Source organism: Bos mutus, chromosome 14, assembly GCF_027580195.1.
Source record: "Bos mutus isolate GX-2022 chromosome 14, NWIPB_WYAK_1.1, whole genome shotgun sequence".
Lineage (NCBI taxonomy): Eukaryota > Metazoa > Chordata > Mammalia > Artiodactyla > Bovidae > Bos > Bos mutus.
In genome coordinates, this window is record NC_091630.1 from 11559129 (window position 1) to 11631217 (window position 72089).

At 39.2% G+C, this 72089-nt stretch overlaps 1 protein-coding gene and 1 pseudogene across 2 annotated transcripts; one reads left to right on the forward strand and one right to left on the reverse strand.

Moving 5' to 3' along the window:
• The first annotated feature begins 3521 nt into the window (after positions 1–3521).
• On the forward strand, positions 3522–49617 carry TMEM67 (transmembrane protein 67). 2 transcript variants are annotated; one of them, XM_070382958.1, is made up of 28 exons: positions 3522–3794; positions 5420–5508; positions 7666–7759; positions 8469–8568; positions 9507–9576; positions 9672–9746; positions 14274–14336; positions 15863–16017; positions 16132–16240; positions 17365–17454; positions 18201–18266; positions 20076–20232; positions 21183–21306; positions 23024–23129; positions 25841–25897; positions 27461–27559; positions 29466–29564; positions 29797–29883; positions 31100–31199; positions 31293–31432; positions 32997–33137; positions 38299–38379; positions 38867–38983; positions 43377–43493; positions 43599–43703; positions 44282–44384; positions 47363–47505; positions 48442–49617. In XM_070382958.1, exons 1-28 carry the CDS (start codon positions 3569–3571, stop codon positions 48520–48522), a joined length of 2994 nt encoding a protein of 997 aa, XP_070239059.1. In that variant the 5' UTR covers positions 3522–3568; the 3' UTR covers positions 48523–49617. The 2 variants fall into 2 exon arrangements, with proteins under 2 accessions (XP_070239059.1, XP_005895590.2); XM_005895528.3 differs by having other exon boundaries at positions 17368–17454.
• On the reverse strand, positions 36554–38287 carry LOC138990789 (signal peptidase complex subunit 1-like; annotated as a pseudogene).
• Positions 49618–72089: the final 22472 nt, after the last annotated feature.

Below are 72089 nucleotides of genomic sequence, written 5' to 3' on the forward strand. Positions count from 1 at the left end.
AATATGCCAGATTTTTTTCTCTAACTATTCCACAAAGAAGCCACTTAGTAGATTGAAAAGATAACAGGTTTTGGAGTTGGACAGATGGAGATAAAGTTTGGTTTCACCACTTCCTAAAATGTAACTTTTTCAATCTTCAGTTTCTTTGATTATAAGGTATCCAAAAAAGGGGGGATAATATTCCTGCAAAAGGTTATTATGAAGAGTTAATGTTAATGCTGCCAAGTGCCTAGCATAGTGCACAGTGTGGAACACAAATAACCTGCTCTTTTATTGCTTCAATTATATAGTAGACAGTGAGTAAATATCACCACCCTGAAGCCTCTCACAGAGCATTAAAAAAGACGAGTTAAAATTCACCCATAAGAAGCTTTTGTAGATTAATCTCAACTATTCTAACCATACCCTTTCTGAGCTCCTTTTAACATTTGTACAGTCATATGTTTTTCAAAAATTATTTCAGATAAGTAACTTCTACTTCAAATTATAGACTCTAACAACATGTTAATTACTCAAAAACATTTTTTATAATGCCTATTTAAGGAAGAGTTTTCAGAACATACACCTCTTTCTGTCGTAAATATTAGTGACAGAATGAATGTTGGTCTTTTGCAGATGCTCACATGACAAATACTAAGCCTAAATATGGTTAATAAATTTATCTAAATTTCTTAGACATACTTTCCCACAGGTACTGAGAATATTATGTGTGTGTGTGTGTATTCTCCTTAATAGTAATAAGTCATCATTTTCATTACAAAGTTTGTGGTTTTTTGGAAAATCTGAAAGTCATTTCAAGGTATACTGATGAATAAGGTGGTTTCAAAATATGTCAGTTTTATTGGGGAGGAAGGACAAAATAAAACAAACAGAATACAACAAAAGCAGAAATGAAATTTAAATATTGAGAAACAGCTTTTTCTTTTTATGACCCAGAAACTGGCTTTGAAGTTAATTCTAAAATTTTGGGGCCCAACAGCCTCTAAGAGTGCCCATTTTGAAAGACATCAATCATGTATGTGTATATTTGACTTAAAAAATAGATTCCTTCTTTATTTACAACTGGACTAAAGATCTCATTTTATGAACATGATTTCTATGCTCAAAACAAAGAACATAGAAACACAAAAAAAGGTCTGTCAGGAAAGATCTTTTTTCAGTGAAGTGAAAGTCACTCAGTTGTGTCCCACTCTGCGATCCCATGGACTGTAGCCCACCAGACTCCTCTGTTCATGGGATTTTCCCGGCAAGAGTACTGGAGTGGGTTTCATTTCCTTCTATGGGGATCTTCCTGATCCAGGGATTGAACCCCGGTCTCCTACATTGCATGCAGATTCTTTACCATCTAAGCCACCAGGGAAGCCCTCTTTTTCAGTGCTTGAGCCAATTGTCCAACATTCAGTTCAGTTCAGTTCAGTTCAGTCGCTCAGTCATGTCCGACTCTTTGCAACCCCATGAATCACAGCACGCCAGGCCTCCCTGTCCATCACCAGCTCCCAGAGTTCACCCAGACCCATGTCCATCGAGTCAGTGATGCCATCCAGCCATCTCATCCTCTGTCATCCCCTTCTCCTCCTGCCCCCAATCCCTCCCAGCATCAGAGTCTTTTCCAATGAGTCAACTCTTCACATGAGGTGGCCAAAGTACTGGAGTTTCAGCTTTAGCATCATTCCTTCCAAAGAAATCCCAGGGCTGATCTCCTTCAGAATGGACTAGTTGGATCTCCTTGCCGTCCAAGGGACTCTCAAGAGTCTTCTCCAACACCACAGTTCAAAAGCATCAATTCTTCGGCCCTCAGCCTTCTTCACAGTCCAACTCTCACATCCATACATGACCACAGGAAAAACCATAGCCTTGACTAGACAGACCTTTGTTGGCAAAGTAATGTCTCTGCTTTTGAATATGCTATCTAGGTTGGTCATAACTTTCCTTCCAAGGAGTAAGCATCTTCTAATTTCATGGCTGCAATCACCATCTGCAGTGACTTTGGAGCGCAGAAAAATAAAGTCTGACACTGTTTCCACTGTTTCCCCATCTATTTCCCATGAAGTGATGGGACTGGATGCCATGATCTTCATTTTCTGAATGTTGAGCTTTAAGCGCTTCAACTTTTTCAGTTTCCTCTTTCACTTTCATCAAGAGGCTTTTTAGTTCCTCTTCACTTTCTGCCATAAGGGTGGTGTCATCTGCATATCTGAGATGATTGATATTTCTCCCAGCAATCTTGATTCCAGCTTGTGTTTCTTCCAGTCCAGCGTTTCTCATGATGTACTCTGCATATAAGTTAAATAAACAGGGTGACAATATATAGCCTTGACGTACTCCTTTTCCTATTTGGAACCAGTCTGTTGTTCCATGTCCAGTTCTAACTGTTGCTTCCTGACATGCATACAAATTTCTCAAGAGGCAGATCAGGTGGTCTGGTATTCCCATCTCTTTCAGAATTTTCCACAATTTATTGTGATCCACACAGTCAAAGGCTTTGGCATAGTCAATAAAGCAGAAATAGATGTTTTTCTGGAACTCTCTTGCTTTTTCCGTGATCCAGTGGATGTTGGCAATTTGATCTCTGGTTCCTCTGCCTTTTCTAAAACCAGCTTGAACATCAGGAAGTTCACGGTTCACATATTGCTGAAGCCTGGCTTGGAGAATTTTGAGCATTACTTTACTAGCGTGTGAGATGAGTGCAATTGTGCGGTAGTTTGAGCATTCTTTGGCATTGCCTTTACATATTTCAAATCTGTGTTTTTTTCCCCTACTTTTTGGACAAGTTTATCTTGACAAATACATTATTGGGCTGTGTCCTTTAACATGAAAATGACCATAAGTTTTGTTGTAAATATCATTTAACGACTTAATGAAAAAAAACTTTTAATTTGTGTGATAAAATCAGATATTTTCTTGGCTGCGGTTACCGATTTCCCGACTTCTGAAATTGATTTCACATCCCGCAAACGGGTCAATTCATAGTCTGAAGTCTGGTCGTGTCTGCCAGGCTACAGGGTTAGCTTGCCTCTAATTGATGCTTTTGAATTTGGGTGTTGGAGAAGACTCTTGCGAGTCCCTTGGACTGCAAGGAGATCCAACCAGTCCATCCTAAAGGAAATCAGTCCTGAATATTCAATGGAAGGGCTGGTGCTGAAGCAGAAGCTCCAATACTTTGGCCACCTGATGTGAAGAACTGACTCATTGGAAAAGACCCTGATGCTGGGAATGATTGAAGGCGGGAGAAGGGGACGACAAAGGATGAGATTGGTTGGATGGCATCACCGACTCAATTGACATGAGTTTGGGTAAACTCCGGGAGTTGGTGATGGACAGGGAGGCCTGGTGTGATGCAGTCCATGGGATGGCAAAGAGTCGGACACGACCGAGCGACAGAACTGAAGTGAACCGATCCCATCCTTTCCCAGATCGCCAGATTCCCGCGGCTTTTCGTAACCTAGCAACCAGGCGAAGCCGGCCGACATTTCCGGAACACCGGGGCGCCGCGATCCAATCAGCTCTGCAGAGTCGCCGCTGAGGCTGACGGGCCGCGGGAGACGGCCTGGCCGCTGGCGTCTGCACCATGGCGACGGGAGGCCGCGGGGCTGTGGTTGCGATGGCCGCTGGGTCCACCCTGTCGTCTGCGAGTGTGACTCTGTTCCTCTTGCTGGTCCTCCCTCGCGTCTCACAAGCTCAGACCTTCTTTTTCCCTTTCCGGCAGCCGGAGACGTGCGGCCACAACCAGTACTTCGATATCTCGGCGCTCTCCTGTGTGGCGTGTGGCTCCAATCAGAGGCAGGATGCCCGAGGTGAGACGTCTCGGGACGGGCCCTGGCCAAAGGAGCAGTCCCGCCTTGATCCCGGCGTCGCTGAAACATCCCCCGCCCCTGCGGAAAGAATGTTTCAGAAAGGTTAACTGCCAACGCCTGAGAGGAGGGTCTCCTTGGAGGATTGAGGCTTAAACACACAACGAAGGAGGTTGGGGAAACCTTGAGTCAGCCACCCGCGAGGCCTCGTAATGAATTTCTTGGCTCCAGTCCCCTCCTCCTCATCAGGAGGGCTTTAGGGAGGCCCGTGGAAAGCTGACTAAGAAAGCGAAAAGAAGTAATCTTTGGGGTCGCAGAGAGTCGGACACGACTGAGCGACTGAACAACAACCACGACGGTCTGAGGTGCTAAGAGCAGGTGACAGGACCTGTTTGGGAAGGAATGCAAATTAGCGCTTGTAAACTTCGGTAGTTTTTTTTTAAAAATCTTCTCAAATCTAGAAATATAGAGCTGGAAGGGACCTTAACCATTTATGGTCCAGCCTTCTCAATTTATGGATTAAAAAATGAAAGTCCAGATGAGGTCAAGTCTTCTTTGTCCTGTAAATTGGAGACAGGAAGAACTCCTATATCTCTTTGCCCTCTTTCTCGATCTCTGTATTTCCACTATACAAAATGTCCATAATAGTATAGATTTCCTTAGGACTTAGCCCTTTCATTGCTGAATATTACTAATTCCCTCCAAAGTCTCTTTATATTAAACTTTTTTTTTTCTTGAGATGTTCATCATTGGTCCTAGTTGTCCTTTGAAACTGCTCAGGATAAGACTTTGCCCATATTCTAAAGTCTAGGATGTTTTTAATCTCAATTTGGTCACCCATGGTATTAACTTTCTTCCATCTTGAAATTTGATTTGTCTTTAAGTCATTGTGTAGGACAAGTCAGGCTTCTCAGGTGAGGAAGTAAGAAGAAAGCATTTCCCAGACTCATTCTATAAAATGTAAGGTTCATAGTCATGCACCCTGTTATCATAAGCATTCTACTACATGGATTCCTATTAAGTATCCACTTAATGCCTTCTTAGAGAATGCTGTCCTTACCTAGCCAGCAAGTTGAATATTCACTATCTTATACAGTTTGTTTTAATCTTTCCAGAGGAAAACAGTGATTTATTTGAATCAAGATAACTTTCCTAATAAGATTTTGTGTTGACAGAATTTGAATTCAGTAAGTATATGTGTATGGTTGGGTGAAATAGACATGTAAAATCTCCCATAGCGGTTAGTCAGTAGTTTGGTTATTAGTTTAATATTTATAATTTAATAATTTATTTATGCTTGCACTTAAAATTACAGCAAACACAATACCTACTGTATGCCAGACACATTGTAAGATGTAAATATAACACTTTTTATACGCTAATAATGACTAATTTAGTACTCATATTAACCCCACAAGGTACGTACTGTTCCTAATTGGAAGCCAAGGCAAAGAACAGTTCCTTGTTCAGGGTCACAAAACTAAGCAGCAGAATCAAGATTAGAACCCAGGCAGTACTGACTCCACTGTCTTGCTCTTAGCTGCTGCTTCTCAAGATCTTAAGAGTTATTAAAATTTTCCTATCTTGGAATTTCATTTATCAAGGTAAAAATTGGCTCTTCTTTTTAGGAACTTCATGTGTGTGTCTACCAGGATTTCAGATGATTTCTAATAATGGAGGACCTGATATTACTTGTAAAAAGTGCCCAGAACACATGGTATGGAGTATTTATTTTTTTAGAAAATCTTACTGTAAAAAATAGCAAATATCATTATTTTTTAAACTGTAATTTAATGCTGTACTCATATATTTTCCCACAGATTTTAAAATTACTAAGCCAGCTTTGTTTTTACTAGAGTTAATCTTGGGAAATCAGTGAAATTTTCTATACTTGGAGAAAATAGAAAGGTATTTTTAAAATCTGAAATTAAAAAAAAAAGCCATGATAATTTGTTTATTTCTATTTCATAGAGAAACTACTTTATAAAGGGAAATAGATGAATGAATGATATATAGAGTAAGTTCAGTGTCTTAGACTTACTATGTCAACAGTTTTACGTAATGATTCATGTTCATAATGATAGCTGAGTGATAAGTTCATCAAATGCCAATTTCATCACTAAATTAAATATCTGATGCTGTTTTATTAATCATTTCATTATATCATAATTTTTGGAAAATTAATGTATCAATAGTTACTATATATGATTCTTGATTAACAGAAATGTATCTTCCAATCATTTTGAATAATTAAGAGTCTTAGTGTGGCAGTTCTAACTTTCATAGTAATATTTCTTCTCTTTTTTTCAAAATGCAGTATTACCTCTTCTCATTATTGTATTTAAAAAAATTTAATTTGGGAATTTAGTATTTACCCATTTGTCCTGGTTTATGACTAGTACTTATAGGTTTGATGATCATTTTCATACTTGATGTTTTTAGAAATATTAACCCTAGCTGAATTATGATGAGCAAAACTACTAATATGAAATGGTGCCAAAGCAGACTAATTTTTCAGTGATGTCACTAAGCTTGTGGGGCTTCCCTGATGGCTCAAGTGGTAAAGAATCCACCTACAATACAGGAGACACAGGAGATGCAGTTTCTGTCCCTGGGTTGGGAGGATCCCCTGGAGTAAGAAATGGAAACCCTCTCCAGTATTGTTGCCTGGAAAATCCCATGGATGGAGGAGCCTGGCGGACTACAGTCCATTGAATCATAAAGAATCAGATATGAAGCACGCACACACACGCAACTGCTGCTGCTGCTGCTGCTAAGTCACTTCAGTTGTGTCCGACTCTGTGCGACCCCATAGACGGCAGCCCACCAGGCTCCCCTGTCCCTGGGATTCTCCAGGCAATACTGGAGTGGGTTGCCATTTCCTTCTCCAATGCATGAAAGTGAAAAAGTGAAAGTGAAGTTGCTCAGTTGTGTCCGACTCTTCTCGACCCCATGGACTGCAGCCCACCAGGCTCCTCCGTCCATGGGCTTTTCCAGGCAACAGTACTGGAGTGGGGTGCCATTGCCTTCTCCGACACACACAGCTAAGCTATCATAATTTTTAAATAGTCCTATATGTATAAATGTATTAACAAATACAGGGGCATTTCTTGATATATCCATTCTTTTCAACCAAAACTTAGCATAATTTGTGTCATTGTTTTGTTATTACCATTGTTTTCTATTTATTTTGTTTATATCCATGTTTGTAATAAAATTACTATATTTTTACCCCAGGTTTTTTTTTCTAAATCATGTAAGTCCAGTTTTGGATGATGTCATATTTTATCAAATCTTTACTAGTACAAATTATTAGTGGATTAAAAAAGATCTCAATTTAAACAACTTTAAGTATGTTTATCTACCATAAGATTCATCTATTTTGGGTCATAACTTAATTGCTAAAAGCTAATTATTTGAATTTTTAAAAATTAGAATAATTATTTTAGAACAGGTAAGGCTAAACTATTAATTACCTATTTGTTGATTCAATACTGTTGAATTTTTGTTGCATTTTATCTTGGTAAATTGAAAATAATTTATTAATTATTAAATAAAATAATAAATTAATAAAATAATTAATAAAATAATTTATTACCATTAATCATGGTAATAAAAGCTCATTTGAATTGAAAATCACAAAGAACTATTGCCTTTAGTTCTTAGTAGTTAATAGTAGTCTGTACATAGTTATAATATATAGCTTAATGTTTGAATATAAGCACAAATTGTCTTTCCAGGAAATTTTTATGTAGCTCATATGTATATAATTTATTTACATATTGCCTACAAATTTTACCCTATTACGTGATCAATTAAGGAGAACATTAATTAAGAAAAGGGAAATAATTTTTTTTTTTTTTTTTAAATTTAGAAAGGTGTTACTGAAGATGGCTGGAACTGTATTTCTTGCCCTGGTGGTTTAACTGCAGAAGGAAAATGCCACTGTCCCACTGGCCATATTTTAGGTGAGAAGTAGATTCTAGAATGTGTCCTTCTAGACTCTTTTTTTTTTTTCTGTTTTTAATGTATACATTGTAACCACAGGAAATATAACTGGTATTTTTTATGTAGCTATTTCATAGGCAAAGACTGTTCTCTAGCATACTCTTTTCAGTTAATGGTATGATTAAGATCATACCATTTAGATCTACCTCATTCTTTTTAATCCACTCTGTGGTATTTTATAACTTTTTGCTATTTTAAATATTTAGATTGTTTTCTAATTAGTAATGTTTTGATGAATATTCTTATGTACATAGTCAAGTGTCTCTGTAGGTTAGGTATCTAAAAATGAAGTTATAGTATTATAGAGTGTGTGAATTTATAATACATACCACCAAAAGTCCTCTTAAGTTGAGAAACTTACCAGAAGTCTGTGAAAATACTTGTTTCCCCAAAGCCAGTGTAACAGGAGTATGCAGGTAAGAGGAAAGAAATTTTTTAAGGAAACTATATTAATTTATTATGATGATTTAGAAATTTCTGTATTATTATTTTTTTTAATGTGGGAATGGGGAAGCCTTCACTTTTCAATACTTTATGTAAGGAGTTGACATATGTTTTGTTCTAACAAGGTGTTTTGAGAATTGGAATAATTACAAGTGGGTTTTACTAAGTGTATAGAAGCTTATATATTGATTATGAATTACATCTTATTGTTTCTAAATTGTTTAGTGGAAAGAAATGTTAATGGAACATTGTTGTCTCAAGCAACTTGTGAGCTCTGTGATGAAAGTGAAAACTCTTTTACAGTAGCAAATGCTTTAGGAAACAGGTAAGCAGTATGCTGGGTGCTGTCTTCATTAATATTTATGTAGAATTTGTGTCTTTTGTATCATATTCCTTAGGCTAGAAGTAGGCATTAACAGGTAAAGAAGCTGAGGTCCAAGAATGAGACAGAACAGGATTTAAATGGGCTTCCTTGGTGGCTTAGCTGGTTGAGAATCTGCCTGCATTGTGGGGACCTGGGTTCAATCCCTGGGTTGGAATGATCCCCTGGTGAAGGGAAAGGCCACCCACTCCAGTATTCTGGCCTGGAGAATTCCATGGATTATACAGTCCGTGGGGTCGCAAAGAAGATTTAAATCTTGTTTCTGTCTCTTGCTGGTTGTTTGACCTTTGTTTGTTAAGCCAGTGTTCTTATCTTCAGAAACAGGACATACCATCCACTTCATAGGCTGTTACCACAGCTCAGAAACATACTTTACATACCTAAAGTTTTTAGCTAAGTAGTATAGAGTAAGTGCTCAGTAAAAGGTAGCTATTTTTAGCTATTTTTGTTTTATTATTGATGTTATATAATTTGTACATAATCTATAATATATTGTGAAGTGAAGTCGCTCAGTCGTGTCCGACTGTTTGTGACCCCATGAACTGTAGCCTACCAGGCTCCTCAGTTCATGGTATTTTCCAGGCAAGAGTACTGGAGTGGGTTGCCATTTCCTTCTCCAATAATATATAGTATATAATAATAAATTTTATTTGCAATCTACTTAGTATTTTCTAGGTACTATATTTATATATATTATTGATTTTATTTATACCTTGCCTTATAATACAGAGTAGTGTATACTTTTGATAAGTTTACTTTATTGCAAGTAATTGCTTAGTTGAATGAATCTATTCTAATCTATTAAGTTAGAAAGACAAGCTCTCAATTAAATTAGAGCTAATTCATTAACATTTTAAAAATAATTTTTGTTGTATTGACAGGTGTGTCCGATGTGAACCAGCGTTCATTAATACCAGCAAGTCCTGTGCATGTTCAGAACCTAACATTTTAGTAAGGCTAATTACATTGATAATGTATATATTTTAAAATTGAATTGCTGATATTCTTACATAAACCTTTTTTTTTTTTCTTATTTATTTATGAAGACAGGGGGATTGTGTTTGAGCAGCACAGGGAATTTTCCTCTACGTATGATTTCAACTGCACGTTATGGAGAGCTTGTGAGTATGCTTCAGTTTTTTTGTTCTACTAGTTAAGGATATTTCTGCTTTTCTTCCTTTGGTAATTCATTTGGGACTAAAATGAGCTTCAGTTCATTGTTTCCCCAATTGTCATAGGTTTGGCCATTAGAAGCCCTTCGAATTTGTTCCTATGTCTTTTGGACATAACTGTATCTTTATTGGAGCATTTCCTGTCTGGCACCACAAGATTTCCAGGCTCATCTTATACTTTTCCTGCTTCGGTCCTGGAAACAGCTATTTCTCTAAAAAGCTCTTAAGGATAATATTTAGAAACAAAGATTACCATGCTTAGTATGCCCTAATTAGCAGACGTAGCTAGAAGGTATCTACACACATTATGTATAAACGTGTGTATGAGTGTGTGCTCAGTTGCTCAGTCGTGTCTGACTCTTTGAGACCCCATGGGCTTAAGCCCACCAGGTTCCTCTGTTCGTGGAATTTTCCAAGCAAGAATACTGGATTGGGTTGCCATTTCTTACTCCAGGGGATCTTCCTGACCCAGGAATTGAACCCACTGCTCTTGTGTCTGCCACATTGGCAGGCGGATTCTTTACCACTGTACCACCTGGGAAGGGCATGCGTATACATACTCAGATCTATAACTATTTCTGTGTTTATCTTATTGTTTTATGTAATTTCTAAGAGAAATAGCCAATCCTCTATAGTAATATATCAGACAGTCAATAAAGAATTTCCACATATTTGAGTCAGTGTCTTCACATTCCCTTTCCCCAAAGACAATGAGCTTACATCTTGGTTTGCCTTCCCAGCTTTAATTTTGAAAAATTTTTATTGTAGAAAAGTTAAAAAAAAAAAACAATGACTGTGCATGTATCTTTTACTAGTTTAACCAATTATTAATGTTTTGCCAAATTTGCTTTCTCTCTGTGTATGTAAACATGCATACAAACACATACATTCATATTTTTTTCTGAACCACTTGAAAATAAGTTGTAGCTGTGTAACATTTTACTCCTAAATATTTTGTAGCTCCTAAGGAAAATGGCATTTTTCTGGTATCACACCTAAAAAGATTAATAGAATTATTTGATATACTGTTCATATCCAAATATGCCTACTTGTTTCAATCAAGTCTTTTATCCCTGCCCACTTTTTTTTGGCAAAGGGACCCAGGATCAGCAAAAGATCCCACATTGAAATTAAATCTCTTTGGTCTCCTTTAATTTAGAACAGAGATCTTTATCCTCTTTTGCTTTTTGGATTCTTTTTTTTTTTCTTTTTTTCTTCTTTTACGGTCATTGACTCTTGCAGAGTCAAGGCCAGCTTTCTTGTAGAGCATCCCAGAGTCTGCATTTTTCTCATTTTTTTCTTATGATTAGACTCTGTGAAACATCTTTTTGGGAAAATCTGACATCGGTGCTGTGTATAGCCCATTGTATCATAACATGGAGCACATAATGTCAGGATATCCAGTTATTGGTGATGCTAAATTTGACTGGCTGGGCATGGTGCTGTCTGCCATTCCTCCCCCTTGTAAAGGTGCTGTGACTAATAAGTTAGTCTGAGATTTTACTGTGAGACTATATACATATCCTTTTTAGCAGTCATTGATGAACCTTATCTGAATCAGTTACTAAATTGGTTATATCAAGATGGTTTCACAATTTTATTGTTCCTTTTTATATTTTTAAGTTAGCAATCCTCTATAGAGTGCTTTCTTTTCTCTCTGTGCTTTTTTCTCTCTTTAGCTTTACTGCAAACCCCTGGTATCATGAGTATGTTATGAACTGTCACTGTTATTCTTCTTTTTAAAGCTCAGTTTGGTTCAGTTCAGTTGCTCAGTCGTGGCCGACTCTTTGCGACCCCATGGACTGCAGCACGCCAGGCTTCCCTGTCCATCACCAACTCCCAGAGCTTGTTCAAATTCATGTCCATTGAGTCGGTGATGCCATCCAACCATCTCATCCTCTGTCGTCCCCTTCTCCTGCCTTCAATCTTTCTCAGCATCAGGGTCTTTTCCAATGAGTCAGTTCTTTGCATCAGGTGGCCAAAGTATTGGAGCTTGCACTTCAGCATCAGCCCTTCCAATGAATATTTGGGACTGATTTCCTTTAGGATTGATTGGTTTGATGTCCTTGCGGTCCAAGGGACTATCAAGAGTCTTCTCCAACACCACAGCTCAAAAGCATCAATTCTTCGGCACTCAGCTTTCCTTATAGTCCAACTCTCACATTCATACATGACTACTGGAAAAACCATAGCTTTGAGTAGATGTCCTTTGTCGGCAAAGTAATGTGCTGTCTAGGTTGGTCATAGCATTTCTTCCAAGGAGCAAGTGTCTTAATTTCATGGCTGTAGTCATCATCCACAGTGATTTTGGAGCCCACAAATTAAAGTCTGTCACTTCATTTTTATTTCCTTTTATTTCCAACAATTCCATTGTTTCCCCATCTATTTGCCATGAAGAGATAGGACCGGATACCATGATCTTCGTTTTCTGAATGTTGAATTTTAAGCCAACTTCTTCACTGTCTTTGACTTTCATCAAGAGGCTCTTTAGTTCTTTGCTTTATTACATAAGGGTGGTGTCATCTGCATATTTGAGGTTATTAATATTTCTCCTGGCAATATTGATTCCAGCTTGTGCTTCCTCCAGCCCAGCGTTTCTCATGATGTACTCCACATAGAAGTTAAATAAGCAGGGTGACAATATACAGCCTTGACGTACTCCTTTTCCCATTTGGAACCAGTCTGTTGTTCCATGTCTGGTTCTAACTGTTGCTTCTTGACCTGCATACCGATTTCTCAGGAGGCAGGTCAGGTGGTCTGGTAGTTTCATCTCTTCAAAAATTTTTCACAGTTTGTTGTGATCTACACAGTCAAAGGCTTTGGCATAGTCAATAAAGCAGAAATAGATGTTTGTCTGGAACTTTCTTGCTTTTTCAGTGATCCAGTGGATATTGGCAATTTGATCTCTAGTTCGTCTGCCTTTTCTAAATCCAGCGTGAACATCTGGAAGTTCATGGCTCATGTACTGTTGAACCCTGGCTTGGAGAATTTTTGAGTATTACTTTGCTAGCCTGTGAGATGAGTGCATTTGTGTGGTAGTTTGAGCATTCTTTGGCATTGCCTTTCCTTGGGATTGGAATGAAAACTGACCTTTTCCAGTCCTGTGGCCACTGCTGAGCTTTCCAGATTTGCTCAGCAGTGGCCAAATTTTCAAAGCTCAAATTGTCCCAAATTTGGACTTCCCTTTGGTATAGCTTCTGTGTTATTTTAACATGTCTCCTTCAATCTTCAGGCACTACCTTGGTTTCTCTATACCATGTTCCAGGCCCAACCAATAATTATAATTTTAAATTGTCACATAATACTCTAGTTTATGCATTGAAATTCATGTAATTGTATGTCTATTGAATATTTAGGTTTTTTGTTAATAATATTGCTGTCAACCATTTTATGCACATAGATGTGTTTTTCCTTTTGGAGAGATTATTGACTTAAGGCACATGTCCTAAGTGTTTTTAAATTCCTGGGTTAAAGTATGTGGATATTGTTTCATAAAGAATCACGCAGCTTTGTCCCTGGCATTTGTCTGTGGCTTCATTTTGCATTGGCCAGTACTGTTGTCGATACTTTCCATTTTTACTAGGTTTCTTGTGTGTGTTAGCCAACGTTCTACACATATGTTTTTTTCTTACAAAATGAGAATTTTTGCTTATTGAAGAGATGAAAATAGTGACTCATAATAATTTTATTTTAGATTTCTTGGACAGTTATGGTGCCATATTTCATATAATTTGGTTTTATCACCTTTGTCCATGTTCAGAGAATTTACTACGGATGGTGTTTCTCTGTGTCTCGTTTTTTAGCAGGATATGCAGATGAGCTTTACAGCAGTGGTTCTTAACTAGAGGGAGACCTGTATCTGCAGTTTTCAGAGGACATGCGTGCCTTGGTCTCATTCTAGAGATTCTGATTCATTTGGTTTAGAATGAAGCCAGGCATTTTCTGTTTTCAGGAAATTACACAGTTGATTCTGATATTCATCATTGTTTGAGAATCACCACTGTGGAGATTTTAAATGTTAATTTCTCTGTGTATCCCCAATCTCCTGTTGCTTAGAAATCATTCACAAATATTTCTATTACTTGCAATTTAATACAGTGTAATATAATCCTAAATCACCAAATATTAACCAAATCTAAGTCAAGATCTAATTTTTCTTTTATTCTTTTGTACTTTGATTTTCATTTTAGTGAAATGGGCATAATAGTTGTTATTATTATTATTATAAACATACTTTATTTCCTTGTATCTTTTGTCTGAGCGATGTGATTTTGTAATTCAGTCCTACTTGTAATTACTGATATTGGTTGGAATTAATTCTTTTATTCTTATTAGAGTCTATTTTTCTGATAACGCTGGGAAAGTAATATTAGTTACTTCCCACTCAGCAGTGTGCACAGTAATGTCTTCCTAAGTGTGTAGGGTTAAGGAATTTCTATTTAAACGTAAAACTAAAATTCATCTTTTTGTTTATAGGGCATATCTTTCACTTCAGAATGGTTTGCAAAGTATTTGCAGTCATCAGCAGCTGCTTGTTGGGTATGTTTGAATTTCTAGAAAGTAGTTTTTATTTCATTTCAAAGAAACTGTGGTACCATTTTTTTTTTCCCCAGTTAATAAAACTTTTCTAAGTAGATATATCTCCTTGGTCATATTCTATTAAAACCCTTTCTAAGTGGACTGAAAGAGACTAATAAAGAATATGTTATTCATTTCACACTTATTACTCATAAATTAAATATGTCCAAACTTACTAAGCTGAAATTGAATGTTAGGGGAAACTGATTCGTACTATCATTTAGTAAATGTTTGTTGATGACTTACTGTATGCCATGCCCTGTTCTGAAACCTTTTAAGTTATCTATTTTAGGAAAAGACAGAGAAAAATCCTGTGTGGAATTGTAAGTAATTGTCAGGTGATGCCAAGTGCTATAAAGACAAACAAATCGGGATAAAGAACATAGAGAGTAGAAGGTGGTCCTAACTTATGGAGGGTGGTCAGGACAGGCATCTCTGAGAGTATGATATTTGAGCAAAGACTTGGAAGTGGAAGTGAGCCATGAAAATACCTAGGGGAAGAGAATTCTAAGCAGAGACCACAGCAAGTGCAGAGGTCCCAAAGCAGGGGTTCTCTGGCATGTTCATGCTAAAGAAACAGGAGGGAGACCTAAGTGGCCAGAGCAGTGAGCAGGGACGGTGGAGAAATGAGTTGAAGGATGAAGGGAGTGACTATGAGACCTAGAGTTTCCTGGAAGGGATGTAGAGGATTTTGTGCAAAGGTAGACAGTGGTTGGCCTCAGGTTTTGAAAAAGATCATTCTAACATGGAAAGTAGGCTTTGTTAGGGCAAAGACAAGCAGGGGCACCAATTAGGAGGTCATTAGAGTAATCCAAGTGAGAGAAAATGGACCTTTGGACAAGGGTGGTTCCATGGAAATGAAAGAAGTGTTAAGCTTCTGGATATATACGTTTAAAATTGAGCCAACAAGATTTAGTCATGAGTTGAATATGAGAAGGGAGAGAAAGATTACTGTGATGATGTTTTATTTGAATAACTGTAAAAATGAAGTGGTCTTTTCCTTAAAGAGAAAATTGAGAAAGAAGTTTGAGGGTCAAACTCAACAGATTTTGTTGTTCATAAAACAAATTACTTAAAATAGATTAGATTTATATGCAATAGATATAAAATAGATAAAATAAAAATAGCTTAGATTTCTATTCTAATATTAGGATCCGATTATTCTTTCAAATATAATTATTTCATGTATTAGTTTTTTTAAATGTCACGCTGTAAGTTTTTAGTTGGTTCTTCTTCGTTCAGTTGCTTGTCTTTATATTTTCACCTAAAATTTCAGGTAAAACTTATAAATTATTAACCTGCCATATGGAAAGTTCTTTTCTACTTTAATTAAAGGAGAAGTATTAAAAGCAAAAGAATATCCAAAAAAAGAATTTGCAGAATTCAAATTCTAAGCATAATTAAATTAAAACTAAGCATAATTTTTGTATCAACTTTTGTTTAGGATATTAAAGCCCATATATTTCTTTGTCATTGTTTTCCTGTAGGTGTATGGCAATCTAACATCTTGCCAAGCTCTCGGAAATATGTGTGTAATGAACATGAACTGTTATGACTCCTCTACTTTTGATGCATGTGGATTGTTTCAGTTTATCTTTGAAAATACTGCTGCACTGGGCACTGTTCATTCTGTCTCCTTTTGGTAAGGTTATTCTAACTGATGAACTGTCACTGTGACCGAATTCAGTGCAGTTACTTTCACAAATATGTACTAAGACCGTTCCCCCATTATTAAAACAATTGTGATTGTTTATAGGAGACAGAATCTTCCATGGCTGTTCTATGGAGACCAGCTAGGATTAGCACCTCAAATACTTAGTACTACACCTCTTCCTACAAATTTCAGTTTTAAAGGGGAAAACCAGGTACAAATCTCTATATTATTGAAGGTTAACTACATTTTGATTTATAATTTTGAAAGATAACAAGAATATTACTAGACATAATTCTTGATAGATTTAAAAAATTTTAGTGACTAAACTAAATCTAACAATATAGAGTTTAGTTTTCTTACTTGAGTTGTGTGGATACCTCTGGATTTTGTGTTACGGCAGCAAGAAGTACTTGTGGGTTGGGAAGGGTTTCATCACCAAACACAAAGCCTCCTCTGTCCTATATCTCCACATTTTTCATAACGGCTGCCAAAGATTGAGTGGGATTCTATGTGTTTCCTCAGCATGTCACAGGTCCAAATTCTTACCTTCATTTTTTTGACCTTCTAGAATGAAAGAATGGGAGAAGGCAATGGCACCCCACTCCAGTACTGTTGCCCAGAAAATCCCATGGATGGAGAAGCCTGGTAGGCTGCAGTCCATGGGGTCGCTAAGAGTCAGGCATGACTGAGCGACTTCACTTTCACTTTCCACTTTCATGCTTTGGAGAAGGAAATGGCGGCCCACTCCAGTGTTCTTGCCTGGAGAATCCCATGGACGGAGAAGCCTGGTAGGCTGCAGTCCATGGGATCGCACAGAGTCGGACACGACTGAAGTGACTTAGCTGGAGCAGAATGAAAGAATAGATTATTTCCTCCTCTATTCATCCTCCATTCACACACACACACACTCATTTAACAGGTTTGAAAAGAAGTTATCTGTCACTGCCTCTCAATTCTGAAGTAATAGTTTTTGTGCAAAAACCCAGTCCATTTATATTAAGTGTGTTTAATCAGAGAGATACACTGATTAATTTTTCCTCAAAGTAATGATTGATGAATTCAATATTTGGTCTCTAGAAAAAGAAAAGATCATTTGGCAATGAAAAAATTTGTATAGACTATTTTTTTTTTTTATCTGTACCAGCAGAGCTTTTATTTTATTTTATTTTTTTATTTTTTTTTTTTCTTTTAATTTTTATTTTTAAACTTTACATAATTGTATAGACTATTATATATACTCTGAAAGTCTGAACTCTCTAAGTTTTTATAGACCATTATATATATTCATAGACTTTCAGAGTATGTGACATTATTTTATTCTTGTTTTTCTTTAAGCAGAGTACAAAACTGAAGTTTATTGCTGCTTCCTATGATGTGAGAGGAAATTTTCTCAAGTGGCAAACTTTAGAAGGAGGGATTTTACAGGTGAGTATGATTCTAGAGAGAATTTACTATACTCTAGAATACTATGCTATGCTAAGTCACTTCAGTCGTGTCCGATTCTGTGTGACACCATAGACGGCAGCCCACCAGGCTCCCCCGTCCCTGGGATTCTCCAGGCAAGAACACTGGAGTGGGTTGCCATTTCTTTCTCTAATGCATGAAAGTGAAAAGTGAAAGTGAAGTCGCTCAGTCGTGTCCGACTCTTAGTGACCTCATGGACTGTAGCCTACCAGGCTCCTCCGTCCATGGGATTTTCCAGGCAAGAGTACTGGAGTGGGTGCCATTGCCTTCTCCATATATAGTATATAGTATACAATATATATACTATATATAATATATACACAATATATATACAATGTATTTACTATATACAATATATATACTATAGAGTATATAGTAGACAATACTCTAGAGAGTATGAATCTAGAGAGAATCCCTAACATGTCTTATTTTTGACTGAGGCAAAGATGAGGAAAAAACTAGATTATTGCTTGAATAGAGCATCAGTTTGCTTGCTAGAGTTGATTTTTCTTGTTTTGTTTTAAATTGGAATTTCTTAAAAGTACTTTAAGTTATAACAGAGATGCTCTCTTAACTTTTCACTCCCTTGATAACATTAAATAAGTATTATATAAAGTATATATCCATGTTAAGTCTTGAGAACCCTTGACTATAAGCAAAGAAAAGATTCGTGAGAGCTATTTATCAGTTGTGTTCTTTTGCTGTAGCTTTGTCCAGACACAGAGACGAGACTAAATGCTGCTTATTCCTTTGGAACAACTTATCAACAAAGTGTAAGTTGGAACTATTTTAGGCAGTCTACATTTTGGCTTCATTTTTCACATCAGCAATAATTGAAATAATTATTAAATTTTTGAAATTAGTAATTTTTTGCAAAAAGAAAGCGAAAGTGAAGTCGATCAGTCATTTCTGACTCTTTGCAACCCCATGGACTGTAGCCCACCAGGCTCCTCCATGCATGGAATTTTCTAGGCAAGAGTACTAGAGTGGGTTGCCATTTCCTTCTCCAGGGGATCTTCCTGACCCAAGGATCGAACCTGGGACTCCTGCATTGTGGGCTAATGAATAATTTATGAATGATTTTTATTAATAAAATCAGCATGAAAACAGTACCTTGTCGTCCATAGAGTCTTAAACATCATAATTGTGTATTTGCTTCTGGCATATAGGTCTTAAAAATAATCTCTACTTTTGAGCATTTTAGAATGAAGTAGAAGTACTTCATTTTTAATAAACAATAAAGTGTTATCACTGCCTCCTCCCTCCTCCCTCCAGTAGCAAAATGCTTCCTTTTCTCTCCATGCTTGTCTCCCTCCCTCCCTGACCTTCCTTCCTTTGGTAATGCATTTTAAAACTACAGTATGGGACAAAGCAATATTATGAGCTGTTAAACATTTGAAAGACCTTCAATAGTCTACAAAAATACTTCTTGATAAAATGCATGTACACACACCACAGAACAAAACTGTGATTCCAGCTTTGTTAAAACAACAAAAAGCACCATTGGGGAAAACAGATGAGAAAAAGAAACATTTTTAACAGTGGTTATCTCTGGATGGTGGGATTACAGATTATTTTCTTTCTTTTCTACATTTTCCAGATTTTCTATCATGAACTTAAATTTGCTTTTATTATCAGAAATGACTTGTGTTACTTTAAAAAACTGTTGTGTATCTACTTTGGGCCAGATAAATCCCACTGCTCTGTCCTCAGCATTTTATCATTTTTATCTCATCTGATCCATGAAATAGCTTTGTAAAATACACACTCGTGTTTTGTGGATGAGGAAATGTTGCTCAGTAATATTAGGTAATTTGTTCAAATTCTTTCATCAAGTAAATGTTCTGTTAGGCTTGAAAACCGTGGTTTTTCCATCGAACCCAGTTGCCTCTCAGGGAGTTCACAGCCTAGTAGAGAAAACAGCTATATAGACAAAGAATTGAAAAGAATGTGATGTGTTGGTCTAAAGATATGAACAAGGAACCGTGTTGGTTCAAAGAAGGGTCCTTAACAGTTCCTAGGGAAGTTCAGAAAGGCTTTACACGGTGCGTGACACTTGAGCCTGCAGAATGAATATGAGTTTACAGGGAGCACAGGGGGGAAGGGAATACCAGGCAGGAACACCATTTGCAGTGTCAGATGTAGAATAGCATAGCATATTTAGAGACTATAAGTAGCTTAGTGTGACTGAACCAGAGACAAAGAGGAAGCAGTGGGAGATAAACCTGGCACTATTAAGGGGAGTCAAATCATAAACAGTGTTTACCAGGAGAAAGAGTTGGGACCTCACCCCACAGGATAGGAGTTTTTAAACCTTTTTATTGCTGTACAGTTACAGTTGAGAATGAATGTATAGCCTCTCCAGCTGGGTTGTTGGACAAGATTCAGGTGGTTCTTTACTGTTATTTTGGCCCTTATAAAAGAATCATACATAGTATTCATGTTTTAAAAGACGTATGAAAATATGTATAAACACCATAACTGGAAGATACTTTGTTTTACAATTACAAATCTTTTAAAGATAATAAATATGCTTTCTAACTTTCAATTTGGGTACTTTTATTTTTAATTTTATTTTTCAGTGTGAGATTCCTGTCCCTAAGATCTTAACTGACTTTCCCACTCCTACGTTTTATGATGTGTACCTTGAATATACTGATGAGAATCAGCACCAATATATTTGGGCTGTGCCTGTGTTAAACTTAAATCTTCAGCACAAGAAAATGTTTGTGAACAAAGGTAAGGCATCCATACACACCACTCTTTCTCTGAGCTGAAATCAATAAATAAGTCAACCAACATAGCTTAATAAGCCACAGATTATAAGAAAAGTCATGGATTCACTATGATGGTAAGCTTGTTTGTTTTTTAAAATATTTATCTATTTAGCTGCGCCAGGCCTTAGTTGCAGCATGTGGGGTCTAAGTTCCGTGACCTCGGATCGAACCTAGGCCCCCTGTCTTGCCTTAGCCACTGGACCGCCAGGGAAGTCCCTGACTGTAAGGTTTTATATAGCACGCCCCACGGTAAACTGCAAGGGTGTTGGTGGATTTACTCAGTGCGCTTAGTCACTCAGTCGTATCCAACTGTTTGCGATGCCACGGACTGTAGCCCGCCAGGCTCCTCTCACCATGGGATTCTCCAAGCAAGAATACTGGAGTGGGTTGCCCTTCCCTTCTGCAGGGGATCTTCCTGACCCAGGGATCAAATTTGTGTCTCCTGCATTGCAGGCAGAGTCTTTACTGTCTAAACCACCAAGGAAGCCTTATTTACTAAACATATCAGGCTTTTTATTAAGAAATTTTATCATTCCTGAAAGTTTATCCTAGAAAAACAGTAGAACTATAAAATAAGGGCTTCTTCAAACCATCCTTGAGCTGCTCTTTGGACAAATTAGTTTCTTTTGTTGTTTCTCATTTTATGAAATCCTGTTTATTCAGGTAATTTGCAGGGAAAATCCTTCCAAACTGATGAAAAGTCCAGACAATCAGAAAACATCAAGTGCAGCTGTGGAAGGCTATTACTAGGAATTTCTCACAGCAGGAGTTGTTTTTGCAACCATCTTATTAAAACAAAGTGTACTAATTTTGTGTTTTAAATTTGTCCAGTAATCTTCACTTTGAGTGCCATCTTGAACAAATGAAAGTATTTTTTAAACCCATCTTTTTTTTTTTTTTTTTTGATAAAAGACAGTAGTTCTGGCAAGTGGCTTCTGACTCGGCGCATTTTCTTAGTGGATACACTAAGTGGACGGGAAAATGACTTAGGAAGCCAGCCAAGATTAATTAGAGTCGCCACCCAAATATCACTGAGGTAAACAAATGTCTAATTTACTGAATGAGGCTTGGAGTATTTGGAAAAATGTCATAGTGAAAGTGTTGACCTGTAATTGTCAGATGAAAACAGTAAGAACACCTGAACTGGAATGATACATAATGTATTCTTAGATGTCTATGTAGATTGGGATAGACCAGCCCTGGGATTTCTTTGGAAGGAATGATGCTAAAGCTGAAACTCCAGTACTTTGGCCACCTCATGTGAAGAGTTGACTCATTGGAAAAGACTGATGCTGGGAGGGATTGGGGGCGGGAGGAGAAGGGGACGACAGAGGATGAGATGGCTGGATGGCATCACTGACTCGATGGACGTGAGTCTGGGTGAACTCCAGGAGTTGGTGATGGACAGGGAGGCCTGGCGTGCTGTGATTCATGGGGTCGCAAAGAGTCGGACACGACTGAGCGACTGATCTGATCTGATCTGAATAGAGGAGATAATTACTTCAGAAGGGCTTCAAGAGTTTGCCAAAATCCATATCCTAAGCCCCACTCTAGACTTGCCAAGTTAGAATGAGTTGAGAGGTGGGGAGCAGTGAAGATCCACGGGCCGACGCGGGTGTGTTAGAGTGCGTCAGATCTTTGCAGCAGGCGGGCCTCCTATGGCTCCGTCTCCTTTAGCACCCACTGCTCTAGGTTGGTCCTCGTTAGTTATCAACACCTCGCTCTTCCTCGGATACTTGGATGATGGCCCTGCCTTAGGGTAGTGCCATGCAGCCCTTCTCCACTGTGAGGTTCCTATCTCTAACCTTATGTGGCTTTTCCACTTCAGTGTCTTATGATGTGCACCTTGAATACACTGATGAAACCCACACCATCATCTTTATGGTGTTTCAACATACATTACTTTTTCATTGTTTTTTCATTTTGATTTTCACAACAGTCTTTCACGAAGTAGGCAGTACAGAAGCTTTGTCCTATCTATACCCTTCTGAAATCTACCTGTGCTGTTTTTAGCATTTCCTCAATCTTCCAGTGTAGATTCCTCAGTGAAAATGAAGTTGAAACTAGTCAGGTCTGACTTCATACTGATGAAACCATGTTGGCCGCTGGTACTGGCATTTTCATTTCCGAGTTTACAGACGGTATGTTACTAATGCATTGAATTCAGCAAAATGTACCCTATTATGTGCCATAAATAGTACCAGATATGACGTGTTATCTTTAAGAATTCATCTTTTTTTAATATTTATTTTTATTTTATTTATTTATTTGGCTGTGCCGGATCTTAGTTGTGGCACGTGGAATCATTAGTTGCGGCATGTGGGATCTAGTTCCGTGATGGGATTGAACCTGGCCCCTGCGTCGGGTGTGTGGAATCTTAGCCACTGGACCACCAGGGAAGTCACCAAGAATTCATCTTTTTTTCAAAATCAGGATATTATCTGCCTTTCTCTAGGCAGTACTTTAAGTCCTCAAAAGTGGTACACAGTACTTCATTGATTTTATTTGTAAGCTTTGTAGGACCTGGATCAAGAAGCGTTTTTTGAGGGTGTATTTTAATATAAAGTTTTGACCACTTCAGATATCCTGTGTTAGTACCATTAGTTTATGTTTAACCTTCTCTAGTTTTTAATAACTGCTGGTTCTGAGATCACCAAGACTACTCACATCACATTCAGAAGAAACAGTAAGTTAAATATATGTTTAAGGGCCTCAGTGTATTTTTAACTAAAAATGAATTTTCTTTTAAACAGCATCCACCTTGTACCCAACACAAAAAATGGAAACATTTACCCTCCCTTAATTACCATTGCCTACCGTGACATTGATATCAAAGATCCCAGCAGCCAGTCTGTGAAGGTGAGGTCCTTCTTGGCCATTGCCTGTCTATGTGTTAGTGCAAAACTGAGAGAGTTTGCATTATGATCAAAAGACTATTAGTCCTTTTCAGAGTTTTAAATAAACATAGCACTTTATATAGTCAAGACAGTTATTTTTTACTAATGCTGGTAAGAGGTGAGTTCTTATGGATTCTGCATATAAAAAGGCAAGAATTAAGTTTGTCAGCGGATAGTGTCACCAGCCGCTGGGCCTCCCTGTTCTGGATGCCAGGACATGCTGAGCCATATGGCATCTCCTCTCGTTCTCTTTGGCCACCTTGCTTCTGTTAAGACTTTGTCTCCTTGCCTAACTAAACCAGGAACTCAAACCTTAAGAGGGCATGTGTGTTTCTCTTCTCACCAGTCTTGCCCACTTGATAGAGACATACTTAAACAGGCAGAAAGAGAATCTAATTTTTAGCTCTGTAACTAGTAGCACTAAAGTGAAATAGAGAATGTAGTTTGGACCTGCAACCAGTCTTCTGACTGTTTCCCAACTCAGTTAAACTTAACCCCAGAACCCGAGTCCTCCCCTGCCTGGAAGGGCCTGTGTGTGGAAGTGAGACCGTGTACACACTGAAAGCAGGCTGTACCAAAGAAGGAGCCTGGCAAAGGCCGCGCTCTGCCTCGCCAGGCGATTGAAGCGCCCCTGCCTGAGGAGGGGTAGAGAAGAGAGGATGGAGGTCGGGACCGGAGCTAACCGTTCTAGACTTCTTCCTCATCCCCTGTCTCCCCAGAAGCATGACAGTTGGAAGGTGAACACTCCTTACCTCCAAGACTCACTAAAGCTTTTAATTTCTACTGTTTTACTTTTCTGAATTTTAATATTCTAGTTCTTCAGCCAGTGTTTTTGGCCTCTCTGTTGAGCTTGTACTTCTACTCGGCTACTGTTGGATTCAGGCTTTCATAAAGCGAAAAGTAGGCACATGGTATGACTTTTCTCTGAAAGGTTTCCCATCCTCAGTTTTATTACCTGATTTGATATTGAAATTCGTTTCTATTGCCTGAATTTATATACAGTGTAATGAGAAGAGAAAATCCAGGAGCATGCTTAGTAACAACAGAAGACTGCCTTGTTTAAATTTTCCTGGAATGTCATTTTTGGGTAGTTAAGAGTGTATTTATCTTAATATAAAACACTTCTGGGTGTTTTCTTTAAATATTTTTCTTGTCGAAAATATATCTAAACTGTTTTGACAAATTGGAAAATAAGCAATAGGAAAAAAGTTGAGAGAATCATAACTCTCTTGTTATGAGGAAGCCCACCTCAATTGTTCTAATTATAGAATGCAGTTTTCATCATTTCTTAATTTCTCATGACAGCTATTGTAAAAGTTCTACATTCATTTTGAGCATCCAGCTGTATCTCTGCTCTCTTACCATCTCTGCAAATAACCTGTCTTCCTGTTTTTCTGAGCAGATCAAAACCATCCAATATGAATTGCCTCAGACTTCCTCTTTAATACTTCAGTATCTCTGTTTCATTATCTTTCTTGACTCCGGTTCCTATTTCTAAGAATGAAGAATCCTTCCCACTTTCTTAAGCAAATTTTCAACCCTTACTTGTTTAGGATATTTTCTTCTATTTAATTTTATATATTTTATTATAATATATTAATGTGTATTTTCTCCTGTTTCGCCCCCAGCCTTTTATTCGGCCAGCTTCTCTGCTGGTTCCTTTCCCTTGCCTTTCAGATTGCCCTGTCTTAAAAACAAAGTAGCACAACCAAACCATAAAATCTTCTGTCAACTCTGCCAACAATTCAGCTTGCTATCATGTGTCTTTCCTTGATTTCCCAACCATTTATTCTTTCATCATTTGCAGTTTGGGTCCTGCCATTTTGCCTCTTTGAAAACCTCTTTCATGAAGTCAGCAAGGTATTCCACATACACTGGCTTTATTTCTTTAACTTTACACTTATACAGTTGACCCTTGAACAACACAGATTTGAACTGCATGGTTCTGCTTATATGTGGATTTTTTTTTTTTTTATAACTAAATATGTACGGCAGCACTCCACAAAGTTGGTCCAATTCATGGATGTGGAGGACCAACTCTAAAGTTCTATCTGAATTTTTGACTGCATCGTAATTGATGCCCCTAACCCCTATATTGTTCAAGGGTCAGTTGTACAACAGTTGACTCTACTCGTGACCTCCTCCTCCTTGCCCCTGTTCTGTGACCCTGGTAAGACTTAGGTGTCTTCCCTCTCCTATTCCTCATGCTACTGTTTCTCTTAATCCTTTATGATTCTTCTCTCTCCTGTCTCTGTATAATTGTGTCCCTAAGATTCTTGTTTACACCTTTGATTAATCTGCCTTCTTCCTATGTGATTGTTTAACCAGTTGCTGAACTCTTGATACACAAGATAGGTCACATGCCTCAGTTACAGAAACCTATCAGAAAATGAAATATGATTAATTTGACTTGAGTGCTGTTAATGAACCTAATCTACCTTCTAATGAAACCCTCTTTCTTTAATATATGTTCTAAATGGATATTTAAAGTAGTGTGGGTAATTCCCCAAAGTGTATTTATTTATGTATAAGTAAAGGTCAACTCTAGTAATACTGATAGTTTAAAAGTATGATATTTTTAGTAAAATGCAGCTGTGAATGTATTTTTATAGTAAAAATAGGTTTGTATCATATAACTTCAGTATGGCTAATTTGCTTTCTTTTAAACATCAGGTTTCTTTCTCAGTCACATACGAAATGGATCAAGGAGAAGCACATGTCCAGACAGATGTGAGTTTCTTTTAAGCTGTCAAAATACTTACATTATATTTTTTAATTAAAACAAATTTTTTTTACATGTTCAGGAAAGTTGTCAAAATAAAGAGATTTGGCATATATCCCTCACCAAGTCTCCCTTACCATTAACATCTTACATAACTGTAGTTGTTGTTCCGTCAGTAGTCGTATCTCTTTGTGACCCCGTGGACGGCAGCACGCCAGGCTGCATACTGTAGTACAGTGGTCATAATCAGGAAATTAATGTTGATGTAGTCCTGTTAACTAATCTAGGCTTTCCTGGCAGCTCAGTGGTAAAGAACCCACCTGCCAATGCAGGTTCGATTCCTGGGTTGGGAAGATCCTTTGGAAAAGGTAATGACAACCCACTCTAGTATTCTTACCTGGGAAATCCCACAGACAGAGGAGCCTGGCGGGCTTCAGTCCATGGGGTCGCGAAGAGTTGGACGCTATTTAGTGACTAAACAATAGCAAATTAACTAATGTAAATGCTGTTTGGATTTTACAGATTTTTTTCACTATCCTTTTCTGTTTCAGAACCCAACCATTGTGTGTCTCCTTAGTCTCCTTAGGTCTGTGACAGGTCGTCAGTCATTCTTTGTCTCATGACTGACCCTAACACTGGTATTTTGTCCTTCAGTTGGTTTTATCTGGTATTTTCCCATGATTAAATGTAGTTTTAGCATACGTACCGTGAAAGTGATGTTATACCCTTCTCAGTGAGTCATATCAGAAGATACTTGGTGTCAGTATATCTTATTAATGGACTTTCCAGGTGGCGCTAGTGGTAAAGACCCTCCTGCCAATGCAGGAGAGATAAGAGACCTGGGTTTGATCCCTGGGTCAGGAAGATCCCCTGGAAGAGGACAGGGCAACTCACTCCAGTATTCTTGCCTAGAGAATCCCATGGACAGAGAAGTCTGGTAGGTTACGGTCCATAGGATTGCAAAGAGTCAGACACGACCGAAGCTACTTAGCACACACGTATCTTATTAACATTGATGTCAACTTTGATCGTATGGCTAAGATGGTATCTGCAGAGTTTTCCATTGTATTTTTCCACTTATAATTAATAAGTATCTTGTGGGGAGATACTTGAGATTATGCAAATCTCTTGCTCCTTATTATTCCTTTGCCCTCTAATTTTAGCATCCATTGATAATTCTTGGCCAATAAACAATATTACTGTGATATTTGTCTGGTGGTGGTTGTGTTTTTCCATCATTTCTTCTATATTTATTAGAATTCTGTAAAAAGGAATTCTCCCTTTGTCCACGTGGATTTATTTATTCATTTATGGTTAAATCAGTATGGGCTCATGAATATTTATTTATTCTAGTAATTTTAATTCATTACCTTCTATTTTCTTGCTCAAATTGTCCCAGATTTGTCCGTTGGGAGTTTCTTCAGTTTGGCGCCCATGTCCTTTTAGTGTACCTTCTAATTTTTGAGCCTGTTTTTGAGTACTTTGTTACTTTTTATTTACAGTATCTTTGAACACTGATGAAATTGCATTATGAAATTACATAAATCCCCATTTTTTTTTTTTTACTTTAGATTGCTTTAGGTGTATTGGGTGGACTAGCTGTTTTATCATCTCTTTTGAAGACAGCAGGTTGGAAGAGACGTATTGGGAGTCCCATGATTGATTTACAGGTATAATCACAGGGCTTTTTGAAGTCTATTTTTCTCTTTTGACTATTTTATATCCTTCTAATAAGACACAGCTAGCGGATGAGTAAAAAGTTGCCTGAGCTTCTCTGGGGTATATGACCAGGAGATACACATGAGTAGGAAATGTGCCCTTGTTTTCCCTCCAGTGCGCACCACGGCTGGGGCCAGTCTGCACCCTCCAGCAGTGGTCTTGTTTCCTCACATCCTCACCAGCACTTGCTGTTTTCCCACCCTTTCCCATTTTTTGCCAATCTGGTGGGATATGTCATTCTTGATTTAATTTCCATTTCTTTGATTACTCTTCATATACTTTATTAATCATTTGGGCTTCCCCTTCTGCGAACTTCTTATTTATACCACTTGCTCATTTTTCTACTGTTTCCAATTTTTCTTGTTTATTTAAACAAGTTTTTTTTATATTTTATTTATTTATTTTTTTTTGTATTTTCTAAATGTAAATCTTCTTTTGGTTTTTGACATTGAAGTTTCTTCTCCAAGGGTAAATCCATCTGTTATTTTATCTATATGTTACTTTGTTTAGTAGAAACTCTTGATTTTAATACTGTCAAATCTGAATAGGTTTTCATATTATGGTGTGTGCTTTTAGGATCTTGTTTAAGATATCCTCCCCTATGTCAAGATCAAAAAGATATTCTCCCATATTTTATTCTATTAACTTTATGGTTTCACTTCTCATTTAATTGTTTTTACATTTGTTCTTGTTTTTATTTTCATCTGTCTTTTATTGAGTATTACTATAAGCCAGATACTTTTTTAACCTTGACACGTGTAATTCATTTAGTCCTCACAATAGCTCTATGAAGTTAGGTATCATGATCATTCCCATTTTATACTTGCTGAAATTGTAGAGATTAAATACATTTCCTATTCATTTAATTTTTACCATATCAAAGTAATAGGTGGTATTTCCATTTAGCTGATTAAGAACACGAGAAAGGCAACACAGTAAACTGGTTTGTCTCCAGAGCTAGTGTGCCTAGAAATCAGAGGAGGGGGCTTGATTTCCTGTTTGGGGAGTCAAGAAAGGCATCCAAAAGAAGTGAAGTTAATCTGGGTTATCTGTGCTGTATCTGAGTCTGAACAAACTCTTGGAGGTAGTGAAGGACAGGGAAGCCTGGCATGCTGCAGTTCACGGGGTTGCAAAAAGTCAGACACAACGTAGCAGCTGAACAGCAGCAGCAGTCTTTGCATTCCACAAATAGTCACTGATGGCCTGCTGTCTGAGTGCCAGAGGCTCTATGAGGCGCTGGGGGATGTGATGCTGGGCAAAGGGAGACATGGTCTCTGCCCTCAGAGCTCCAGAGAGTTTGCCAGAGAGAAGAAGAGAAGAATATCTGTTGAAATAATACTCATTTCATTCCCAAAACATTTGGGATTAATGTATGGAGTGGTTAATTATTGAACAAGTTGTTGGAACTGACAGATGAGGCTAAAATTTAACTTTGGCCTAGGTTGTAAAGGACCTTGTGGATCAGGAATTTACATTTTAATGAGGCATCACTGTACATTTTTAAGAAAGAGAGTGACACGGTCCAATTTACATTTTAGAAAGCCAATTCTGATGGTAGTATGGAGGGTACGTTGGGGAGAAGGACTCCAAACTTGAAGAAAATTAGAAAGCGGTTCTAAAGTTCTTAGTTGGTGAAAGATGAGAAGGGTTGAATAAGATAGAAGTTATTGGAAATGGATCAAAAGGTATCTAGAAAGTGGCTGCAGTCAGTCCTTCTGACTGATCCATGGATACATGAAATAAGACTTCAAGCTTGAGAAACCAGGTTGATAATAATGTTATTAATAATAATATGTTATTAAAGTAGTATAAATGGATTGAGTCTATAACAGCTCTGATTCTCTTTTTAAATTGCAGACAGTTGCGAAATTCTTGGTTTACTATGCTGGTGATCTGGCCAATGTTTTCTTTATCATCACTGTAGGAACAGGTCTTTACTGGCTTATTGTCTTTAAAGTAAGTGATTTTCTGCATTTTACCTTAGTGCCACAACCTGAATAACTTGTAAGCTCTCTTTATGAAGCAACTGTTTTTACTTGAGGGGGTTTCTAATCAAGAGTATTTGGGCAAGTGCTAAACTCCCCATTCCCTGAGCGTGTGGTGTTTATTCTATGCTTTCTTTGGGTTATAACTTGGGCCTCGTAAAAACTGTGTGCGGTCACACTCAGCAGTGTCATTTTCATCCCAGGCACAGAAGTCTGTCTCTGTTTTGCTGCCAGTGCCAGCTCAAGAAAAACGTTTTGTTACTTATGTGGGATGTGGTTTTGCTCTGAAGGTAAGTCTCAGAGCACAGGTTACTGAATTTTAAATGTCTGCTTAAAAAACAAAAAAAGTCTGCTAATAAGCATGTAAGTCTTCAGAGTTAAAATGCTTTCAAAATCTTTGGTGCAAAATTTAGTTTAATTTTAGAAGAAAGTATGAATTGTTCTATTTTACTAGGAAGTCTGCATTTATTTATAATAGGTATCTCATTCTGAAGATCTGCCTTAAGTAATTGTTTATTATTTAATGTAGACTGTTAATCAAGAGTGAATGGTACCACGCTGGCTAAGCGCTGAACTCTTAGCATTGGTTCTCTGCCTCCATGTTCCTTTCCTCCTCTTCCCATGGGAGCCCCCCTCCCTGCTTCACTGTTCTTTCAGGGGATGTGATGCTCTTCACGTGCCTCTGCCGTACATCTCATCCAGTTGTGTTGTGATTATTAAGTGACTATTTTCCCACTGACCTGTGAGCCCCAGGAAGAGAGGAATCATCCCATACTTAGATTTTTAACCTTGTTTGATCGATAATGCACCTTCTCGGAAGAAGCCTCAGTTTAAACATACTCTGTAAATGAAAAGGATATTTTTTTCACCAGAAATCTTAATAGTAGAAATAGAGAAAAAGGCAGTAAGAGCATCCTAAAACTTTCATTAGGACAAACAAATTACAGTTGGAGATACCTTTCCTTATAAAGAAGTTAAAGGCTTTTGGAAACCTTGGGAAAGAGAGTCATTTATGCAAGATCCCTGCATGAGGAGGGAGGTAGTATGTCTACTTTCATATTCCTATTTCTAAGAAAGACAGAAGAAGGAAAGGTGAAATTAATATGTCTGTAAAAAGTCTGTGAATTTGGTGACTGTTATGTGATGAGTTTCTGGTGAGCCCCTGATGGTATGACAACTTTGTCACTTGTGAAACTTAGAGTGAAAATGTTAGTCGCTCTGACTCTTTGTGACCCCATGGATCGTAGCCCGCCAGGCTCCTCTGTCCATGGGATTCTCTGCAGGAATACTGGAGTGGGTTGCCATTCCCTTCTCCAGGGGATCTTCCTGACACAGGGGTTGACCCTGAGTCTCCCCCATTGCAGGCAGATTGTTTACCATTTGAGCCATCAGGGAAGCCCCATATATCTTCTTGTGATTGCAGATGTTTGGTTCTTAAAGAATCAGTGTTGGTTTCATGAGCAGACTTCATGCCAATACTTTAAGGTGTTTTTTTGTCATTCTCAGGCTCTGCAATTTTTGCATAAGCTCATCTCCCAGATTACCATAGACATATTCTTTATCGATTGGGAGCGGCCTAAAGGAAAGGTTCTTAAAGCTGTTGAAGGTAATGAAAGTAACCATTTGTACCAAGTTTCTTTTGCCACCATTGTAAAGCAGAGAAGGTGAAACGTTTTATTCGTTTTATCTTCCCAACCAGGTGAGGGTGGTGTTCGGAGTGCTACTGTTCCTGTAAGCATATGGAGAACTTATTTTGTGGCAAATGAATGGAACGAAATTCAGACTGTGAGAAAAATTAACCCACTCTTTCAAGTACTTACTGTCCTCTTCCTTTTGGAGGTATAAACTATTTGATATATGCAACTTATGGGTACCTCATAAATGTTAATGTAATTCCAGCTAAGTTTTCCTATCAGTGAGTTTTCTAAAGTTTAAAATATTATTATTATCGAGCCTTTAAAACATACACATAACATGAAATTTATCATTTTAAGTGTACAGTTCAGTACTGTTAAGTACACTCGTATTGTCATACAGTCCATCTCTAGAACTCTTCATTTGCAAAACTAAAACTCTGTACTCGTCTTTTCCCCTCTCCCCAGACCTGGAACCACCATTCTTTCTGTCCTTGAATACCTACTAAGGACCATGTCCTGTGTTAGGATTTGGGGCTACAGCCTAACAACACACACTGAATGGGTACATGCTTATGATCCCTTTACAGTTACTTGATGGACCTGGGTAGAATTATCAAAGGAAGTATTCAGAACTGAATATGAGACTGAAATATGGAAACTGTATAAGTAACAGATTTTCTCTAGAACTAACTGCTTAAGTAAGGTTTGATATAAATTTTGTTGGACTTTTTTGTTTGTCTGCCTTCCTTTTTCCTTCTTTCTTGCTTTTCTCCTTCCTTCCATTTTCTGAACCTAGAAGAACGTGTGTGTCTCTGGGACATAAGAACATTATCTCAAAAACTTACTTATAGTCCAGTTTTTTAAAGCTTAAAAGGGATTGTGTGAGAAAGTCATTTTATAATCAACTAAGTTTGGAAAATACTGGATTCCATAAAATCATGTAACTTCCTTTACCATAAAACTTTCCAGAGCCTTTAATCTATGAGAGTAGAAGGCATAGAGGTGAGTATAACATGATATCTTCCTCAAAAGGCATTTTGGAAAATAGTGTTTTAAAGTATAAAAAGTATTTTGCGTAGTGCCTGGCATGGATTGCTGGTTGTTCATTGGTAGTTTACTGAAAGTGAAAGTTGCTCAGTTGTGTGCGACTCTTTGCTACCCTATGGACTATAGTCTATGAAATTCTCTAGGCCAGAATACTGGAGTGGGTAGCCCTTCCCTTCTCTAGGGGATCTTCCCAACCCTGGGATCGAACCCAGGTCTGCCACACTGCAGGCAGATTCTTAACCAGCTGAGCCACAGCTTTATTTTTTTGACAGAAATTTTTAAGCTTTGTCAGTGTATATGATAATAAAGTTATATTTGGCCTTGAGTTGGAGGGGATGACAGAGGATGAGATGGTTGGATGGCACCACCAACTCGATGGACATGAGTTTGAGCAAGCTCCAGGAGTTGGTGATAAACAGGGAGGCCTGGTGTGCTGCAGTCCATGGGGTCTCAAAGAGTCGGACATGACTGAGCAACTGAACTGAACTGGCCTTGAGTCATATTGAAGAGACTACCTAATGGACTAACTAAAATTTTGTATTAAATACTTTATAATTAAAATACTGGATAATTATTTTTATCTAGATTTTCTACTGTTTGTACAAACTTGAATACTTTAGTTTTTCAAGGGAAGGAGTAGAGAGAAGTGTCTCATTTTCAGACTACAGGGGTTTTCTTTATCCATATCTTTTAAAATTATTTTGTTCTTTTTATTTAAGGTTGTGGGATTCAAGAACTTAGCATTAATGGACTCATCCTCTAGTCTTTCCAGAAGCCCACCTAGCTACATAGCTCCTTACAGCCGCATTTTGAGATACGCAGTATCTTCTGCTCTTTGGCTGGTCATTGGACTTATACAGGTAACAGGAGATTATACTTTTAAGTAACATTACCTGTCTATATTTTTAACTCTGTTTACATACTGATCATCAGCTCTTGACCACAACAGGATTTCTATAGTATAAAGAAGGTGACAGGAACAATAATAAAGATTCCCTGGTGGCTCAGACGGCAAAGAGTCTGCCTGCAATGCAGGAGACCCAGGTTCAATCCCTAGATTGGGAAGATGCCCTGGAGAAGGAAATGGCAACCCACTCCAGTATTCTTGCCTGGGAAATCCCATGGACGGAGGAACCTGGCAGGCTACATGCATTGGGTCAGTGTATTAATAATAAAGATAGCAAATAGCTAATTTCTTACATAGTATGCTAATCTAGCACTGTGTTAATTGCATTACACAGATGAACTTACTTAGTAGCCCTCAGAGATAGAGTCTTTTAAATATCCTCATTTTATAGATGAGGATGTGGTGGCACAGAAAGGTTAAATATTTGCCCAAATATTATATTAGAAATCAATTAGAAATGAGCAGAACTGGAATTTGAACCCAGAACAATTAGAAATCAGCAAAACAAAAAAAGAAAAAGAAACCAGCAGAACAGAAATTTGAACTCAGGCAATCTGATTTCAGATTTCATTTCTTATCAGTAGTGGGGCTCTGAAGGGTCCTTCAGAGTCTGCAGGATTTAGTTTATATATAATGATAGGAAATTCTAAGGTACCCTCAATCTTTGCTTTTGAAACTAACATTTTGTTTACATCCATTTATATATCATTAAATCTCACTCAAATTACCAGTACCCCTGCTGAAATTTTCTTTGAAATATTAATTGAAATAGCTGAAACTAAAAATAAATCTGAGGACCCACGGCTCTAGCAGAGGATCTTTGCTATGCTTATTTCATTTATCTTCTTATAGCTAAAAAAAAATGAAAATGAAAGGAAAAAGAGAGAAGCAGGAGCTACAGCACTTAACTAACTCTAGTCTCTGCATTTCTTTCTCTTGCTTACAGACACTCCAATGAGTGGGAAAAGCCTTTCAGTTTGATTAAGATTTCTTTAACTTCTTTATAAGCAAAGGAAGGTGGGACTTCCTATAAACTGGAGAGCTTATATTTGCCTTAAAAACTGAATTTTAAAAGATTTTGGAATTGAAGTCCCCAAATTCCTACAGAATTGGATCTAAGTGTCATTGTTAAGAGTTGTTCAAACTTAAAGTTGCAGAATAGAGCTAGTGAGGGATAGTTTGACAGTCACAGAAGAAAGACAAACAGAAATTAGGATTTGAAATAAAATTAGATTAAAATAATATGGGGTTTGATTTTTTTTTTTCCCTTTCAGTTTTATTAGATATAACTTACGTGAAAGTTGCTCAGTAATGTCTGACTTTTTGTGACTCCATGGACTGTACAGTCCATGAAATTCTCTAGGCCAGAACACTGGAGTGGGTAGCTATTCCCCTCCAGGGGATCTTCCCAACCCAGGGATCGAACCCAGGGCTCCCACACTACAGGCAGATTCTTTACCAGCTGAGCCACCAGGGAATCCCTGGTGACATACAGCAGTGACAGTGACTGTTGTTTGTCACTGTATGTCACTAATACAGTTTTTGTGAACAGATCAGATTTATCTGGATGTGGAGAAGGCAATGGCACCCCACTCCAGTACTCTTGCCTGGAAAATCCCATGGACGGAGGAGCCTGGTAGGCTGCAGTCCATGGGGTTGCTAAGAGTCGGACACGACTGAGCGACTTCGCTTTCACTTTTCACTTTCATGCATTGGAGAAGGAAATGGCAACCCACTCCAGTGTTCTTGCCTGGAGAATCCCAGGGACTGGGGAACCTGGGGGGCTGCCGTCTATGGGATCGCACAGAGTCAGACGCGACTGAAGTGACTTAGCAGCAGCAGCAGCAGAAAATTTAAAGGAATACCATCTGAAGCTTTTCATATTGGTTGAGTACAACAACTAAAAAAAAAATCCAGACTGACAGGGCCTGTAATGAAAATAGCTTTTCTCTGTCTCATGAGAAAGAAGAGTAGGGGTCAGCAGTGCAGGCCCAGCAGCGTGGCTGCTGTCAGACCTGGAGGCCTGTTGTTCTGCTTTGCCCTTCAGGACTTTACCTCGAAGGTCACCTCATGGTCCATAATGTCTGATGAGGTTGCAGGTGTGAACCAGGGGAGAAGACCTCACCCTTTGCTCTATTTTTTTTTCCACTATGAATTTTAATTGAAAACGTTACAACAGCTTAACTACCCATACTGAATTATGAATCTTTAGTAGTTAAATTATTATCATTTATGAGGCATTTATTCTTCCTTATTTTATAGACCTGCAGAAACTTTGCATACTTGTGTTTTCTCCATTTCAGAGGAAGATTGTGAAAACAAAGTCTTATCGTGCCCCATTACAACTTCATGGCTCAGTAAATATATAGTTTTTTAATAAATGTACATCTTTCAACATTTGTAACGTTGTGGCAAAAGTTACAGATCTGTTAATACACTTGATGTGTATGGATTATTTATGTTGTCAAAATAAATGACTTCAATGGTCTTTTAGCACCTCAAGTTCCAGCTGAAATAATTTTAGCATTACCTTTTTCTTCCCAAAGCAGTGTCTCATTTCTTGGCTGTGCAGCAGGTGATGCCATGACATATCTAATAACCAGAAAAATCACTGCTGAACTCTGATTCATGTTTAGCTTCCAAATATTTTTCTAATGTTTTGCTTTTTAAATGGTATCACGGTTAAATGCCACTTCTGTTTTGAGATTATGGCCCCTTATTATTGGCTGCTGGACCCTGGTATATCTATGTTCTTTCTTAAGTACCGAAAAGGGAAGAATGAGGTGGGGTGGGTAGAAAAAAAAGAAGGAAACTTTTCTAAGTGTGTGGCTTAAATTATGTGTATTATTTTAAAAGAAAAGGGAACATGACCCAGGAGTCTAAATTAATCTAATATTGTTAATACTGAACATGCAGGTGCAGGTTGGTATACATTCCACCCTCCAGAAATATTTTCCTACAGTAGATAAGCTGCTCACATTTTGCTCACGTTTTTTGTTTTGAACAAGCATCTCCTAAGGAAATGTAGCATGACATTGGTACTAACTGCATGTGTAAATACATCATATCGGCAAACTATAAAATATAAATTATGTATCATCATTCATGTAGTATCTACAAATTTGTAACAGTGGAAAAAAGATGGTATTTAATAATACAATAAAAATATTCTTATCAAAAAAAAAAAGAAGAAAGTCTAAAAGTTTTATAAATCAAAACCTAATTGAGAAGTAAAACACAAGGAGAACAGAATCTGTATATAGCTGAGCGTAGGTGGTTTTTAGCTCGTATTTTAGGTAAGAAAACTGTTTAGCTCATTCACATGAAACAAGCAGGTGAAGTAGTAAAGCTGAACCGTGAAAACCCCTATCAATTATTTTTAGCATGCCTCTTAATTTTCTTTTTCCCCTGGTTTCTTGTCTTGTGTGCCGGAGTCTTGAACAGGTAACCGCTTGACGGGGTGTCGGCGATAAATGGGCCGTGAAGGAAACATCAGCAAATGCAATAAGGCAAATCCTGCCATAATTATGTAGCCCACCCAGACTGTTGAGCCACATACCCGTAGATAAATCCAAGTGCCGTAGAAAAGAGTCAGATCCTGAAACGTGTGTTCAGTTAGTGTCTGGCCCTTGTAATCCTTGAATGTGAGCAGTGAGTCCAGATGCTCCGGCATGATGGGGTGAGCGGGCAGGAATGGGGCAAGGGCCCCAGCTTGGGAGCTGTGCGGGGCGGGGGCTGGTCCTCCTTGCAGACTGGAGGGCAGCTGAGCCGGGGAGTGTGATGACCGCTCACCCCCTCCTCCTTGAGAGCCTTTTCAGAAGTGTCTTCAACCTCTCCTTGGCCAGAACTTGGTCACGTGGCCACTACTCCCCCCACTGTCCGCTGGGCAGCAGCGCGCCCACACAAGGGGGCTGTCCCAAGGAGAGAGGGGAAAGGCTCATTGGAGCAGCAGCTAGCCGTCCTGGGCACTGCTGTCTAACCTCATTTTTTGTTTTCCACTCTGCTGTCATTTGATAGAGACATATGTCTCTCTATGGTCACATCCTCAGATTATCAGTGTTTATGCATCCTTAAGAGTTCCTTTAACCATAAAGTTTAAAGGAGTTAACTTTTAGCAGTTCCATAAATTTGTCTGTACAAACACTTCTTGATTCTCATAAGGTTAGGTTTTATTATTCACTCTGCAGCCCAGCTTCTTCAATTTTTAAGTGGTATCTCTTAGTTTTTAAACTGTGTTACTGTTTTTCATGTCATTTAAAGGAGCTTTAAAATATGTGCGTAGTGTATTTAGGAAAGGGTTTTCATTATTCAGCTGCTGTACATTCATTTATGTATTAATTCCCATATCTGAGTATATTTTATGTGGGAGGCACTGGCGAGCCAAAAGATACGCTATAACAGGAACAAGTTACAAGTTGTGACAAGTGCTGTGAAGAGCGTCAGCAGGCAGATGAGATAGCAAGTAGAGGGAGGTAAGGGGGAGGAAAGTTAGGAGTGGGGACAGCTTTGAATAGGGTGGTTAGGAAGTGCTGTCTTTCTCTGAAGGATATCTAAGCTCTACAGTGTAAACTCTTCTCTTTTGATTTATATAACTTCCCTTTGCTGTATTATTAAATCTAAGAAAACACCTGAAACCATTCCATCTGAATGTTTAACACACTATCTGTAGTTGAAACACAATACTTGACATATGCTTTTTATATGCTACTCTATCCGAGATTAATTTGAAAAGCAAACAATTTCTCTAGTAGACTTTGGAATTTAGGAGATGAGCAGAATTGCAGAACTAGACCTAAACTGGCCATAATGCATTGGTTTATCCTAAGGTTTTCAAAGCCCCTTACTTCCTCTCCCTGTGTTTGTCCTATCTTATTTTAATGACACAGAAAAGTTTTTAAATTCAAAATAAGCCCCCTCAGTGAATCTTAACAGAATTCCAAAACACTCTTCCTTTGACAGAAGAATAGGAAATGCTAAGTAGGATTTTATCCCACAGGAATCATTATTGGCCCCTATGTTCTTGTTCAGAATTTAGTTATTCTTACTATACTGTGGCTATAAAAGAAAATTAAATCCTAAAATCTAATAAGCATGAACTTGGCTTAATGTTTCAGATTGTGTTCTTTGCTGTCTTCTATGAGAGATTTATAGAAGATAAAATTCGACAGTTTGTTGATTTGTGCTGTATGAGTAATGTAAGTACTTTCTGACTTTATCTTGCAACTGTTATTTCTCTCTTTTTAAAGGTCATGAGTACATTAAAAGAGGCTTTAAAAGTGATTTGGTATGATTGGATTTTTAGTCTGATTTCCACTGGTGGTTAATTCCAGAGATGGTTATAATGAGCTACAAGTTTAATATTTGCTGTCTTAAAATTTCCTTCTCTATTTGCAAGTTCTTAATTATAAATCCCTTATGCTACCAAATTGTTGACTTAGCCTGAAATCCCTGAAAGATTTTCATGTATCAATCCTGTTTCTTCTTTTCTTGGAAGTGTCTTCAGTCTCTTTTCCATCTACTTTTTAAAATAACCTCATTATCCTTTATTACCTTATTATTCCCTTTTTATGTTGTCTAAGAATTCAACTCTCATTATTTTGAAAGAAAGGAAGCAATTTCAAGAAGAACTTAATTTTTATTGTTTTGCAGATGAATTGCTAACTGGTCCTTCTCTTTTTATAGATATCAGTGTTTCTGTTATCCCACCGATGTTTTGGCTACTACATCCATGGTAGATCAGTACATGGGCATGCTGATACTAATATGGAAGAAATGAATATGAATCTTAAAAGAGAAGCGGTATATTTTACATCATTTTGTTTTTTTAAGCTGAGAGGTTTTCATAATCTGGGATTTGTAGTAGTATTTTAAAAAAATCCTCATTGATTACTTTTAAAAGTTGCTAGAATATCGACTCATTACCCTGAACATTAAAAGAGAACAAATCACATATCATCCTGCAGTTCCTTTATGGAGTGTATTTCAAGGTAAACTGAATAGTTCACGAGGGAAAGATCTTCCTGATGGAAGCAAGTAAAAGAATTCTAAGTTAGAAAATTACCGTTTTGTATTGACTAATGAATTAATGTATATAGGCTACAATCATCAATGGATGCTAAAACAATTGAATGAAGGATAACAGGGAACTTTATAGTCAGGTTGACATTTTCTGAACACACTGGCTCAATCTTACAACATGAAAAAATTAGGAAGACTGACATGATGTACTTCCTGTTATGATGCAGTGAGGAAATACCTAATATCACCCATGAAATACTCTTGCCTAAGAAAATTGAGCCTGAATGTAATCAAGACTCTAGCTCTAACAGGAAATCAAGTCTCTAGTTTACAGTAAATAGAGGGGATAGAGAGACAAAATAAGTAATACCACAGAAGTGTTTAGCCAGATGCAGAATGTTAGGATGTCTCATAAGACAAATGACCCAGTGTCCCCAACAAATTAGAGGCATGAAAAGAAAAGGAGTGATGGTGGTGGTAGAAGAAAGTTGTTAGATGTTAATTTTAAGGGGAAAAAAAAAAAATCAAATACAACGTGTAGACTTTGGATCCTGATTCAAAGAGCCAACTATCAAATTAAAAAAAAAAAACCTTTGGAAAAAATCTTGGCGATTTAATGGGCTAAATATTAAATTATATTAAGGAAAGATCAATTTTATTAGGTGTGAAAATGGCATATTTTTCAAGGTCTTAATGGTTAGAGATACTAATTTGCAAATGAAATGACATGGTATCTGGAGTCTGCTTTAAAAGAAAAAAGTTAGGAAGATAGATGAAACAAAATTGGTAAAACTGTATTGTTGAAGTTGAGTGATGGATGGTTCACTGTTCTCTCTACTATATATTTTAGAAAACTTCCATAAGAAAATTTCAAAAAGAAAAATATGTACCTAAGAGGAAAAACCAAGAGGATTTATTGATTAACAGACTATGCCTGTGACTTGCAAGAATTTAAAACATGGTCATAACGTCTCAGTTCAGTTCAGTCGCTCAGTCATGTCCGACTCTATGCGATCCCATGAACTGCAGCACGCCAGGCTTCCTTGTCCATAAACAACTGCCAGAGTCTACCCAAACCCACGTCCATTGCAACAGGGATGCCATCCAACCATCTCATCCTCTGTCGTCCCCTTCTCCTCCTGCCCTCAATCTTCCTCAGCATCAGGGTCTTTTCAAATGAGTCAGTTCTTCACATCAGGTGGCCAAAGTATTGGAGTCTCAGCTTCAACATCAGTCCTTCCAGTGAACACCCAGGACTGGTTTCCTTTCAGATGGACTGGTTGGATCTCCTTGCAGTCCAAGGGACTCTTAAGAGTCTTCTCCAACACCACAGTTCAAAAGCATCAATTCTTCGGTGCTTAGCTTTCTTTATAGTCCAACTCTCATATCCATACATGACCACTGGAAAAACCATAGCCTTGACTAGACAGACCTTTGTTGGCAAAGTAATGTCTCTGCTTTTTAATATGCTATCTAGGTTGGTCATAACTTTCCTTCCAAGGAGTAAGCGTCTTTTAGAGGAACAATTTATTTAATACATTGAACTGAATCAGTTGGTTAACTGTGAGAAATTATACCTGGATTAAAGAGTTAAATTTTAAAAATGAAACTATGAAAACCTAGAAAAGAATATTTCAGTTTGGGAGATGACAAAGTGTAAAATAGAGAAAGTATCAAAGTATTATTTATTGTATAGAATATTTATTATTTATTAATATTTATTAATGTATAGAACACTTATATAGCCACAATTATATAGATAAAGGACATAGGGTAAAATTTCCATAGTAAATATGACAAAGATATTGATCACAATACTGAAAATCATATAAATCAATAAGCAAACTAAGTTAAAAGCTTAATAGAGGGAATTCCCTGGCAATCCAGTGGTTAAGACTCCATGCTTCCTTTGTAGGGGGACTGGTTTGATCCTGGTTGGGAAACTAAGATTCTGCCTATCACATGAGCACAGCCAAGAAAAAGAAAAAACAAGCAAGCAAAAAAAAAAAAAAAAAAACTCTTCAATGACAAAAAGATTTTTTAAAATAAGTAAATAACAGAATAGACTAAAAACCTCTAAAAATATTAAACTCACAAATCATGGAGGAAATGAATGTGAAAATAACATTTATTTTCTTCAAATTACCAAATTTATTTTAAAAAGCTAATACTTAGTAGCATCAAGGACAGGGTGTAATGGGCACTGATCTTAGGATACATTTTCATACACCTGCTGGAAAGCATTTGACAGTATATACCAAGAGCTTTCTGAGAGTTCATTATCTTCAACTTACTGATTCTATGAATCTAACTAAAGGAAATAATTAACAATGTGAATAAGTGATTACGTTCAGGATCTTTATCATGGGTTATTTATAAGGACAAAGAATACATAAAAATGAAAGAATATTAAGTAAATTGGCTTATCTATACAGTGAAACCTTCAGTTCAGTTCAGTTCAGTCGCTCAGTCATGTCTGACTCTTTGCGACCCCATGAATTGCAGAACGCCAGGCCTCCCTGTCCATCAACAACTCCCGGAGTTCACTCAGACTCATGTCCATTGAGTCAGTGCTGCCATCCAGCCATCTCATCCTCTGTCTTCCCCTTCTCCTCCTGCCCCCAATCCCTCCCAGCATCAGAGTCTTTTCCAATGAGTCAACTCTTCGCATGAGGTGGCCAAAGTACTGGAGTTTCAGCTTCAGCATCATTCCTTCCAAAGAAATCCCAGGGCTGATCTCCTTCAGAATGGACTGGTTGGATCTCTTTGCAGTCCAAGGGACTCTCAAGAGTCTTCTCCAACACCACAGTTCAAAAGCATCAATTCTTTAGCGCTCAGCCTTCTTCACAGTCCAACTCTCACATCCATACATGACCACTGGAAAAACCATAGCCTTGACTAGACGAACCTTTGTTGGCAAAGTAATGTCTCTGCTTTTGAATATGCTATCTAGGTTGGTCATAACTTTTCCTTCCAAGGAGTAAGCGTCTTTTAATTTCATGGCTGCAGTCACCATCTGCAGTGATTTTGGAGCCCAAACAAATAAAGTCTGACACTGTTTCCACTGTTTTCCCATGTATTTCCCATGAAGTGATGGGACCAGATGCCATGATCTTCGTTTTCTGAATGTTGAGCTTTAAGCCAACTTCACTTTTCACTCTCCACTTTCACTTTCATCAAGAGGCTTTTTAGTTCCTCTTCACTTTCTGCCATAAGAGTGAAACCTTAGGTAAACATTAAAACTCATGTTTTATAGAACATTTAATGATCCCAAGAGTTGCTCAGAATATAATGTTACATGAAAAAGAAATCAGTATGATCCAGATTTTATACCATCTCTATGCATATGCCTAGACAACAACTAATGAAATACCTTAAAATACTGGTATCTCTTGGTGTTGCAATTATAGATGAATTTTTTTCTTTTTGTATTTCTCTGTGTTTTATAAATTCTCTATAATCAGGATTTTTTTTAATAAATTCACTACACATAGACTGCCTTTAAGTCAGTAGAAAACCAAGTGTCATGTTTGCAGCTTAGGTTTAGACAAAGGAGGAGAATGTTAAGCTCCAGAGCAGCCAAATAAAGTTAAGAATGGAGGCAAGAATACTTAAACTGAACCATGAAGCATCTATGAGAATTGGCTAGGTCAGGGGTAGGATAAAATGTTACAGACTTATGGTTCTCGGGAATCAAATTGTGTCAAAGAGACTTGCAGTAGATATCTGCTCTGTAACATTAACCATTGGGTCATGTATCACTACCTTTTTAGTGAAATTAATTGAGGAAGTGTATTCATTGTTTAGAGAACAAAAAAAGACCATTTATAAAAGTTGCTAATTCTAAGACTAGACTTTTTATCATTTATTAAAGAGCAATAAATTGATTATAAAGAAAGCTAAGACTATCAATATATGGTGAACTTAGTAGGAGTTTTTTTTTAAGTAGGGAGGAGTAAAGCCACCTGCACAGGGGTATAATGAAGTAGAAATGAGTAAGACCTGGAGCGTAGTGAACCTTGGGTGCTGTTACAATTGCTTTGTCTCAAATAGAGTTTCCGTACAACTTCAGTTGGCTTCCAAGTCTTATAATATTAAATATTGCATCTTCTTTTTAAGATAGGCAGAATTTTTATTATCTTAATCTTAACATAAATTTTTTTTAACTTTTCAGGAAAATTTATGTAGCCAAAGAGGTTTGGTACCTAATACAGATGGTCAGACTTTTCAGATTGCAATTTCTAGCCAGATGAGGCAACACTATGACAGAATTCATGAGACACTAACAAGGGTTTGTATAACTATAATTCAGATATATTTTCTCAATATTTCGTATTATTTAGATACCGAGAACGTAAGGCATGTTTCATTTACCCTTGTCTCTTTTTCACATTAGAAAAATGGCCCTGCTAGACTATTGAGTTCCTCAGGAAGTACTTTTGAGCAGAGTGTAAAAGCATATCATACTATGAATAAATTTCTTGGCTCTTTCATCGATCATGTATGTATCATTTATTTTTAAGCTAGAGTCAAAATGCAGTATTTAAAAAGGGTAACCAGGAATGTCAGTTATTTCTTCTGTCAACCAAGTCAGTGAACTTAGAACCCTTGTGGGGTTGGTTGGTTGGTTGTTTTGCTGTAAAAACTAATACTGTTTTGGCTGAAAAAATTAATACTTTGTGGATGGAGTTAGGTTATGTAAAAGTAAAACGAGATTTTTACATGTCTGTTAGCATGATGATTACCTTAAAATATGTCTATACTGGAATTTTGTTAGTTACCAAATATTATCAATTATTTATTGTAGAAATATGCTATGGTTGTATTCATGAAAAGCTCATTATAAACTGATTTTCAGTACATCTAGCCCTAAGTACTACTATCAGCATTTAAAATTTAAAACATTCTTAAAGAGAATTTTGTTATAAAGTCCAGTGTAATAAATTGTCTTGGAAGAACCAAACCCAAAGATTTTCTTTGGGTACTTTCATTTTTATTTTTCTTTCCTTCTGATTTTGTAAAAATTGGGAAGCATTTATTTTACTGCTATTTTCAAATGACTCTTATTTTTTCTATTAGGTTCATAAGGAAATGGACTACTTTATAAAAGATAAATTGCTTCTTGAAAGAATTCTTGGCATGGAATTCATGGAACCAATGGAAAAAAGCATCTTTTACAATGGTATCCTTCAAATGCCTTTGCTGAACTTTATTTTTATTTCCCAAGCTTGAAAGAACATAATTGTAGTTATTTTCTTTTGATTTTATACCTTTATCTAGGAAACTTAGTAAACTTTAAGGAATTATAGGAGTTTTCTATGTCCCATTTTATTATAGGTCATGTAGGAAGAAATATATATATACAAGATAATTATTCTACAAAAAAGTAAAAAATGAAGCTGAATTTTAAAATCAGTTGTCCACATGGAAGAGATAGTAAAACAAATACATAGAAGTTTATGTATTGAAATATTCATTCAGTGGCACACTTATGAAACATTTAAAGAAGAAGAATGTTTATGATTTATCTTAAGTTTTCATTTTATCCAGCTTCTTAAGAATGGCACATATGTATGACAGGAGTAGTGACTAAAATGGTTATTTTATCATTAAAAAGAAAGTATATATGTCACTTTTAATATATATGTTAATAACCGCTTGTGTGGCTTGGAAGAATGGAAATGGTATGCTATACCCAGTGTCCTGGCCTGGATATCACTCACCCTGGTGTTATTGAGAAGTACATGTTGTGCCAGTCCTGGGATACACAGACCAATGGTCCCTCCCTTGGGCATTTTGATAGCAGATTGTGGAAGGCAGGCATGTGATGGATGAGTGGAGTGATGCTGGGATAGAAGTGTGTGCAGACACGAGTTATACTGGGCGTGGAAAGGAAACTTAGCTAGACGCAGAGTGAAGCCAGATGACAACATGGTGAAGTTTGTGGAAAGGAAACTTAGCTAGATGCAGAGTGAAGCCAGATGACAACATGGTGAAGTTTGAACTGGGTCTTAAAAATAAGTTAGTTGTCAAACAGGAGGGTCCAGGGAAGAGAGGTGAAGATATTTGTGCAGAAGGGGGAAAGGGCATTATGTACTTAACGAACTTTATGATTGAAGCCTGGAATGGAGTGAGAGAGTTGCATGAATGATAAAGAAGGCAGAGACCGAATCCCAAAGGCCTTGTCTCACACCTTAAGGAGTTTTGCTTTATTTTATCTGTAGAGCACTTGTTTTCAAAAACATTTTTAAAAAATGTTTTGTCCTACAGGACATGCACTGGTTGCTCCATGAAGGTATGAGAAGAAAATATTAAAATGTCTATTTGTATATTTGCAATTCCATCATTCTTAATTTATATATTTTTAAAATTATATGCAGTAGTAATTCATAAACTATGCCTATTCTGAGATGCATGCTCAACATCTTATTCTGATAGGGATACATGATCAAAATAATTTGGAAACCACTTCTAATGAACATGGATGTCATCAGAAAGCCTTCATATCTGATTCATAAATTGGAAGAATTATTTTGACGGGAGTTAAACAGATGCAAGACTATAATAATATAACTTAGTCATTAAGAATATAGCTTTCAGAGTCTTCTGGTCTTGGGTTTGAAATCTGCTCCTAGTTTTGTGAACTTGAGAAAGTTGTTTTCCTTTCTGAACTTTAATTATTAAACTTCTGTAAAGTATAACCTTCTAAAGGTTGTTGTGTTTACATATGTGTAATCATTGGGTAAAGAACCTGGTGTGGGTGGGCACTCAGTAAAGTGATGTTGTTACCATTTCTAATAATAATAATAATACAGTCATCATCACCATCTTCATCTCTTTTGGGAAATGAGAATATGAGCAAAGACAGTAGCGATGGGGATAAAGAGGAAGAGATGGCCAGAAATGTTAAGGGAAAGAAGGGGTAGGAGAGAAAGAGCAGTCAAAAATGATGAGGAGTTCTAGCTTGACGAGGTGGCTGGCGGTGGTGCCACCCTTCACCGAGACACAGAGTGCAGATGGAGGATCAGGTTGTGAGGGGAAGAGGATGAGTTTGGTTTTGAGTATGTGGTGTCTATGGTACCTTTGGGACATCTCGGAAGAGATGTCCAGTCAGCCATTAAATGTAAGGGACTGGGGGACTGGATCTGAGGGGAAAGTGAAAGTGCACAGTAAGTTGGGAAATCTCATCAGAGGAGGTCATTGCTGGAGCAACAGCAGTGAAAGATTGCTCAGGAAGAGTCTACAGAGCTGGCTTGTTTGTTAGAATATGTATACAAGTATAGGTACAGAAGTGCACGTCTTGTAAGGATATAGCTTAATGCTCAGTGAATTTTCACAAACTGAATATATTCCTGTAACTAGCATCCTGATCAAAAAAGAGTGTTATAAACAAGCCAGATGCCCTCTTGTATAAAAACAAGGGTCCTAACTGAGTGTTCGTGGGCCGCTGCATCGCTGAAGAGGCTCTGGCCCTCCCTGAAATTGTGTGCGAGAATCATATGTGTGTGCTTTCCCCACTGCCTCTTGTGAAAGGGCCTGTACCTTTCATTAGAATCTTAAAAGGGTGTTCACATCCCCAAAAGGATGAAGCCACCCCAGCTTGGAGAATGAAAAGAGGTCTCAGAGCAGAACCTAAATTGTAACACTCTTCTAGTCCTTGCTGGTTTTGTTTTGCCTTAAAAAAAAATTGAAATATAGTTGATTTACAATGCTGTGTTTTTATTTACAATGCTGTGCTATACAAGAGAGTGTGTTTTGCTTTTTAAATTTCATCTATCTTCAAGAATTTTTCTAAGATTCTTTAACCTTTAGTTATATAAACAAATAGAGATAGGACCATTACCTGGTCATTGAAAATATAGACTGTATACTTAAATTAGTAACAGTTACCAAGCTGTTGCTGCAAATGTTAAAACTACTTTCCTTGGTTAACCTTTTATATTAGCAAATTTAATACCCCTTGTTTATTTTTTATAAGTCATGAAGTATTTTTTCTTTTTTTTAAATTCAAGTATAATTGACATATAATACCATGGAGTATTATAGTAACTAGTTGTTTTTAAATATCCAAGTTTTATCACCAGAAATTTACCACATGTTTATTATTCTATTTTTAAATTTCTAATTTACACCTTCTAAATTGCCTTTTTTTTTTAATAGATGAAGGATATTCTTTCAGCAGTGTTCTGTATTATGGAAATGAAGCTACTCTTCTTATTTATGATCTGATGTTCTTCTGTGTTGTGGATTTGGCTTGCCAAAATTTTATTTTAGCAGCCTTCCTTACATACCTACAACAAGAGGTAAATTTAAGAATTTTTTGTGGATTTCTTTGAAGAGAAATATGTGAGAAGTAGATATTTATTTTTATTGCAGAGAGTAACAATGTCTACTTTCACTCAGAATTTATAAAGATTTAGAATTTGATTAGCCCTGCCAAAGAAAGGAAAAACATTTCAACCAAGTTCATTCTACACTCTCCTTCAGAGTCAGTGAAATACCAAGGACTCGTGGAGGGCATAAGTTGCTTGAGCAAATGTGAAAGAAATCCAGTAGGAAGACATTTAAGTTACCTTTCTCTCTTAGATGCCAGCATTGAGCAGAATTAGAATTGCGTTTACCATCTGCACCAGATGTTACCATTACAAAAAGGCAAACTCTGAGATCTAGCTCAGGGCTCAGCCAGTGTAACTTTCAATTCACACATCACCTGCCTGCTTGGATGAAAAAACAGCTGCGTGGATCAGTGTGGAACCTGAAACGGAGACTTCAAGAAAAGCCAAGTTTGTTCTAGAAATGTTAGCATTCGTATCACCCACATGTTCCCCACTTAGGTCAAAGTAGTGTATGAGTTAGTGGTGTGATGGGTTAGTTCTTGATAGAGACCTAGAATTATGAACAAATTTTGTTCATAACAGTTCTTTTGATATTTCCATAGATTTTAGAGCTAGGGGAAACTTGTCTTGCCAAATATTTAAAAGTATATTCTTATGAACATAAGGGAATTTGTATTAATTTATTAAAACATATTTTGAATAGGGACATATGCTGCTTCAGTATTATGAAAGATGATAGTCTTGAAATAGTTTTGTGTATCACCACAGAATTCAGGTGTCTGATACATGAAAATAAATAGTTGCAAGAATTGGCTAGTTTAATTTAGATATTTTAACTGACATACACATTTAATTTCCTTTATATATATTTTCCCTCTGAATTGTTTTTACTTTTTTTTTCAGATTTTTAGATTTATTCGTGATGCAGTAGGACAGAAGAATTTGGCATCCAAAACACTGGTGGATCAAAGATTCCTGATTTAATTTACTGAATAGATAAAGGCAATTATGATCATGGCAAAAAAAGCTCATGATTATCAAGTTAGTTTGCCATATTTTTTAAAACTTGTAATACAAATTATTCTATTTTTATTTGTTTTCTAATCTACAGGAAGATTTATTTTTATAACTCATAGAAACATAAACTTGCTTTGTGAGTATGTAATATGATACAATGAAAAATATTGTTTTCCTGTTATGCATGGTATTTAATTTACCAGCTCGTAAACTAGATAGCTCTGACAATGGGACCAAAAAAAAAGTCTAAATTGCTTTCAGCATAACATTTTTTAAATGATAATCAAAACAGTCCCTATCATTTGTGTCTGTAAGATTATTTTATAACTAGATTTGTGTATATTTTCTCACATTGGAAAAAAAAATTGATTCCAATTCAAGCCTAGTTTTCAGTGCATTTTGTTTTACATATTTTATGGTTAAATAAATGTTGAAAGTATTTTCACGTTTGCTTAGATATTTGAAATTGTATGTGGGCTGACTCAGTTGCTCACCCTGGCAGCGAACTGATTCACTGTTGGATTAATAGGCAGTTTGTGAAATGGTACATTCTCATTCCTTTGTTTCTCTGCATTATTAGGTCAATATGCTGTTTCCATGAAGTATATTTATATCTATAATATATAAATATCATTTATATTATTGAGCTGTAATATGTGACATTTCCCCCAAGATAGTTTTTTATATATTTTAATTACTCAACATTCTAAAAGCACTTCCAAACTTTTGCTCTTTAATTGTGTTTAAAGATTATAAGTAACAGGTGAACTGTAAGTTATCATGTTATGTGAAAGTGGTTTATTGAAAGCAAACTTAGGCCTGAGCCATGTAGCCAATAATTCTCTGATATCATTTTTTTTCAAAATACTCTTTAATAATCCTTTTCATTGGATACTATGAACTTAAAAGTCACCTTATTCAAGTATAATGGTCATTAATGCCCAAAGCAACATTTCTTTCTGCCTTCTGGTTAATGCTGTGTAAATACCTAAATGTATTGCTATGTAAATATTGTTTATATTACTAAATTGAAAATATAGAATAAAGCATTTAGTGTTTCTCTTTCCTGTTTGATTTAGTATATATTTTGTGAAATAGCATTTAGGAATACACTGCTGGATCTGGTGTCCCCAGCCACTGCTGAAGTTGAATCCTTTAAAAGCGTTACTGGAACTTTGAGGATGACTGAGGAGAAAGAGGGGAGGCTAATAAGTTGAGGATCTGAAACTCCGCTTTCTTAAGGGTCAGCTTACAGAGATGCCTTTCTAAAAGGCTCAGAGATAAATAAACATAACAGCCTGGATTTGTAAAGCCACCTACTCAGAAGCTTATGAAAAAAATGACAACTCTCATTCCACATATGAGAAGTTAATATTCATGTGAATGTTTGTAAGTGGAAATTTCAAAAAACAGGTCAGTTGGCTCATCTGCTGATAAATTAAGGCAGAGAAAAGACATTTGAAGTAGTTTTGTACAGTATTATTTTTACTTTGGTTAGGTATATAAGAGTGCGTTCGGGTTTTCCTGTATTGTTGACTACTGTGTTCATATTGCATGATTTAAACTTTGGGATCACGTGCTTAATTCTCTGCTAGACCTGTAGTCTTTTGTCCATTTCTGTAACACCAACCCACTGTGCGTGTGTGCTCAGTCACTCAGTTGTGTCCAACTCTTTTGTGACCCCATGGACTGTACCCTGCCAGGCTCATCTGTCCACGGGATTATCCAGGCAAGAATACTGGAGTGGGTTGAAATTACCTCCTCAAGGGAATCTTCTCGACCCAGGGATCGAGCCTGCGTCTCATGTGTCTCTTGCGTTAGCAGGCAGATTCTTGGGAAGCTCCCCACCCACTGTACTTTGTATCTTATATCCCTAATTTTTCTGATTACATGGAAACATTTGGTAAATCTCTTGGTCATTTCATCATGAAGCAACCCTAGGTTCACCTAGAGGTCCTTTACAAGCTCCTGTGTGCTTCGTACCCTCCTTAGAAATGCACAGGCCCTGAAAAGAAGTCTGCACACAGTCTCTAGTATGTGATGTTTACGTTTGCTTCCTTCTTGGACTGCTTCCCTACCAAACTGCCTTTTGAGAACGTCTGCTGTTTACCTAGATTGAGCAGCATTCAAAGTGCCCATTAATTCAGTGCTTGCAGGCATGAAACAGGTAAACGGATACTTTTTTGTTGCCTGTAAACATTGACAATAAAAGCTGAGAGGAATTAAATATAAGTGGAAGAGCAGTGTGGCTTAATGGAAAATGCTTCAGATTTAATAGCAGATGCTACATATTTGAATTAAAATTTTGCCCTTTGTCACTCACTAGCTTTGTGACTTTACACCAAGTCATTTGGCATCTTTGAGCTTCATTCCACATCTTTACAGTGGACATGATATCTTTTGCTTACCACTTGTGTCGATTAATTCATTAGGATAGACTTATAATAACCATAAACACTGGGATTTTTATGTACTTTAGTTTGAAATTTGTGCCTTCTTGCTAATAAATTCTTTGATACTAAAACTGTGGTTACTGATTTCAGTAAGTAACCAATGAAGATGCTGGGCCTTCTGCTTCAGTCACCCCAGCCTCAGTGAGGAAGAGGCCTCGGTTGATGTCACAGCCTTTAATGAAAGGAGGCAAGAAGGAGCTTTTACACCATGTTGTGAGTGTGCTTTGTGGTACACATTAGAAAAAAGGAGTAGAGAGTGGAATATCGTCTCTGGAAAGGAGGGTTTCTCTCTTAACATGTTCATTCAAGCGACACTGCTTCCCATTCCCACTCCGGAGGTGCTCAGAAGGGTAAGACAATTAGTAGAGGAAACAGGCATGTTAACCAATTATTACAGCAATCTGAAAAGTGCTACAGCCACCAGAATGTGATGTGGGGAAAGCTCTTAGGTCTATCTGGTCATCAGGGCTTTGACCTGACAAAGTATTTGATCTAAGTTTAGACGAGTGCAGTCAAAGGAAAGTATAAGCTCTGAGATGAAGCACATGGCCATTGAGTACTATAGGTAGTTTGAATAGGTATATTTATGCTTTTTACAAATACTCTGTATATTACATTTTAACATCTTAATTTTTTTTTTTCCTGGCTAGGGAGAGACTGCCCTATTGGGACTAGCCAATTCTTAGAGGTAGCAAAAGGCTCAGCCAGAAGCGGGCCTCTGATAGCAAAACTCACCAATCCAGAGCCACACCTGCACCATCTGGCCCTAATCCCCCAGAAAGCAGCATCCCTCTGCCTTCATAATCCAGGCAACCAGGGAACTCCTTTAGCCTAGGGCCTGCTGGAATGATTCGAGCTGGCCAGTCCCAAGTCATTACCCTGCCCTGCCTTGCCTTTCCTGCAGAATGCAGAACCTGATAAAGGCTCACCCCTTGCTCCTCCCGTCGGTCTCTGTCTCCCGACCGACGCTGGTGCTTCCCCACATGGCTCTGCATGGCGTGGGTCCTGTTCCTAGGACCTGCGAGTACAATAAACTCTGTTTTCCTGAGCCTCTCCTGTTCCTCTTGGTGCTGAACCTGACTGATTCCCATAAAAGAACCCAGGACAGTGCATTTGGGGATTTTGGAGGGAGACGGTAGGAAAGGAAAACAGGAGCCGTGTCTCTAAAAGTCTTTATATCAAGCCCTGGTGTGTGGAGAGTTAGCCAATCTAAGTTTCCACGTCTGCCTTCAAATGAATACTCAGCACCCCAGCGAATGATTGAATGGACGGGGCAAGAGACGGCCTTCCACAGTCAGATTGCTCTGGTATTATTGATGCTCTGGGGCTGGGACATTGGTGCTCCTGCCCCTCTGTTGCCTGGCTGCATGTTAACAAGAAAATATATTGCCTAAGAGAGATGGTAAGGCATAAAGGGTAGTTGCTGCTGCTAAGTTGCTGCTAAGTCACTTCAGTCATGTCTGACTCTGTGTGACCCCATACAGCAGCCCACCAGGCTCCCCCGTCCCTGGGATTCTCTAGGCAAGAACACTGGAGTGGGTTGCCATTTCCTTCTCCAATGCATGAAAGTGAAAAGTGAAAGGGAAGTCGCTCAGTCATGTCCGACTCTTCGTGACCCCATGGACTGCAGCCCACCAGGCTCCTCCATCCATGGGATTTTCCAGGCAAGAGTACTGGAGTGCGTAACCTAACTAAAGGTAGTTAGTGGTTGAGAATACAGACTCTGGGGCCTACTGCCTGTGTTCAAGTCCTGGCTCCACCACTTACTAGTTGGCTAATTTGGGATGGCTTCCTCAGCTGTCGTTCAGTCGCTCAGTCGTGTCTGACTCTTTGTGACTCTATGAACTGCAGCATGCCAGGCCTCCTTGTCCTTCACTTATCTCCCAGAGTCTGCTCAAACTCATGTCCATCGAGTCCATGATGCCATCCAACCATCTCATCCTCATCTATACCTATTTCATAGAGCTATGGGGAAGATTAAATGAGTTTAATGTGTGTACAGTGCTTAGAAGAGTACCTGGCACATAGTAAATACTATGTAGTGGTAGTCAGTTCAGTCGCTCAGTCGTATCCAACTCTTTGTGACCCCATGGACTACAGCACACCAGGCCTCCCTGTTCATCACCAACTCCCGGAGTTTGCTCAAACTCATGTCCATCGAGTCAGTGATGCCATCCAACCATCTCTTCCTCTGTCATCCCCTTCTCCTGCTTTCAATCTATCCCAGAATCAAGGTCTTTTCAAATGAGCCTGCTTTCAATCTATCCCAGCATCAGGGTCTCTTCAAATGAGTCCGTTCTTTGCATCAGGTGGCCAAAGTATTGGAGTTTCAGCTTCAGTATCAGTCCTTCCAGTGAATATTCAGGACTTTTTTCCTTTATAATTGACTGGTTTGATCTCCTTGCAGTCCAAGGGACTCTCAAGAGTCTTCTCCAACACTACAATTCAAAAGCATCAGTTATTCAGCACTCAGCCTTCTTTACGGTCCAACTCTCACATCCATATGTGGCTATTGGAAAACCCATAGCTTTAACTATGAGGACCTTTGTTAGCAAAGTGATGTCTCTACTTTTTAATACATTGCCCAGGTTTGTCATAGCTTTTCTTCCAAGGGGCAAGTGTCTTAATTTCATGGCTGCAGTCACCATCAGCAGTGACTTTGGAGCCCCCCAAAATAGTCTCTCACTGTTTCCATTGCTTCCCCATCTATTTGCCATGAAGTGATGGGACTGGATGCCATGATCTTAGTTTTCTGAATGTTGAGTTTTAAGCCAACCTTTTCACTCTCCTCTTCCACTTTCATCAAGAGGCTCTTTAGCACTTTAGTAGTAGTAAATCCCATTAATATTTAATTCTGAAAGAAAGACCTAGATTAGTTCCTCAGGAATCTCCATTAAGACACTGTCACATTGCTGGGAATGCTAGAAGTAACAGCAGACAAACTATGGATCTTAAAAAATAACTTTGCTTCTATTATAGTTACATTACAAAAGAAATACATGTCTGTGGCCCAAGGATAAACAAATGACAGTGAGGCAGAGACTAGAAACAGAGCCACAGGCACACGTACAGTCACTTGATTTATGACAAGGGCAGCACCGTGAGGAAAGGGTGGTTCCTCAGTGGTCGACTGAATAGTGCAGCAGAAAAAATCGAATCTTTACCCCAGTGTCACACTCACACGAAAATCAGTTTCAGGTAGATGGCAGATCTAAATGTGAAAGGTTAAATGATAAGGCTTCTAGAAAATAGCATTGGACAATACGTTCATAACATTTGTGTAGGCCAAGATTTCTTAAACAAGACCCAGAAAAGACTGACCGTGAAGGCAGACACTGTTAAGTTGGACTTCACAATTTACAGTAAGTTTACAACTGTGCCTATTTGCAATAAATGTAAAATTTCCATTTACATTGAAATGAGGAACTCTGTTCATCAAAAGATACTGTTATAAGAATGAAAAGAGAAACTTCAAGTATGAGGAAAAAAAATTTTTTAACTTGTATCTAACAAAGTGCTCCCACTCAGAATTAAAGAACTCAAACCAGTAAGGAAAAGACAGACAACCCAATGGAAAAATGGGTAAAAAAACTGAAGTATGCATCTCCCAAAAGAGGGATTTCAGTGAACAACTGGCACACGTGAACAGGGCTCAACTGTAGTCATCATGAGAAGGCAAAATAAAATCAAGGAGGTACCACCAGCTACCAAGCCACCAAAATGGTTAAGCCTTAAAATAGCAAGCACGGTAAGGAAGTGGAGCGAATGACCGTTGACACTATATTTATTATATAAAGTGAGAGGACTTGTTTTACTGGGTTGTTTTCCAAGTCTCTCAAGGATGTGGAGACTCGACGTCTCTGCCGGTGGACTGAGCCCCGCCGCCCGCAGGGGGCGGCAGAGCGCACGCTGGGCCCGCCGGCCGCCCTCCGGCGCGCGTCCGCACTGCGGGGCTGCGGGCTGCGCGGCCTCGACCTGGTGACCGCTCCTCACTCCTACTGTCCCTCCTGAATAGGTAATGCTGAGGTTTTTCCCAACCCAGGTTTAGGAACTGGATGCTAAAAATAGAAATAGAAGGGAGAGACTCACAAAACAGCTTATGTTCCAGGGTAGAAAAAAGAGCTCATTAAAAATCTAATGATTATAGAATCCCCCTCCCATCATTTTTAATAAGCTACACCTTCACATTAAAATCTTAAAATCAAACCATTTTCCAGAGTATGTAAGGTCTCTTTTATACGTACAGTCTCATCAAATGGGACTCTATATGGTATTTTCCTTGTATGCTATATGATATATCACAAGGTAAAATATGACATATGTAAATAATATATGTTATATACTTTAATTGTGGCAACGTCAAACCTTCAGCAAAAGGCAATATAGTTTCCAAAATTGTGCAGCCCACTGTTTTTACGTGAGGCCCCTATATTAAGCAAGATAACAAGCTGCTGCTGCTGCTGCTGCTGCTAAGTCGCTTCAGTTGTGTCCAACTCTGTGCGACCTCAGACGGCAGCCCACCAGGCTCCCCTGTCCCTGGGATTCTCCAGGCAAGAACACTAGAGTGGGTTGCCATTTCCTTCTCCAATGCATGCATGTATGATAAGTCGCTTCAGTCATGTCCGACTCTGTGCGACCCTATGGACAGCAGCCCACCAGGTTCCTCTGTCCACAGGATTCTCCAGGCAAGAATACTGGACTGGGTTGCCATTTCCTCCTCCAAGAGAGGTTTTTCAGCAAGTATGCAGCATGTTGACATGTGTATGCTTCCCCCCTACTTTTTGCTTATGCAATATTTGTACTTTCTAATACTATTATCCCATCACTTCATGGGAAATAGATGGGGAAACAGTGGAAACAGTGTCAGACTTTATTTTGGGGGGCTCCAAAATCACTACAGATGGTGATTGCAGCCATGAAATTAAAAGACACTTACTCCTTGGAAGGAAAGTTATGACCAACCTAGACAGCATATTCAAAAGCAGAGACATTACTTTGCCAACAAAGGTCTATCTAGTCAAGGCTATGGTTTTTCCAGTGGTCATGTATAGATGTGAGAGTTGGACTGTGAAGAAAGCTGAGCGCCGAAGAATTGATGCTTTTGAACTGTGGTGTTGGAGAAGACTCTTGAGAGTCCCTTGGACTGCAAGGAGATCCAACCAGTCCATCCTAAAGGAGATCAGTCCTAGGTGTTCATTGGAAGGACTGATGCTAAAGCTGAAACTCCAATACTTTGGCTACCTAATGAGGAGTTGACTCATTGGAAAAGACCCTAATGCTGGGAGGGATTGGGGGCAGGAGGAGAAGGGGATGACGGAAGATGAGATGGCTGGATGGCATCACTGACTCGATGGACGTGAGTCTCAGTGAACTCCGGGAGTTGGTGATGGACAGGGAGGCCTGGTGTGCTGTGATTCATGGGGTCGTAAAGAGTCGGACATGACTATGACTGAGCAACTGAACTGAACTGAAAACTATTATACTGTTAGTTTTCTACTTTATATCTAATATTGTTTTACCTGATGGAATCAGAAAAAAATAATCACACAAAGTCTTGACCTGACTGAGAGAGACATGGTCAGTGCTGTCACTGGGCCTGATCTCTACCAATTTGATCATCTTTAACTTGTACCTGTTTCTTTTCCATGGAGAGAGAATAATGGAGTTTACATCAATATATAATTGATATAATTTTACTGCATTCACTAAAACTATATCCTGTAACTCTTCAGTTCAGTCACTCAATCATGTCCAACTCTTTGCGACCCCATGAATCGCAGCACGCCAGGCCTCCCTGTCCATCACCAACTCCCGGAGTTCACTGAGACTCACGTCCATCGAGTCAGTGATGCCATCCAGCCATCTCATCCTCTGTCATCCCCTTCTCCTCCTGCCCCCAATCCCTCCCAGCATCAGAGTCTTTTCCAATGAGTCAACTCTTCACATGAGGTGGCCAAAGTACTGGAGTTTCAGCTTTAGCATCATTCCTTCCAAAGAAATCCCAGGGCTGATCTCCTTCAGAATGGACTGGTTGGATCTCCTTGCAGTCCAAGGGACTCTCAAGAGTCTTCTCCAACACCACAGTTCAAAAGCATCAATTCTTCAGCCTATAACTGTATGAACTTACAAACAACTTTCTTATGTAATCTTCCAATTACAAATCCATGTTTAAATGACATAGCAAATATAAACAAGCTTTTTCACCAAAGATCTGGACTACCTCCCCGCCAACAATCAGTTATTTTGGCTACATGGGCACAACCGTGAGACATAAAAGAAAGCTCTTGGGTAGCAAGAAGCACCACTTAAATTCATCTTAAGCGAAAGATCAGGTCTGTTTTGATTACTTTCTTTTCCTAATTGTCTGACATTGCACCTCGAAAATAATAGCAAATGTGTGAAGGGATGAAAATGGATGGATGAATGAATGAATGGGCATTCTGGTCAGGGTTATTGTCTATTGTCACAAAGACCGGGGAAGATCTCATGATGCCATTACTGCTTGCCCCTGTGGAGCAAAATCAATTTTCAAGTATTTATCCAGTGCTTATATATGTCAGATACTGGGCTCTACTTTTATAGAACTTAAAGGTGAACAAAAAAGGCAGAATAACAAAACACAACTGTAATAAGTATTCTATTAGTCTCCTATAGCAGCTATAACAAATTACCACAATTTAGTGGCTTAAAACAACATAAACTTAAGATGTCACAGTTCTAGACAGCAGAAGTCTGAAATGGGTCTCACCAGGCTAAAACAAAGTTGTCAGCAGGGCTGTGTTCCTTGTGGAGACGCAAACGCACACTCTGCTTCCTTGCCTTTTCCAGTTTCTGGAATGCCACCCGTATCCTTTGCCTCTTGGCTCCTTCCTCTTTCTTCAAGGTCACCAGCATAGCATCTTCAAATCCCTCTAGGACTCTGAATCTCCTGCCTCCTTCTTTCACTTATAAGGACTCCTGTGATTATTGGGCCCACCAGATAATTCCCATCTTAAGGTCCTTAACCTAATCATATCTTCAGAGTCCCTTTTACCATGTAAGGTCATGTATTCAGAGATTCTAGGGATTAGAATGTGACTATATTTGGGGGCAGGGGGCATTATTCTGCCTACCACAAACAATTAAATCTATAGGGAACAAGAACATAGAACTTAAAATACCTAAAATTGTTTTGTAGCCTAGTAAGGCCTTGTGTAGGAGGAATATTTTAACTTGGACATAAACAATGAGCAGGAATCAGCCAGGATGATGGCGTAGGGATGAGGGTGAAGATTTGCAGAGAGAAGGAACGTGAGCAAAGGACCTGTTGTTCGTCAGTAGCTCAGTTGAGTCTGACTCATTGTAACCCCATGGGCTGCAGCACGCTAGGCTTCCCTGTCCTTCACTATCTCCCACAGTTTGCTCAAACTCATGTCCCTTGAGTTGGTGATGCCATCCAACCATCTCAACCTCTGTGACCCTCTTCTCCTCCTGCCCTCAATCTTTCCCAATATCAGAGTCTTTTCCAGTGAGTCCGTTCTTCACATCAGGTGGCCAAAAGTATTGAAATGTCAGCATCAGTCCTTCCAGTGAATATTCAGGACTGATTTCCTTTAGGACTGACTGGTTAGATCTCCTTGCTGTCCAAGGGACTCTCAAGACTCTTCTCCAACACCACAGATCAAAAGCATTAATTCTTTGACACTCAGCCTCCTTTATGGTCCAACTCTCACATGCATACATGACAATTGGAAAAACCATAGCTTTGACCATGTGGACCTTTGTCAGCAAAGTGATGTCTCTACTTTTAAATACACTGTCTAGTTTTGTCATAGCTTTTCTTCCAAGGAGGAAGTGTCTTTTAATCTCATGGCTTCAATCACTGTCCACAGTGATTTTAGAGCCCAAGAAAATAAAGTCTGTCATTGTTTCCATTTTTTCCCCCATCTATTTGCCATGAAGTGGTGGAACCAGATGCCATGATCTTAGTTTTCTGAATGTTGAGTTTTAAGACAGCTTTTTCACTCTCATCACTTTTACCCTCATCAAGAGGCTCTTTTAGTTCCTCTTCACTTTCTGCCATTAGGGTGTTATCATCTGCATATCTGAGATTGTTTGATATTTCTCCCAGCAATCTTGATTCCAACTTGTGATTCCTCCAGTGTGGCATTTCACATGATGTACTCTGCATAGAAGTTAAATAAGCAGGGTGAAAATATACAGCCTTGATGTATTCCTTTCCCAATTTTGAGACAGTCTGTTGTTTGATGTCCGGTTCTAACTGTTGCTTCTTGTACTGTATACAAGTTTCTCAGGAGGTAAGGTGGTCAGGCATTCCCATCTCTTAAGAATTTTCCACAGTTTGTTGTTATCCACACAGTCAAAGGCTCTAACATAGTCAATGAAGCAGAAGTAGATGTTTTTCTGGAATTCTCTTGCTTTTTCTATGATCTAATGGATGTTGGCAATTTGATCTCTGATTCCTCTGCCTTTTCTAAACCCAACTTGAACATCTGAAAGTTCTCGTTTCACAACCTGTTGAAGCCTAGTTTGAAGGATCTGAGCATTACCTTGCTAGCATGTGAAATAAGTGCAATTGCATGGCAGTTTGAACATTCTTTGGCATTGCCCTTCTTTGGGATTGGAATAAAAACTGACCTTTTCCATTCCTGTGGCCACTGCTGAGTTTTCCAAGTTTACTGGCATATTGAGTGCAGCACTTTAACAGCATCATCTTTTTGGATTTGAAATAGCTCAGTTGGAATCACATCACCTCCACTAGCTCTGTTGCTAGTAATGATTCCTAAGGCCCACTTGACCTCACACTCCAGGATGTCTGACTCTTGGTGGGTGACCACACCATCCTGGTTATGCAGGTTACTGAGAACTTTTCTGTACAGCTCTTTTGTGTATTCTTGACACCTCTTCTCAACCTCTTCTGCTTTGTTAGGTCCTTACCTTTTCTGTTCTTTATTGTACCCAACTTTACATGAAATGTTCCCTTGGTATCTCCAATTTTCTTGAAGACATCTCTAGTCTTTCACATTCTATTGTTTTCCTCTGTTTCTTTGCATTGCTCACTTAAGAAGGCTTTCATATCTCTCCTTGCCATTCTCAGAAACTGCATTTAGATGGGTGCATCTTTCCTTTTCTCCTTTGCCTTCTGCTTCTCTTCTTTTCTCAGCTATTTGTAGGGCCTCCTCAGACAGCCATTTTGCTTTGTTGCATTTTTTTTTTTCTTGGAGATGGCTTTCATTGCCGCCTCCTGTACAATGCTACAAACCTCTGTCCATAGTTCTTCAGGCACTCTGTCTATCAGATCAAATCCCTTGAATCTATTTGTCACTTCTACTGTATAATCATAAGGGATTTGATTTAGGTCATACCTGAATGACCTAGTGGTTTTCCTTACTTTCTTCAATTTAAGTCTGAATTTTGCAATAAAAAGTTCATGATCTGAGCCACAGTCAGCTCCCAGTCTTGCTTTTGCTGACTGTTAGAGTGTCAGCAAAGGCCCTGAGGTAGGAGTAACTGTTTACAGAAGCTCAGGGTTGGCCATTTGACAGAACTGACCAGCGGTAGAGAGAGGATTTGCTTAGAGTCCAAGAAGAAAAACCTAAGTTCTAGATTCCATCTACATTCCCATTGCGGAAACCACCACAAGATTTCAGGGTTTTTGTTTTAGCTAGAATCCCATGGACAGAGGAGCCTGGCAGGCTGCAGTCCATGGGGTCGCTAAGAGTCAGACACGACTGAGTGACTTCACTTTCACTTTTCACTTTCATGCATTGGAGAAGGAAATGGCAACCCACTCCAGTGTTCTTGCCTGGAGAATCTCAGGGACAGAGGAGCCTGTCGGGTGGCCGTCTATGGGGTTGCACAGAGTCGGACACGACTGCCGCGACTTAGCAGCAGCAGCAGCTTCATTCTAACTTCATTCTAGCTACTTCTAGCTTCGTCTACTTCTGCTTCATTGACTATGTTAGAGCCTTTGACTGTGTGGATCACAACAAACTGTGGAAAATTCTTAAGAGATGGGAATACCTGACCACCTTGCCTGTTTTTGTCCCATGATTCCATCCACGGAACAGTTCTTGTTTTCTGGAGCCTTTCTTGAAGCCATCATTACAGAGTTTCAAAGTTTATTGTCACTTAGAAGTGAGAAAGACCAAGGTCACAAAGTCAAAGCCAAGGCCCCACTACTACTTGGGGATGGTCTGCTCCTCGCTGGGGCTCTATTATTCTGATCATGTTTTCGTGTTGGCCTTTTTCTTTTTGCAGCCATTCTCTGTCTCTGAAGGACAGAACTGACACAGCAGGAAAAAACAGCTATTAGTAGACCGGGGCATTTAAAAAATAGCTTTAAAATAAATCATAGAGCTTTTCCCCCTTACATCACTATTGAACTTTTCTCAAGCCAGCTGTCATTGGGAATAATTATAACCAGTGTTTGCATGACATTTTGATTCCCAATATTTTAATTAATATTTGGGTGTCATTCCATGTATCCTTTTTAGCTGCCTTGTATCATAAGAGAACAGCACTGCCAGCTTCCCAGGAAACTCATTAAATTGACATTTTCAAAACTTCTGTAACTTACTAGACCACTGGAGCTCTAACCCCTAGCATGTAGAGAATTAGGAGATATTACGACCAGAGTATATATCCTGGATACTAACAAAACCAGACTTCAAACCTATTTCTCTTATCATGTTCTCTCCCTTTGGTTCTCATAAAGTGATAGAAAGAGCCCTCATTTAATGCTTTTTCTTTTTAGTTTTTTTGTGTGCTTAGCATAAAGAGGCAGAATAGAATTGTAGCAAAGAGCAAAAGCTTTGAATTCTGCGTGATCTGAATCTGAACTCCCCGCTCCTCCGTCTCCTTTGTGTGGGATCACAGGTAGACCCTTTGGGTCTGTTCTGCATCTGTCAGACTCGATGATCACTGTCTCAAGAGGGTCATTGTGACGATCAAAGGAGGTAACAGATGTCAAGTTGTTAGCACAGAGCCTGGAACAGGTAAGTGCACAGTGAGTGTACATCACTCTGACTTTATTATTGTCCTGACAACCTCAAGACAAATTGATGTGACATGTTCACGTCTCTGAATGCTTCTGTGTATATCTAAGGTGAGTGTAGAGACGACAATCCAGAGGGCAAGACCTGGCCACACAGTGGTACTCCAGAAAAAGAGAAAGAGCTCAGATGGACCAGTAAGCTCCAGAGGCAGCAACACCGGGAGGAGGTGGTTAGTGCAGGTTCTGGCCGCTTCAGTTGAGCGTCCAAAAGGAAGGAGGAAATGGCCCTACTATGTGCCACTCATCTTCTCCATGGCATCTAGTTCTAAATGTACCCGGTTCTTAGGGACCCTGACAAACTGGATTTTATTTGGAGGCTGGTGATTAGGATGATGAAGGATCTAGAAATGCCCCAGGAAGAATCACAGAAGGGACTGAAAAAGATTAACCAGGACCCCGGTGAGATACTTCTTCAAATATTCGTCCCCTGGAAGATGGAGTTAACCTCCACTGAGCTCCCAGCCACTGACTTGAAATCAGTGAATGGAAGCTATGAAACAGTGGGTTTCAGCTCAAGTGAGGGAAGAACTTTCAGATAATTTAGAGCTGCCTGAATAACAGTGGCTTCTCATCATTCAGGTCTTCCTGCAGGTGCCTATGGCAACAGTCTGGGATGCAGGGAGAGGTTACCTTCCTTGGGAAAAGTATGGACCATGTGGATTCCATGGTCCTTTCCCAGTCTGCCACTTCTGTGTGTGCACACAAAACCTATATAACTGTGTGTATATATATATATAGTAACAATATATATATTACTGTACTATGTAGCAGAAACTAATCAGATCAGATCAGATCAGATCAGTCGCTCAGTCGTGTCTGACTCTTTGCGACCCCATGAATCGCAGCACGCCAGGCCTCCCTGTCCAACACGAACTCCCGGAGTTCACTCAGACTCACGTCCATCGAGTCAGTGATGCCATCCAGCCATCTCATCCTCTGTCTTCCCCTTCTCCTCCTGCCCACAATCCCCCCCAGCATCAGAGTCTTTTCCAATGAGTCAACTCTTCACATGAGGTGGCCAAAGTACTGGAGTTTCAGCTTTAGCATCATTCCTTCCAAAGAAATCCCAGGGCTGATCTCCTTCAGAATGGACTGGTTGGATCTCCTTGCAGTCCAAGGGACTCTCAAGAGTCTTCTCCAACACCACAGTTCAAAAGCATCAATTCTTCAGCGCTCAGCATTCTTCATAGTCCAACTCTCACATCCATACATGACCACAGGAAAAACCATAGCCTTGACTAGACGAACCTTTGTTGGCAAAGTAATGTCTCTGCTTTTGAATATGCTATCTAGGTTGGTCATAACTTTCCTTCCAAGGAGTAAGCGTCTTTTAATTCATGGCTGCAGTCACCATCTGCAGTGATTTTGGAGCCCAGAAAAATAAAGTCTGACACTGTTTCCACTGTTTCCCCATCTATTTCCCATGAAGTGATGGGACCAGATGCAGAAACTAATACAACATTGTAAATCAACTGTACTCCAATAAAAATTAATTAAAAAAAAAAGGCCTTCCCAGACAAAATCATCATATCAAAGGAGGGTGTCTCTTTGGCTTGTTGGGTAGTGACCTTGAGAACTAAAATACTAAAGAACAGTTATTCTTGCACATAGCATAAATTCAAAGGTAAGAGACTAACTGGATTATTTATATAGTCCTACTGTTTTGGGAAGTAGAATTTATCCCATGATGTATGTGTCTAAGTCCGTAAAGTAACAAGCCTTGTTCTTAGGGTTGTCTTGGGGAGGTCTCTATAAATAAGAACTGGTTTAGGAGGGTCTGAAATGGATGAAGATCAAGTTAAAGGTCTGAAACTCACTTCTTCTTCCTCACAAAAGAAAGAAACTTGAAGGTTAGATGAATATTTTTCAGGCAGATCTTGGAAAATATGTGAGACTGAGGTCAAAAGGTTTGGGTTTGGACTTCCCCGGTGGTCCAGTGGTTAAGAGTCCATTTGGCAATGCAGGAAACACGAGTTTGATTCCTGGTCTGGGAAGATCCTACATGCCACGGGACAACGAAGCCCATGCACCACAACTCCTGAGCTGGTGGGCATCTAGAGCCTGTGCCCCACAACAGGAGAAGCCACCACAATGAGAAGCCCATCGCCAGGAGGGGTGGGCGTGAGGCACTCAGCCCGTGGCAAAGGTCATGAGGAAGGAGGCTCGACATACGCAAAGGCGGGATCGAGCCTCAGGAGTCCCCCTGGAAATCCTCGAGCATCTACCCCCAAAACCAGAGCCTGCCTACTTTACTAGCTTGTGCTCTCACCTACACCTCTGACTAAAGTGGGGGGCTGTCCCCCACCACCTCTTTTGGAGAAGGAGTTAACTTAGAGCTCCAGTTAATAATAATTCCTGGGCGTGATAGGAGTGTTTCAACCTACAAACTCCTCTGAGGGTTCTCTAGCCTGCCTGACAGGCTTGTCCGGCCACATGTGATTGTTCACAGCCTCCCAACCATGAGAGGCATGAGATGCTTTAAACCTTCTAAAAACAGGTTCTTTAGAGAAGTTAGAAAACTATTAGTATAGTATAGTGGGCTGATTAGAAATTGTATTGGTGAAGGGTTTTTCATTTTTTGAGCCAATGTTTGCTGCTAAGTCTCCACATCCCCTGCCCTTATACACATTAATGAATATATAGAAGAAATAAGTATTAACCTTTGATATTAATCACGTTAGACCTTAGGCTAAGCAAATTCTTTCCTTAATTAAAACCCACTACACCCTCACCCTATAGAAATGTAACTTTATCTGGTACCTTCGGAAGGTGGTGTCTGTTTTAAGAATAATCACCCCTGGGGAAATAAGTGTTCTGGTTGACTGACCACTGTCACAAAGAGAGGGTCATAAATTGTCAGCAGGCCCCCTGGCCAGAAGATGATGTAACACTCCTAAGACCTCTGTATACATTTGTATGAAGCACCTGACTTTAATAAAAGTCAGGACTGCTGACCCCGTGTGACTTTTGTATAACATCTCAGTGTATAAAAACAGACCCTGGAAAAATAAAAAATGGGATCAGTTCTTCAAAAGACTGGTCTCCCCATGTCGTTCTTTCTCTCAACCTCTGGCTGAATCCCCATCTGGAACGTGGAGGCTCGTCAAGCCTACTAATTATGCCTGGGCTTCTAAGATCTGACCAGGGAGGCCTTAGTGTCTCCTCTCCTTCCGGAGAATGGGAGGATGCCTGCAGCCTATGTAGGTAACATAAATTCCTTATTTTGGAATTTTATTAGCTTTCCACTTAAACCAAGTTATTCAGCCTCTTTTCTCCACTGAATTTTTTCACTGAGCTATCCTTATTCTCTTACTGTTTATATCTCTAGCTAATATTTAATTAAAGCCAGTGTATTCACCGAAGCGGTCTCTCCTTTGAATTTCCCTGGATCCATCGGGGCTGGACCCCGGCAGCCCATCCTCTGCAACTGATGCGTAGACCCTGCTCTCTGCAACTAGACGAAGTGTGTGTGCAGCAACAGAGACCCAGTGCAGCCAAAAATAAATAGAAAAAAAAATTTTTTTTAAGGTTTGGGTTTAGTTCTCTCTTTGTTGGTAACTGGTCCTTGGCTAAACCAGTTATGCCCTCTGGGCTTCTGTTCCCTTATCTGTCATCCTAGTAATCTCCAGGGCCCCTTCTATCTCTAAGTACAAGATCCACAATTGATAACTTTCTCCATGTAAAATGCTGGATAAAGATATTGTTCACATTGAGCCCGCTTGTCCTTGGGTGAGCCATTTAGCCTAAAATTAATTATATGTATATATTAAATGGTAGATGATAATCTTAACAATCTGTGTATGGTGACTGCAGCCATGAAAATAAAAGACGCTTGCTCCTTGGAAGAAAAGCTATGACAAACCTAAACAGCATATTAAAAACCAGAGGCCTCACTTTATCGACAAAAGTCCATCTAGTCAGAGCTATGGTTTTTCCAGTAGTCATGTATGGATGTGAGAGTTGGATCATAAAGAAGGCTGAGCACTGAAGAACAGATGCTTTCAAACTGTGGTGCTGGAGAAGGCTCTTGAGAGACCCCTGGACTGCAAGGAGATCCAACCAGTCCATCCTAAAGGAAATCAGTCCTGAATATTCATTGGAAGGACTGATGCTGAAGCTGAAGCTCCAATACTTTGGCCACTTGATGAGAAGAGCTGACTCACTGGAAAAGACCCTGATGCTGGGAAAGATTGAGGGCAGGAGGAGAAGGGGATGACAGAGGATGAGATGGTTGAATGGCATCACTGACTCAATGGACGTGAGTTTGAGCAATCTCTTAGAGATAATGAAGGACAGGGAAGCCTGGCATGCTGCAGTCCATGAGGTCACAAAGCATTGGACACGACTTAGAGACTGAACAACAACCATCTTGAGGTGGCAGGTGGGCAGGTTTATAAGAAGCACATTGGTTTGAATTCTCACAATATGTGTGAAAGATGTTAATGGCCTTGACATTTGAACACAACCTATAATGTGAAATATGCCATCAAAAAGTTCTAAATTCCTACCCCAAATAAATCAACCTTTTGAAGAACTTGCTGGCTGTCTATGGAATATCCATTCTCCCTTCCTTCCTTCCTGTAGAACACTGGTTTCATACGGGAGGGAATACTTTCAACTTCCATGGTGCATGTAGCCCTGTTTCATGGTGGCCTGAGAGACTAGTCCATTAAGTAGTGCTTCTGAGAAGCCATTGACTTTCTCATCAAAAGGGATAAACTGAACTAGCACACTTTTTGCCCTTTGCCTCTTCCTGCCTGGAGTGTGGTCATGATGCCTGGAGATGTTGAAAACATCCTGGGTTCAAGCATGGGGTTGCAGAGCAGAGGAGTACAGAGGACTGGGGTCCTTGATGATTATCTCAAGCAGTTAGGTCAGCCCAGGCCTGCTGCTACTGCTTGTTACTGGGAACTACAAACCCCGATTTGTAGATAAGTATCCATTACATGCGGGCTTCCCTTGTAGCTCAGTTGGTAAAGAATCTGCCTACAATGCAGGAGACCAGGGTTTGATCCCTGGGTTGGGAAGATGCCCTGGAGAAGGAAATGGCCACCCACTCCAGTATCCTTGCCTGGAAAATCTCATGGACAGAGGAGCCTGGTGGGCTGCAGTCCATGGGGTCACAAAGAGTCAGGTATGACTGAGCCTAAACCACACTAAACCATAGGAGGAATTTCACTTGATACCCTCCATAATCTCTACCTCCTAAAAGTATCTATAACCACCTGCAGCCCAGTCAACTCAGTGACACAATGGAGAATCGTCCTCTTACACCTTCTTTCTTCTAAACATTCTGTTCAGTGTTTTTTTGACAAGAGACCGTCATCAGCATAACCCTCACCGAAAAAGAATAGCAAACACACATGTGTGGTCAGCCATGTCCGACTCTTTGCGTCACTGTGGGCTGTAGCCCACCAGGCTCCTCTGTCCTTGTAATTGTCCAGGCAAGAAGGCTGGAGTGGGTTGCCATTTCTCCTCCAGGGGATCTTCCTGACCCAGGGATCAAACCTGCGTCTCTTGCATCTTCTGCATTGGCAGGTGGATTCTTTACCACTGTGTCCCCTGGGAAGCCCCTCAGTAAATAAGTGGTTAGTATCAACACTGTTCCTTAAGCAACTTTTGATTGACTGACTGACTGCCAGCAGCATGGCTTAATTCAGTGATATTTAACAGAGAAAACAAGGCACTAGCTCAAACTTTCTTGAATAACCCTTTTAAGGCTTACAATTTTCCATAAAACTACTTTTCAGTGCTAAGAAGGCAAAGACAGTAGTATTAATTGCTTAATTTTTATCATAACTGACGTGGGCGTGCATGCTAAGTTGCTTCAGTCGTGTCCTCTGTGCAACCCCATGGACTGTAGCCCACCAGGCTCCTCTGTTCATGGGATTCTCCAGGCAAGAATACTGGAGTGGGTTGCCACGCCCTCCTGTATAACCAGTACATGTTATGTTAAATTGGTTACACTAGTTGTTTTTACAGCTATTCATTTGTCAGCTTATTGGAGTCTTTTCTAAAATTCTGTGTATCTTACATTTATGCCTGTTTTAATGAACTCAAGAATAACATTGCAGTTTTTAAAGCTCAAGTAAATGTATGTGTATCTGTTCGTGATATGTGTTGGTTGTATGGTTTATATAATGCTGAGTTCTCAGTGAGAATGCTCCTCTATTATAATAATTTTCCCTAGGGGGAAAACAGACTCTATTTCGTAGTATTCCACTTTATGCCAGTTTCCAGGAATGCCTGCATTCCACTTAAGAGCAGACAGTAGGCACATTCTTCTTCTTCCTCTAAGGACTGGGCTCCTCCGTTCCTGCCGGACAGGATGAGCTCTTCCACTCACGCCTTCCTTCTCTCAGAATCGTGGCATTTCCTTCTTCTGTTCTGCGTGTCTTTTCACCAACCATCTCAGCTTGTGCCCTGAGAATGCACGCCCACCGCGGACCTCCCCTTCTGTCCTCCAAGCTCCTCCTCCGTCTCCCCCACCCCTCGCAGGCCGACCCTGTCTGTCACCTGCTCAGCGGCTCTGATGGTGACTGCCTGGGCGCCAGCTGGTTGGCGTCTCAGTCCCGAGAGTTTCGACGAAAAATGCAACCACACCAAGCCTTCTGTGTGTGGGTTTCTTTCAGCTTTCTGAGGACTCAGGAGGTCCTAATCGTGGTGCAGCACCCAGCAACTCCTCCTTCACTTTGTCTCTGTGCTTGTCCCTTTCTCTCCCCACACCCCTCCCAAGGAGCTTCTTGCAGAAAAGCAAGACAAATCCCCACCACCCTAGACTCAGCTTTTACTTCAGGCAAGAATGGCATTTTCTTAAAGGAAAAAGCAAGCTCTCCCTGGGAGGGGGACTTGCATCAGTGGCTAATAGAATTTTCCTCCCCTATTGTGACACTTATAATCCTCACACCCGAAGGGCATTTGCTCACATATGTTCATGGATAACCAAAGAATGTTCTGGTTCACAGAACGGCTTCATGGTCTTGTCCTTTAAACTTGGTTTTTACAAGGACGGTAAGAGTACAGACAGAGGGTTTGGATCTTTCTCTAGCTTGCGGTTGTCATGGAAGCTAACAGATGTGGAGATGGAATGTCCCCTGCCATTCCAAAGAAATAACACATGTTGCCCGCCAGCAAGTCATCAGCCACAGCAGCTGCCCTCTGATGGTGTGCCCTGAGGGGAACTCAGGAAGGAGAAAGCCAGGAAACATTCTGGGCTCTGGACACTGGCCCTAAATCATTAAGATGCCTTGCTAAGAAATCATTTAATGAGCCCAGACTCTCCATCTTCCCATGCATAGAGAAGCCCTGAAATTATTAACTTGAGATGTCTGGTTTTTTGTGATTAGCAGTAATCTTTTGATGTTTAACTACATTTTTTTTTCCAGTAAAAACTCCTATGTATACTGGCTCCTCCCTTATCTCTTCAGAACAGTTCCTCAGAGCCGTCTGAGAGCCTGTCTCCCAGACTATAGTCATCAGTAAAGGCCCCAGATAAAATTTAACTCATAACTTTCAGGTTGTTCATTTTTATTCAGCTGACTCAGAGCAATCCAGATAAAAAGGCCCTCGAGACCCAAGTCACCTCTCCTACATTTACTTCTGTTAGAGTCACATGTTAAGTGTTCCTGGTTTAACACATGCTGAATGGGGAGTATACACCACTGCTGTTGCTGCTGCTAAGTCACTTCAGTCGTGTCTGACTCTGTGCGACCCCATGGACTGCAGCCTTCCAGGATCCTCCGTCCATGGGATTTTCCAGGCAAGAGTACTGGAGTGGGGTGCCATTGCCTTCTCTGAGTATACACCACATCCGATCCTAAAACTCAGTCATTTAAATGAAGACACAGCAATAATGATGAAGGGGGACGGCCTGTGGGGGTGGACCAGGCCGGTCCTTCTGTGTCCTTGTGAGTGCGCACTGGTGAGGGGCTGGAGTGTGTGACGAGGGTCAGAGCCGCGGGGCCACAAGAGTGGGAGCCCCCCAGCTTCTGCTCTTCAGTCGTCTCCCTCCAAGTGGCTCTGCTGAAGTCCTGCTCCTCTTCTCACCTCCCCCAGCTTCAGGTCTCGCTCCCATCACTTCTCCCTTCTGGGGACCCCACCCCTCTTCCAAACTTTTCCCAAGTACTATTAACACTGCTGCTGCTGCTGCTGCTGCGTCGCTTCAGTCGTGTCCGACTCTGTGCGACCCCATAGACGTCTGGCAGCCCACCAGGCTCCCCCGTCCCTGGGATTCTCCAGGCAAGAATACTGGAGTGGGTTGCCATTTCCTTCTCCAATGCACAAAAGTTAAAAGTGAAAGTGAAGTCGCTCAGTCGTGTCCGACTCTCAGCAACCCCATGGACTGCAGCCCACCAGGCTCCTCTGTCCAGGCAACAGTACTGGAGTGCAGTGCCATCGCCTTCTCCAACTATTAACACTAGACATTTGTATTTTATTTATTTCCAAATGTTTTATTTGCCAGCCTTTTTATTAAGTCAACTAGTTCACATAAGACCCTGATGCTGGAAGAGATTGAAGGCAGGAGGAGAAGGGGACGACGGAGGATGAGATGGTTGGATGGCATCACCAAATTGATGGACATGAGTTTGAGTAAACTCCGGGAGATGATAAAGGACAGGGAGGCCCAGCACTCTGCAGTCCATGGGGTCGCAGAGTCAGACACGACTGAGCGACTGAACAACAACAACGAAGTTCACATAGCAACTAAATTTACTCATGAGTTCCTTTTTCGCCCTTTGACATATTCTATAAACACAAAATACACTGAAACTGTGGTTTTTGAAAATATGTTAAAAATAAATTTACTCATAAATTTCCTTAGCTGTTTATTTCATTCCAGCAACCCAAACTGCTGACAAATTTGGGCTAACAACTATACTACAGGTAGATTTATATTACTTATATAAAATATCTAAAAGAATTCATCAGGGTAGAAAAATTGTTTTAATTTCTCTATTTCAAATTTCAAAGACTACTATAGTTTATTACCCTATATATCTAATTGTTGAATGTGTGATAGTCAGTTTGGGGGGGGTCTCATCTACATGTCTGGGTTTCTCAGATCAGTCAATCTATCTACCTATCGAGTATGAGACTATTTCTATTTTTTTTTTAATATTTATTTTTTCTGTGCTGGGTCTTCGTTGCTGAGCGGGGCTTTCTCTAGCTGTGTGCAGGCTTCTCATTGCAGTGGCTCTTCTTGTTGTCAAAGATGAACTCTAGGGCACACGGGCTTCAGTAGTTACTACACGTGGGCGCAGCAGCTGTGGCTCGCCGACTCCAAAATACAGGCTCAGTAGCTGTGGCGCTTGGGCTTAGTTGGCCCCTGGCGTGTGGGATCTTCCTGGGCCAGGAGTCAGGCCTGTGTCCCTTGCACTGCATGGCAGATTCTTAACCACTGCACCACCAGGAAAGCCCCCAAGACTATTTCTACATCCAGAAAGAACATAATTTACACTAATAAAAAATTGCAAGGCATACATTTTCAGAAATTTTATGTGTAATACTGTAGGTGTTCTGTAACTATTCTTGTCTTAGCAGATCCAAAGAGAATTTTACCCTTTCACGAGTGGTGTTGACATCGCTGTCTTTCATCAGATATATTTTTTTTAAGCCCTAATAATGTCATCAGAATAAATGACTAGAAGTGAATTATTGGAATAGAGGATATAAATATTCAGATCTATTTTTAAAATTATTACGTAGAACAATTTTACTAATTTAAGCTCAGAATCCCAGGGACGGGGGAGCCTGGTGGGCTGCTATCTATGGGGTCGCACAGAGTCGGACACGACTGAAGCGACTTAGCAGCAGCAGCAGCAGCAAAGACATATGAAACTTCCCATGATTCTGCAGTATTTCTAATACTCAAAATCTAACTCTTGATGTCTACACGCTATATGTCTCTCAGCTGAATTAATCCCATTAGCAAATTGTACTTTCCAGAAAAGTCTCATGGATGATCCATTGCTTGATAGCTTCCATATTTTATAATATTTGTTCTGTTTAGACTCAAGAAAAGTCTG

Excerpts from the sequence above, each read along its gene's own strand:
- TMEM67 (XM_070382958.1), top strand. The coding sequence starts at position 3,569 with ATGGCGACGGGAGGCCGCGGGGCTGTGGTTGCGATGGCCGCTGGGTCC. Across the intron at positions 31,200-31,292 it reads GGTTCTTAAAGCTGTTGAAG|GTGAGGGTGGTGTTCGGAGT; the intron begins GTAATGAAAGTA and ends CTTCCCAACCAG. Across the intron at positions 31,433-32,996 it reads CTGTCCTCTTCCTTTTGGAG|GTTGTGGGATTCAAGAACTT; the intron begins GTATAAACTATT and ends TTTTTATTTAAG.